Here is a 72,089-nt window from a genome sequence, read left to right on the forward strand (position 1 = left end):
GTTGTCAGCAGATTGATTGTGGAACTCGGAAGGGTCCCACCAGGTAGATGCCGTGTGCGCTGAATATAACTCTAGTCTCATCGCCTACCGAAAGTAAAGACATCCGACCGGGATGATAGAACCCTCTCGCCAACCTATCGAGCGGTAAAGCTGCTCGCCTTTACTAGTTGTTGCCCACGATGTCGTTTAGGTTGGTCGGTTAGATTGGTTGCCCAATCTAACTGCCCAGAGCCTTGTCGACAAGTCTTTTCGCCCAAAAGGTAAAATATAGCGCTTATCGCCTAACTCTTGTCGCCAATTCTGGTTGCCATTGAGTCTCCTCTCCTAAATTTCTTCGACTCTCTTCAAATCTCGCTGCCTCTCGTTGGTCTGGGTCCGTAGTCTCTTCTTTTGTACCAAAATACTCTCATTTCACACTAAATCTTCTCATTCCTTCAAATCCAAGAAAATAACAAAAAATATATAGAAATTAGATAAAATCAGTAGTATTGAAGGAGAACTGACACTTTTCATAAATAAAAGGATAATAAAAATCACATAAAAATGACACTTATTAGTGGTTGTTGTGGCCTTGGGTGTAGGAGTCTGGTGGTTGGCGACGTGAAGGGGAGAGGTGGTGATTGGCATTATTTGTGGCTGAGGAAGGAGATGTTGAGGAGCATGTGCATCTGCTTTCCCATAGTTGTGACACTAGTGGGAGGAGTAGTTGATGGCGGCCTTACCTTCGCTGAGGTTACTGGAAGTTGTACGTCCACGATGCTATAGCCAGGCACGACTAGCTGCTTCCGTTGTGCATACTGCATGGTCTGGAGGTGGAAGCAACCACAGCGTGGAGGCTAGCTGGTTCACGGTGGTTTATGAAAGGGAAGGGCTATTGTGCGTGGGTGAGGTCTGCTCTGGGAGGTTTGCAACAGTGTTGCCATGACAATGAATAAATATTGAGAAAGGAATAGGAAGGTTGTAGTGGCTTTAAGAGGGAAGATATATATATATATATATATATATAGAAATTGGGAGGAGGTGTCCAATGACGTGTTCAACTCGAAGTCGATCACTGACTTAATAGAAATAAACTCGGTGATTGGCTAAGGTTCTAGTAATAAGAAGAGTTCCATATGAAATATGGTAGTATATTTCAAGGGAAACTCAGTTAGTGATCAACGCATAAGAGAGTTTGAAGTTTTTAAAAAATAAGATTGGATTGGGAGTGATTGAGACTGTGTAGGGGATCTCAATCAGTGATGATTACTATGAGAAAATTTCTAACGGTCAATCTTAAATTCTAAAATGAGTCTAACTCGTTCAATATATATATATATATATATATATGGGCTTTTGAAAATATTTCTTGAGCCAATTACCTATTTAATAGGGCTCACTTGGTCCATAAATATTAGTGGGCTTTAAATCCAATTATTGGCCCAATAAAATTCTCCTTAGAATTTTTATTGGACAAGATTGTTACAAATTCTCATTCTTATAAAAATCCCATCACCGGAATTTACTAGACCTCAAAAAACAACCCAATATTCCAAAAATTTCAATCATCCCATAGTTTGGTCTAATGATTCACTAATCCTTTAGGCATACATGTTAGCATGCTACGTGTCAACCACTATACACTCTAAATTCAATTTAGGTTTAAATAAATATCAACCTTAACAATGGGATTGATTTTAAAAGCCTAATAATATATTCACCCAACAATGATCGTAACTCCACATATAATAGTAAGTAATGATCTCCACATAAAAGAATAGCCACAATACTTAGTAATCCAAATCTTATAACTCGTACTTAGCAATAGAATCGCATTACCTATAGAACATAAGATATTTACCACCAATCATCACGAACTACCGTATGCCATATGTAAAATCTATATCATAACTTCAAAACCCACTAAATTCATTCCTAATTTCCTTAGATAAAACTCCACAAAATAGAAGACTATTTTCTCGTGAACAAGATGCACAATCAATCGTAAAAGAAAAGCTTCCTAACCTCGTCTTTAGAAACTTCCATATCTCTTGTGCCAAAGCCCTTTCAGGTAGTAGGTGCATTTTGACATGAATTTATCTAAAATATCCTTAAGATTTCATTAAAACAATAAAATAGTAAAAATTCAAAATCTTTACTACAGAACAGAACATACTTTAGGGAGACTTTTGGCCTAGATTTTCTTTTTCTTCATTTTCTGTTTTTCAACAAAAAGTTTATTTTCTTTGAAAAAGTTTATTTTCTTTGTAAAATGTTTTCCTCTCTTTCATTTTGAAAAATCTACAAAATCTTTGACCTGGTCCCTGATATCAACTGTAACACCCTGCTTCTCAACGGTTAACAAAGACAACATTTCTAGAAAATCTCAGGGAAAGTATGCTACTACTGATCTTGACTTTAAAAATATTTTCTTTTTTTCTAAAGGAAGCTCCAAGTATAAAATTCCATATAATAAATAAAATCCTTCTTTATTAGAAATACTGAAAATATAAAAGGGACTATGCATAAGCATTAATTAAAATTTTTCAAACTTTGTTACTATCAAAATCATAACTTAAAAGCTGTGTGCATGATCTAGGTCTCTATCACGAGTCCCTAGGTCAAATCCCATCATACAACTCCAACTTCATAATTATTTTGACCTGGGGTGGTTTAAAAACATAAAACAAACTAAATTGTGTCAAAGACTCAACAATAAATCTATCATAACATAAACATACTTAACAGAAGGCTTTTCATAAAATATTTCATGTTGAGAATTTAAAATCATAATCATTCATACGTATGCTTATGACATGCATGGTTGTGCCACTTGGTGGTTGCTATGGCCTTGGGTGTAGGTTGTGATCGGTGTTATCTGTGGCTGAGGATGGAGACGTTGAGGAGCATGTGTGGTTACTTTTCCGTGGCTGTGACGCTGGTGGGAGGAAGTGTTGATGGCGACCTTACCATCGTTGAGCTTACTGGAAGCTGTATGTCCAAGGTGCTGCATCTAGGCTTTACTGGCAGCTTCTGTCGTGCATACTACATGGTCTGTAGGTGGAAGCAACCACGGCGTGTTGGTAGGCTGGTTCACAGTGGTTTGTGATAGGGAATGGTTGTTATGCGTGGGTGAAAGCTGCCGTGGGAGGTTTGCAATGGTATTGCCGTAACAATGAATAAATATAGAGAGAGGAATAGGAAGGTTGTAGTGGCTTGAAGATGATATATATATATTTATATATATATATATAAATTGGGAGGAGGTGTCCAACGATGTGTTCAACTCGCAGTCAATCATTGGCTTCATAGAATTAAACTTGGTTAGTGTCTAATTCTAAAGTCTGAAGAGTTCCATATGAAAAATGTTAGTATATTTGAAGGGAAACTTAGTTAGTAATCAACGGATAAGAGAGTTAGAATTTAAACAAAAAAAAGATAGGATTGGGAGTGATTGAGATTATGTAGGGGACCCCAATCAGTGATAATTACAATGACTAAAATTCTAATAGTCGATCTTAAATTCTAAAATAACTTTAACTCATCCAATTAATATCTTTGGGTTTTTAAAAAGATTTATTAGCCCAATTACTAATTTAATAGGGTCCACTTGGTCCATAAATATTAATGAGCTTTAAATCCAATTATTGGCCCAATAAAATTCTCCTTAGAATTATTATTGGACCAGGTCGTTACAACTTTAAACTCTAGATCTTGATAAACTCATGAAATGTCCTTAGCCATATAGATTTACATAATATATGTTATATGCATTGTACTTATAACTTCTAACCGACTCCTTTTCATTGGTTATATAATGAGAAGACAACCTTAACAAAGGGCATGGATGATTATTCATTTATCACTCTAATTTGTATTTTGAAGAAACTATAGGAAATTTGAAATAAAAAGGCTGGTAAGCATGTTTGAGATCGGCATAAATGGGTGGAAGTGGGTGGTGCGATTAGGTGATTATGCTTCAGTTATTGTTAGGGACCTGTCGGCACTGGAAGTAAACCTAATAAGGAAGAAGGTGAAGTTTGAAGTGAAGGGAACTAAGATGAGATCGTGCAAGGAAAGTGAAGAAGGGAAACTAGAAATGACGTCATCTGTCTTTACTAAAGGGTAATGAAAGGTTGAATAAAATGGATCGTTTTGCTGAGGAAGGAGTATGTCTTTTAGTGTAGTGTAGGAACACACCATTTAATCGAGTTTGTAGTTTAGTGAGTTGTAATATGCAACATTGGGATTAAAGACATCAACTTTGCATTTTAGTCTATTGTGATTTCCTTTAGGCAGTTTGTGAGTCAATTGATCATTTCTCAAGAGAGTTTGTTACGAAGAGGAACAACCATAAGGGGAGGGACGTACTAGGAGAGGAATTTATTTGGAAAATTCTGAAAGCTTAGAATTGTATGGAGGTTGAATTTCCCTCGAAGAAATTCCTACTATCAATATATGTGTGGCTCGTTTGAGCCTTCTATCAAACACCTATCAGCCATTTCCATTTCTCAATACAGCAGACTTAGTTACAACCCAACCTTTCCTCATTACATCACAACAATTTTTACACAGGGTTCCTAACAACTGGTATCAGCTTCCACTGATCCTATGGCAGATAACACTAGATCCAAGCATCAACAACAAGAAAACGTCCAACCACAGATTACTGAAGTTCAAGAACAAAATGAAGCCCATCGGCAGTCTATACAAGAAATACAAGCTAATATAGAGACCCTAAATGAAATGACGCGTACATTCTTCATGTCCTAAAATTAGCTACACCATCTACAACAGCAACAACAATAGCACCAACAACAACATCACCAATACCGTGAACCACAATATGATGAACAGGAACTACCAGATTCACAAATGGGCAATTTCAGAGGAGTTAGATTATAATTTCCTCATTTCCATGGAGATAATAACCTAGATGCTTGGGTCTTCAAGGAGAACAAGTATTTTGAATTTCATCAGACTCCTATGCCTCACCGCATGCTCATGGCTTCCAATCACATGGACGGGGAGACTCTTGCGTGGTTCCAAGAGTCTTTGGAGGGGGCCATTTCCGTGATTAGGAGACCTTCACTAGGTCAATGCTTCTTTGTTTTGGTTTGAAGACTTATGAGGACCCCATGGAGGCACTACTCGATTAAAACAAACTAGTTTCATCGCAGCTTACAAGGCACAATTTGATGCACATTCCAATCGATTGAGAGGACTCTCTGAAGTACACAAGCTGAGTTGCTACTTCAGCAGGTTAAAAGATGAAATCCGCCTTCCCATTCAAATGCTCAACCATGTAAATTTGAATGCAACATATGGGTTAGCAAAATACAAGAGAAACACCTCTTAAGTGCAAACAAATCCAGCAAACCGATAGGAGAAAAGTCTAGTGAAGCATCAAGAGTTGTGTCCCTAGGATCTTTCTTAAGAAGTAACAGTAGTAAGTGGCTGAGGCCCATGTGAGCCACTAGACAAGTATCCTCAGCCCAAATGGATGAAAAATGCAAGAAAGAATTGTGCTACAACTGCGATAAGAAGTGGAGCCCAGGCCATAATTGCAAGAATCCAAGGATTTATTTTTTACAAGCTAATGAAGAGGAGTTAGTGGAGGAAGAATGTAGCCAACTAGGTGATTATGTGTAAAAGGGTGAGGAAAACAAGATTGAAGATAACGTGGAGGAACCTGAGATCTCCTTAGCTACAGATTCTGGCGCATCCACAACGAGTACAATGAGACTGGTGGGAAATTTTAAGGGGGAACAACTGATGATTTTGGTGGATTCGGGCAGCTCACATAACTTCATAGATTCAGTTTTGGTTCCAAAACTGAAGCTGCCAGTGGATCATTCGGTTACCTTGAAAGTTAAGGTCGCTAATGGGCAATGTTTGAGGAGTGGTGGAGTGTGCAATGGTGTAAAGTTAAAGGTGCAAGGTACCTTGTTTCAACCCTCTGTTTATTTACTTAATCTAGCTGGTTGTGATGTTGTGCTGGGAGTTCAATAGTTAGAGACATTGGGCCCCATAACTTGAGTTTTTTCTAAGTTTTTGATGAGTCTTATGCATGATGGAAAGTTGATAGAATTACAAGGGTTAGTGGTGGAGGATAGCCACAAGATGTTCAAGGCTACTATGCCTAAGGGGAAGGGAATTTTGTTGTAGATTATGCCTATTGAAGAGGAAGGGCAAGGGTCGAAAATTCCGGACGGTGATGTAACACAATTGCTGGAAAAGTTTCATGGAGTTTTTAATGAGCCACAAGGGTTACCCCCACCTCGTAATCACGACCATAAAATAATCCTTAAGGACGGCACCCAACCCATCACTAATAGACCCTATAGATACCCCTATTACAAAAAAATAGAAATAAAAAAAAATAGTGGCTGAGTTGTTGAAATCAGGAGTGATAAGTTCCAACCCCTTCTTTGATTTTTTTGGTTCCCAAGGCTGATGGAAGTTGAAGGATTTGTGTTGATTACAGGGCATTAAATAAAGAAACTGTGAAGGCAAAATTTCCTATTCCAGTGATCGATGAGCTGCTGGTTGAATTATTTGGCTCGGTGATTTTTCCAAACTTGATTTAAGATCAGGTTATCACCAAGTCAGGGTTGCAGCTGAGGACATACCCAAGACAGCCTTTCGGACTCATAAAGGGCATTATGCATTTTTGATTATGCCTTTTGGTGTAACCAATGCCCAGGCCACCTTCCAAGGGTTGATGAATGACCTTTTTAAACCTTATCTATGGAAGTTTGTACTTGTATTGTTTTATGACATTTTAGTATACAGAAGGTCACGGGATGAGCATGTGGAACACCTTAGGTAGGTTTTATCTATGCTGCAACAACATTGTTTGTATGCTAAGAGTTCCAAATGTCGATTCGCAGTAAGGAAAATTGATTATTTGGGTCACGAAATTAGTGCTAAAGGTGTAAGGGTGGATAACTCTAAAATTGCGACTATGTTGGAATGGCTGGAGCCTAAGAATGTGAAGTTTCTTAGGGGATTCCTAGGGCTCACGGGGTATTATTGGAAGTTCATAAGAAGCTATGGTCGCATTGCTGCCCTTCTCACCTTATTGCTTAGAAAGAATTCTTTTTCATGGAATGTATAGGCCAAGAACGCGTTGGATGATCTAAAAAAGGTGGTATCTCAACCATCGGTGTTAAGGCTACCAGATTTCAGCAAGCCATTCACCATTGAGTGTGATGCCTGTGGTATAGGGCTTGGTGCCGAGTTGATCCAATCTGGACAACCGATTGCATATTTGAGTCGAGCGCTAAAGGGGAAGACCTTGTTGTTATGTACCTACAAAAAAGAGCTACTGACTCTAGTGACGGTTGTGCAAAAGTGGAGACCCTATCTCCTGGGATAGTCTTTCGTAGTTAAAACTAACCAACAAGCTTTGAAATTCTTGCTTGAGTAGCGGGTGGGGACAAAAAATAGCAGAAATGGGTGGCGAGATTAATGGGTTACGATTTCTCTATTGATTATAAAAAGGGGAAGGAAAATAGGGTGGCCGATGCCCTTTCTCGAAGGGAAGAAGAGCTAGAGAAGTCCTCCATTTACGCCGTAATTTCATTTCCCACCCCATTATGAACTGAGGAGTTAAAAAAGAGTTACCAAGAGTCCATTGAATTAACTGAAATCTTGTAGCAACTACAGTCCAACTAGAATGTTCCTAGGGGCTTCTTATTAAAGTAGGGTTTAATTATAAAAAAAGGGGAGAATTGTTATGGCTCCTGACTTGGAGTTTAAAAAGAAGATTTTTCAGTATGGCACCATAATCCCCAACCAGGTCACTCAGTTTATTTGAAGACATATTAGAGGGCTAAACGAGTCTTTTAGTGGAGAGGTATGAAAGGGGATATTAAAAAAGTAGTGAAGGAGTGTGACATTTGTCAATCTATGAAATATGAGACCTTACACCCCGCAGGGCTCCTCCAACCCCTACCCATTCCACAACAACCCTGGTCTGGCATTTCACTAGATTTCATTGAAGGACTGCCTGTGTCAAAAGGGTTAAGTGTTATTTTTGTGGTCGTGGACCTATTCACTAAGTATGCCCACTTCATGGCATTAGCTCACCCCTACACTGCCCAAATGGTGGCTGAGAAGTTTATGGAGCAGGTGTTCAAACTTCATGGATTTCCTAGGTCTATGGTGTCAGATAGGGATCCTATTTTTTTTTTTAGTTCATTTTGGAGGGCCTTATTCCAGTCTCACGGATTCTCATTGGACTACAGTTCATCATACCACCCGCAGAAGGATGGTCAAATAGAGGCTGTGAACAAGTGCATCGAAGCTTACCTAAGGTGTTATGCTGGGGTTAAGCCCAAACTTTGGTCACAGTGGCTAACTATAGCTGAGTGGTGATAGTGTAACCTACCACACATCTACTAAGATGACACCTGTACGAAAGTGCACTCTAAATACCCTATTACTGGACTAAAATGCTAAAATGTTAATAGAAATCATTGGAATTAATATGTATTCTTGAATTGAGTTTCTATTTACTTTGGGATACTCCTAAGCATATTTTTATGTTTAATTTCAGAGTCTATAAAAGAGCAAGTCCAAACCCATTCAAATTCAAAGGACTTTCAAGTAGGCAAGACGTTGAAACAACCTAATAATTTTCAACGAGTGTAGGACTCTTCAAATAAGGATAGAATTGACACACTTTATTATTTTAATCATAAATTTTTGCTCAGATATCGGATTGATGTGATTCTTGATGTGTTAGAAAGATATCTTAAAGGAATACAAAGTTGTCTCTAATAAAGATTTCCAAATTCAAACTCCTGAAGCACGTACGTGGCTGCTAAGTTGAGTCCTAAAATTTAGGCAATTTTGTGTGCGGGAATATGAAGACATTAGGGTTACTTTCCTACCCTATTTAAGCACATCATTAGCATAAAATTGGGAGTGGAGAAGAGGGGAGACGGCTCAGTTTGAAGGAGGAAGATCTAAAATTAATTTCTATGGCCACCGTTTGTTTTATTTTTCTCTTAAGATTTTTGTTGTCCATTATATTTATGGGTAACTAAATACTCAAGTAGGGCTAGGGATGAACTTGCACATTAGAAGGTGTTTTTAATTTATTCTTGGTTTATGCATTTGGTTTTTAATTACTAAAACTCTTTTATTTTATTATTCTCAATTCATCGTTAATGTTTTCTTCTCCAAATAATTATAGAATTTATTTTGTTTATGGATTTAGTCATGCTTTTTCTATTGAATGAATTGACTCTTTGATTATGTTTGGATCAATTATTTTTCTATATTGATTTAATTCATTGCTGCAATATCGCTTTCTGAGTATATTGTCGTCGTTGAATTTTCTCAATAATGATAATAATTTACGTATTTTAAAAGTGGTGAATGATTTTTCAAAGGGTTACATTTGGTTTGATCTTGGTTTATAAATCTATACCTTCCGATTGTGAATATTAGGAATTGAGTTCCCAATTGAGTTATTCAATGAATTAAGAATAATTAAAATACCATATTTGTGCAAGAGATTCCCGACGCTTTACTATTTGTCAAACTTGAGTACTTTTTCCGTTAGTCACTTTGTTTCACTTTAATTTACATTTAAAATTAATCTTTATTTTTCCATTAATAATTTAATCTTTTTCTTTAGTTTCTTTGTTCTTTCTACAATTCTTTTTCTGTGGAATTAATCTTTTTCTGTGGAATTAATCTTTTTCTGTGGAATCGGCACCCCAAAGCTGTGCTACAACTACCGCATTATTCTTTGGGCGTAATCAACACCCTTGAAGCCATTTACGGTTAGCCACCCCCAGCCCTTCTTTCCTACATTCCTGGTACCATCTCTAACGGAGCATTTGACCAACAATTATGCAATAGAGATCAAGTAATCAATCTGTTAAAGAAGAACCTAACAGAAGCCCAACACTATATGAAACATTTTGTAGACAAAAAAAGGACAAAAAGAGAGTTTGATGAGGGAGAATGGGTTTACCTGAAGCTCCAACCTTATCAATAGAAAACCATAGCTTTGAGACATGACATGAAGCTAGCCCCCAGGTACTATAGGCCATTCCAAATTGAAGAGAAGATAGGCTTGCTAGCATATCGCCTAAAGCTGCATGAGTCCTCCTGGATCCATGCGACATTTCACATTTCTTGTCCCAAGCGTAAGTTGGGATTACAGATTCAAGTGTTCCCAACTTCACCTCCCACAAATTAGCAAGCAGAGATACAACCTGAGCCGAAATAGATCCGAGAACACTATATGAAAACACCAGGAGATCATGCCGTCACCGAGGTATTAGTAAAATGGGTTGGGTTACCAGAAGAGGAGAGCAGCTGGGAACTTCTATGGAGGCTTAAGGACCTTTACCCATACCTTGTGAGCAAGGTGCTTTGAAGGGAGGAAAATTGTTAGGAACCTGTCTACGCTTGGAAGTAAACCTATGGAAGAAGATGAAGTTTGAAGTGAAGGGAACTGAGATGAGATCGTGCAAGGTAGGGGTGTAACCGGTCCGGTCCGGTCCGGTTTTGGACAAAATCTAGGACTGAACCGGTATGTACCGGTTTTGTATTTTTCAAAACCGATTACGCACCGGTTACCCTCCTAAACCAATACTTCTGGTTTTACCGGTTTCCGGTCTGATCCGGTCCGGTTTTTCGGTTTTTTTAAAATGTAAGTTTCACAATTTGTCATTATAAATTTGTTTATAAAAAAAATCTAATTTAAAAAATATTGTTTTATACTTTTATTATAAGTTATATATTAGTATTAGTTATAAACTATATATTTAATATTAGTATTAGTTATAAACTTTTAGTGATTTAGTATTAACATTTTATGTAATAATTTATAAATTATAATAAGAAATTATTTCATATATAAATATATATAATTATATATAAAATTTTCACATAAAAAATTATAATTATACATAATATATAAAACTTATATATATTAATATATATAATATTTTGTATAAAACTTATATATACAATAATATAAATATTATTTTTATATTTTTTTTTATCAACCGGTCCGGTCCGGTCCGAAAAATCCTAAAACTGGAACCGGACCGGAACCGGCCGGTTTTGCACATTCTAAGAACCGGTTCCGAACCAGACCGGTTCAAAACCGGTAAAACCTGTCCGGTTCGGACCGGTTTTCCGGTTTCAACTTACACCCCTAGTGCAAGGGAACTAAAGAAGGGAAACTCGAAATGGCGTCATTTTATGTAATAATTTATAAATTATAATAAGAAATTATTTCATATATAAATATATATAATTATATATAAAATTTTCACATAAAAAATTATAATTATACATAATATATAAAACTTATATATATATATTAATATATATAATATTTTGTATAAAACTTATATATACAATAATATAAATTTTATTTTTATATTTTTTTTTATCAACCGGTTTGGTCCGGTCCGATCCGAAAAATCCTAAAACCGGAACCGGCCGGTTTTCACATTCTAAGAACCGGTTCCGGACCGGACCGGTTCAAAACCGGTCCGGTCCAGACCGATTTTCTGGTTTCAACTTACACCCCTAGTGCAAGGGAACTAAAGAAGGGAAACTCGAAATGGTGTCATTTGTCTTTACTAAAGGGTAATGAAAGGTTGAATAAAACAGATCGTTTTGCTGAGGAAGGAGTATGTAGTTTAGTGTAGTGTAGGAACACATTGTTTAATTGAGTCTGTAGTTTAGTGAGTTGTAATGCACATAGTTGGGATTAAAGACATGAACTATGTGTTTTAGTCTACTGTGATTTTCTTTGGCAGTTTGTGAGTCAGTTTATCATTTCTCAAGAGAGTTTGTTATGAAGAGGAACAACCATAAGGGGATGGACGTACTTGGAGAGGAATCTATTTGGAAAATTCTGAAAGCTTAGAATTGTATAGAAGTTAATTTTTCCTCGAAGAAATTCCTACTATCAATATATGTGTGGCTTGTTTGAGCCTTTAATCAAACACCTATTAGCCATTTCCATTTCTCAATACAACAAACTTACGTTACAACCCAACCTTTCCTCATTAAATCACAACAATTTTTGCACAGGGTTCCTAACAGTTATTAGGTGTGAAATTTGGATGATTAATTGGCTAGTTTCAGCAGGTGGTGATTGCATATGTGTGGTGCTTGCCTGCTTGATGGTTTAAATTGACTGGGATGTGTTAGATATTATAGTGTTCAATATTTGAATAGAGTGGGAAGAAAAAGAAGAAAGAAAATGAGGAAAAAAAATAAAGGAAAGAAAAGAATGGAGGAAAATAAATGAGGAGATCAAGACTAGAAGGTGAGATCATGAAAAAGATAAACTGAAAGAAAGGAGCTGAAGCGTCCAGTTGGTCGCTTTAGTACTTGGGTGGGGATTAGTTTCTGAGAGGCATCGGGGAGAGATAGACCACGTAATTTTTTTTTCCTCCCCAGTCCTTTGATTAAATCAGGGTTATAATCTTTTATTTTTCGTAATTTGAGACAATGATCACCTCAAGCTTTGTAGGGTTCAAATCAGCAACCTATAATTTAGTCTCAAGATACGGCAAAAAATCAAGCTAAGAGATAAATCCATGAAGAGATAGGACAAGTTGACTCAGATTCCTAAAAGGAAATACACACAGACTCCTAAAAGGAAAAAGACTTAAGACTTCTAAAAAGAAAATGTTTCACAAAATAAGTTGGACCTCTATATATATGAGGAGATTCCCCACAAATCTGACGAACTCCACAGAAGCTTCATACGCCAAACTCCACCACACATAGTGACTCCAAAGGATCTTACCTAAATTTCTCCATTGTATTGAGCGATATGTGAGCCATGAGAGATTATAAAATTACCCATTATAGTGGATTTCACCCCTAAACAACCCATGGACGTAGACATTATGTTGAACCACGTAAATCCTTGTGTCTATTTTTATTTACTTTTATTTGCTTATTTATTATTTATCATATGGATAAACGTGAAGAACATCGTATTGAAGTCCAATCATCTCATGGGTCGGAGATAATTCTTTCCTCCCTTTAGGTCTATTGTGCAAATTAAGGCACTAACAATTGGCGCCACCTGTAAGATTTGGTTTTTTTTTTGGGTAATGGTAGGAAGATGATTCACCGGCGAGATCTGCTTCAGAAAATACCAGATAAGATCCCCTCAACTTTATTATTTTTCTTGTTTTTTATACTCTAACACTGTAGTGAATATATATATATATATATATATATATGCAAGTGCTGCATGCACTGACTGAGGGCAGCTTGCACTATGCATGTGCCATGCACAACGCACGTAAAGCACCAGAGTTCAGATCTACAGCCGCCGCCCCCATAGCAAGGTAGGATTCGATGGCGGCCACCATGCATGGTAGAGATACTAGGATGGTAGAGCCCCTCACAGGCTGCTCATCTCAACGGTGCACTATGCATGCCTTGCACAAACTGGCAGGAGGCTGGTGGGGTAACCACCACCCACCAACTGCACTGCTAGTGGTTTCTGTTGCTGGTGGGGTGTTTCCTCAACACCGGTACCCAGTTGTGTCCGGCACACGCTGACAGAGGATGCATGCTGCCGAAAGACCGCTAAGGATGGAACGGAGACTTAGAGCGTCGGGACATACAACACAAGGTTACATACCCCCGTTCGTGACAGTTAATATGCAATGCATCCTAGTATGCAATTAGCAGTATGCAATAATCGCAGCGGAAATAAAAGGTTAAGGTGAAAAATATGCCAAAATAACTAAAACATCCCAAATTCATTAGATAATCATCATGTTCGAAATTCTAAAGTAGCATGACTTATATACAAAGTCATATCATTCTCTTAATGCGATCTAAAGCATAAAGGACTTGGGCTGTGAACATCAAAATTAAGTTCAGCTTCCTCTCCAGATCCAACTCCTCCTCAATCTTGCGAATCCAGTGCTCCATCAATCTCGTCTTGGTCGATTCTTGACACAACTTCTATCGTTCCGAGTGGAATGATAGTGGACCCATAAAAGAGTGAGATTAACTCAAAATCTCAGTAAGTTAAATAACTAACTGACACAAAGATAAATCAATCATGAAAAAATGATAGGTATGCAATGCATGAGATGTGGAAAAATCAGTATGCATATCTCCTATCCAGATTCTCAACATCTTTTTTTTTTTTTAAATATGGAGACACGGGTTTTTACTCAATAAGTAATTTCGTCATCATTTTGATAAGACATAACTTTTTCATAAAAATTTCATCATAAACTTTCATCATCATAGACTTACATAATTATCTTAATTAATAACATAATGTGTGGTAATGTTACAGTTTCCCATATGCACTGTGAGTACCTGCCGGTGACCGTAGTATATACGAAACTACGTTGTCTATAGACTCGTTCTCAATGCATTGGTAAATAACATTATAAAAATTATAACATGTACACCCACCAGCGTTAGGTGTCATAACATGTTGACTTCGCTCCGGCGTTCTTTAAAAAGAACCCATTCGAAACCTGTTGACTGTTCTTTGTCAACCTATGGGTTACTTCTACATTATTAAACACTCTAGAGTGGACGGAGGAGTTCCACCAGGATAATTCCCCATCCCGGCCTTTGGGTTCGTGATAAAAATGATTTTCATGCTATGCTTTTAAAAAAAATATTTTTCATGACATGTGCATATGTAGTAAATTTTATGTAAAAATGACATTTATAAATGTAATATGCAAAAATGGTGAAAATGTCATATGCTATGTAAGTATGCACTCAATATTTCATATAACATGATAGTTTATGCTCAAAATGATAATTGAAGAATAAATAAAGCATTTATCAATAATTCATAAGAAATTTATCAAGGTGTAAGTTAGAGGCCAACTTATAAATTTTCAGAGAAATTCGAAATTAGTGTCGTAGCTGCGTAAATTGTGTGTATACTAAGTTAGGATTAATACTCTTATGGATAGGTTCAAAATCAAAGGTTTCAAAAATTAGATATTTACAAAAATACTCCTAGACTTTCAAAAATTGCCATTTAGGCCCTAATTTTTCACTAATTGCAAACGAACTCCAAATTTAATCAAATTTCATGGACTTCATATTTTTGGCATTCTAAAATCATATATGCCCTTAGATTTCTAGGATTCAAAGTGAAACTTTTCCAATTAGTTCCAACCCGTGGCATGCATCCTAGTTGATACCTATGTGTATTTTCAACTATTGATCCCTATGAATGCATGCATGTGAGATTTTCTTTAATCATTAATGATCACTAACATCTTTAGGGACATTATGAAGTCTAATCCTTGAGTAATCAAATTCATCCCAACACTTAGTCAAAGCTAAGAAATCTTTAATCACCAATATGCTTAAAACCGATTCATGCTTGATGATCAAAACAAGATAGATTTAAAACCTATCATGACATGCTTCTAATCACAAATTTAACCTTCCATAATCATGTTAGGATATTGATAGATCATATAAAATCATGCTTAGGACATGCCATAGCTAAACTTCCAATTATTCAAACCTTCCTTTAATTGACCCGGTTTTGCATTAAGCATCATAACCTTCTCAAAACTCAACCAAATTTTGTACCAACACTTGGAAACAAAGCTTGACATGCAAGATAAGATCAAAAGGAAGAAAATTTACAAATTTCGTGGCCTTCCAAGCTCACTAGACTGCCTTACACAAGAACACTAAAGAACTCACCAAAACTCACTTGGTTTGCACTCTTTTGATCTCTAAGAGGGGGAAATGCTCTCAAGGCTCAAGATGATGCTTGGAGCTGTGGTGTGGGTGAAATGAGAAGGGAAGGGAAGTATTTATAGGTGGCCAAGGGGTGAGAGACGTTGGCTTGGGTGCTTGGTGATTGGGTGAAGTGGGAGGTGCTTAAATCTGGAAAATTTCCAGATTTGCTTGCATGAGCTTAGGTCACTTGTGCAGAATGGAATAGTGCCCTAAACTACCATCATTTCCTCACCGCAGTAGCTGCAAGGGTCCTGTAGATGACTCCAGGTCATGGGGCATCATTTGGACGGCAGAAAATCCCTCAAACCACTCTTGAAAACAGGTGGATGAATGTGGTTTTGTGGTGGCAGAAAATCAGTTCGGTTTTGGATCTTTTTGGACAGCAACAATAAGTCAAAATCCTTCATGATGGTCATGGGACTTCTTGGTGATTGGGTGGAGAAGGAAGTGGTGTGGGGTGGTGGTGCAAACCATGGCAGGAGGCTGGTTTAAACTCAATCCAATTGGTTCCTACACAAACTAGACCAAGGTGCACCCAATTTGGTTGATGCAACCAATTTCGTCCAAGGCTCAAACTGAGTTTTGGAGGGTCTCATAAGGTGTTTAAATACCATATTACCCTTGAGGATAAACCACAAAAATGTTGGACCCAAGGGCAAAACAGTCCAAGCATTACAAAGGGCAATACACAAAATCGATTGAAGCATGGTTTGGGCTTGTTATGTCATTTTTTCTTAATGACATGTGGAATGGTTTAGCTAGGGTATTATCATGTTCTAATCATGGTTTAAGGGAGTATTAATTCAAGAAAATTTGAATTAAAAAGTTTAAAAAAAGATTAAGCATGATTAAGCTTCAAAGCATAGCTTAAAGTGCACTAATCTCAAGTATGATGGTTAATGGCCTTAGCAAATTTTCAAAACATAATTTGGGTACTTTGAGTGTGATTTGGGCTTAAGGAAATCAATGGTATGGTGTATTGGGCCTTTGGTCTTTGAATGGTAAAATGAGTCCAAAATGGCTATGGGCCATATGAGCTTGAAAAGGGCCAAGGGTCCAATTTACACCAAAAGCCTTATGCCTTTCTATACTTGGACCAAGACTAGCCTTCATTTCCTAAGGGCTTGGTTCAAGTTTTTTTTTCTTGGGCTAGGCCCATGAATGTACTTGGGTCCTAAAAAGCCTCACCAAAATTACTAATGGGCTTGACTCTCTAATCCTTAGCTCATTAACACTAAGTACCAATATTAATGCTAATTCCACTATCAACCTTAATGAAAGTGATTAAGCCATAATTAAAAGCCTAATCTAGAGTACTTAAGGGTTAATTAAAAGTTAATTAAGCGGGGTGTTACAGCCACCTTCACCAACTCACTAGGGAAGCTACTTGCCACAACAACCAATGCAACTGTAGTGCATCTCGCCACCCCCATGGCAAGCAATACCTCGCCAGATTCACACAAGTGCAGATAATATCTCCCTACTGTTAGCTACATACATGACAAGCGATGCATCTTGGCGGGAAATGAAAGCAGTTTCATTACTACAAAAAATACCCCCAAACTTAAGCTGTGCTAGCCCTCGAGCAAAGAAGAAAGAAAGACAATTAAAACAAGCATTGGTTTGATTCACAGAATTTTATTACCTCTAAGATTGTCTAAAGTCTATAGTTCAAAGGAATCATTCAAGATCAATTAAGTCCAAAAGTTAAATCAAAACTCAATTCCACCTCATTATTCATCCCCACATTCATGCATACCCATCATTATCACTTCATCATTAGCTCCCTAGATAGTTTATGCAAATAAGTAAATCAATAATGGATCTCTAAAAACTCCATAGGCTTGCTTTTCAAATCATTCTCCACTAATGTAGAACAAAGACTATCACCAGGGATCAATAGGTCTTTATTAAGCTTGTAATGTAAGACTAGGGTGAGGGCTACAAAGAAAATGTCGGATTCAAACAAAGCAAGAGAACTTAAGTTTGAACATCAACAAAATAAATAGAGCATTTCACTTCTAATACAAAAATCTCTTCTCAATCATTGTAAATCTCTCAACATACCTCTTTTTACTGTACTTTCAAGTATCTCTCTCTTTTCCACTCTATTTGGCAAGTCAGATTTTTTGTTTTTTTGGAAATATTGCATACCTTTTCGACTGCCTTTGTGGATGACTCTCGTCGTCCTTTTCTTGTTGGCCACATAGTAGACGAGTTGGCTTTTTACACCCCCAAACTTATGATTTTGATAATATTGCTATAATTACTTTACTTGTAGACCTTCTACCTCTCTTGCCTTTCATGCTCTTGTGAGTCTGTGACTTTGTGTAAACTTAGTTCTCTTGAAATGTAAGGATATCAATGTTTAAGCTCAAATAAGGTAGGGAATATGAGGTTTATAAGAAACAAAAATATAAGGCCCAAATATATTTCAATAAAGCTCAAAGGGGCGACTAGAGATAAAGAGAATAAACAGGTAAGCTTGAAAGACTCAATCGGTCCAAAGAATGTCTTAATCATTTCCCCAGTAATATTCTAGAGTAAGTTGAGACCATACAAATTCACAAAATTCACATAAAATTTCTCTAGGTACTCAAAACAATTAATCATCATAAGTGGCATTTATTGAACATAGGAAATATCAAATTAAGTAAGATCAAGTAAAGAATTAACAACTAGACTTAAGCAATGAGAATTTTTCCTAAAATTATAATCAATTTCAATCATATTCTTATCATAGGCTTTTTATTCATCAAGTTTTTATCATCATTATTATTTTTTTATTATTATTTTAAATAAATAATATCATTTCCCTTCAAACTTAAATATTACATTGTCCTCAATGGAAAAAAGGAAGACAAATTAAAGTAAAGATTGAAAGAAGGTCAGAGATGCTCCCCTGATTTTTTTTTTCTTTTTTTGGTTTTCCAATAGAATATTTTCCTTGAAGATGCAGCTGCGTATCCCTTGGAGATCCCCCTAGCCTCTTCATTCCTTAAATTTGATGGAAGCGGGTTGAGTTCAAGTTTGGGTGGTTCCTTATGTGGTAGCTTTGGGAATTCAACTCCATAATTCTCGTCGGCCCTGATCACGTCTCGGTCACTTATTTGGAAACAAGAATATACATCAGAAGGAAATTCCATAGATTTAAATATGTCATAAGTGACCTGCTCCTCACCGACCCTCAAAATGAGTTTCTCTTTCTAGACATCAATTAAAGTTCTCCCTGTCGCAAGGAAAGGTCGGCCCAATATCAAAGGGATCTCCTCGTCCTCCTCCATATTGAGTACAATGAAGTAGGTCGGGAAGATGAACTTATCAACTTTCACCAGTACGTCCTCAATGAGTCCTCTAGAGTATTTAATGGATCTGTCTGCCAGTTGTAGAGAGATGATGGTCAGCTTTGCTTCTCCAAGACCTAGTTCCTTAGGCGGTAGCTTCTTTTGTACAATTGCACTACTCTCCTAGTTCGCCAATTGTAGAGAGATAGTGGTCGGTTTTGCTTCTCTAAGACCTAGTTCCTTAGGTGGTAGCTTCTTTTGTACAATTGCATTGCTCTCCTTGGTCATCCACTGTAGAGAGAATTGATTATCAATCTTATTTATTCTTAATCTCTGCGGAAAAGGAATTGGTGGAACATAAATTGAAGGAGAATAGGTTTTAGAAGTAAACTCCCTGGATTTCTTAGTTTTTGTAGCCCTTTATTCTCTCTAGCCTTCTCAGCTTTCTGGTCAGTCGCCTTGCGATCGGTTTTTTTCACCTCTTCCTCGATTTCCTTCTTCTCAGATTCCACATTTTCAGCAACTTCTTCATCTCTCTCGGTATTTACCGACTGGTCATATGTCCGCCCACTTCTCAATGTTATAACTTTGACATGTTCCTTTGGATTGGTCACGATGTTGCTCAGTAAAGTCCTTGATGTCCTCTCGGTAAGCATGTTTGAGAGCTGACTGATTTGTGCCTTAAGATTGCGGATTGAAGCTGAGTTATTTTGGATCACCATTTCAGCCTTTTGCATTGCCATATCAGTCTTTTACATGTATTGCATAAACATATCCTCAAGTGTCGGCTTCTTCTCTTGTTGTGGAAGTTGTTGAGGTGGTCCAGCCGGCACTTGGTTATTACTCCATGAAAAATTAGGGTGATTTCTCCATCCAGGATTGAACGTGTTTGAATAAGGATTATTTTGACATTGAAAATTAGACATGTAATGAGCTTGTTCATAACTCAGTTGGACAAAAAGATTCCCCACTTGGAAATCTACACTTGAATGATTTCCTGCACAAATGATCACAAATAACATTAGTTTGCATAGCATTAACGTTCATTTTACCTATTTGTTTGGATATATTTGCCAACTAAGCCGCAATTGCGGACATAAAATCAAGTTCAAAAACTCTAGCCACCTTTCTTGGCATTGCTCTCTCCGCAGACCATTGATAATTGTTGGATGCCAATTCTTCCAGAAGTCCATATGCGACTTCATGGGTCTTACTCATTAATGCTCCTCCCGTGGCCGCATCAACCATAGATCGATTTGTGGGTCCCAGACCATTATAAAATGTCTGTACTTGAAGCCAGGCAGGGAGGTCGTGATGTGGACACTTCACAATAAGTCCTTGTATCTCCCCCATGCCTCATATAATGATTCACCCTCAAATTAGGCGATGGTAGTGATATCATTCCTTAATTTTGCTATCTTGGCCGGAGGGAAATATTTTGCTAAAACTTTTTGTGCCAACTCCTCCCAGGTGGTGATGATGTTGGGTGGCAAAGAATTCAACCAAGCTTTTGCTTTTTCCCTGAGTTAAAAAGGAAAAAATCTCAATCAGATCGCATCATCTGTCACTCCGTTGTGTTTAAAAGTATCACAGATTTCTAGGAAATTTGCAATATGGACGTTAGGATCCTCTTGTAACAACCCCCCAAACTAGACTATTTGTTGGATCATTTGAATGATGACCGGCTTGATCTCGAAGTTATTGGCTTGTGTAGCTGGCCGCCTTATACTAGACGTTGCCCCATTGACAGAGGGCATCGCATTGTCTCTTAACGCCTTATGCTCTTGGTCGGCCATATTAACTTCAAATTCTGCGACCTCGAGATTAAAAAGTGAGATCTAATTTAAAAAAATAAAATAAAATCCAAATTAGTAAAAATCTAGCTAGTATCAAAATTAATAACAAATAATTATTCTTTGGCAACGGTGCCAAAAACTTGTTTACATAAAAATATATCTACAAGTGTACATAATTGTAACAAGTTGTAAAGTATTTTAAAGAAAACGGTTATTGAACCCTTAGGGAATAATTATACTATTGAGTATTGAAATTGACTAAATAAATTACTATTTGGAAAACCGAAATTTGAAGAATGGTTTATCTAATTAAACTGAAGAAAAGAACATTAAAAATAAGATTTTAAAAATAATAAGAATAGATCTAGAGCATTTGACTCCACCTAGCAAATCTCACACAATATATTCTTCTTTGGTATAGAATCTCAATTATCCTAAGTTGATAATAAAAATCCCTTACCTATTTAATATTTTATCTCGACCAATATCAGAAATATCTCTATGTGAATTTAACTAATTGGAGACTTATTAAATTCTTTGGATTTTTCTTGAAAATCACACTTGTCGCGGTAAAACATCTCTGCTTTTGCTCAAGTAATGGTGTTTAATCTTAGAACTTTAATCACAAATTACCTCGCGGTCTCATTGCAATCCAAAAGATCGAACAATAGTTAGCTAGAAAATTGTAAGCATTAAGAACAAGGAATAAACACTCAATCATGGAAATATTGAAAATAAAATAACTTGGAATATAATTTGTGTGTTCAAAGCTAGGCTACATCAAAACTCTAGAAAATAGAATTAGTTCATAATGAAATTAAAAAAAAAAAAGAATAAAATTGGTGTTCTTCATTGAAGTCGATTGATGAAGCATGAGGCTCTCACCTCTGCCCTCTAGTTTCGCCTTCTCGAAAGAACACTTAAAGAATAAATTCTGGAACTTTAAACTCAGACTTAGACTCTAAAATATAAAAACTCTCGATGCCGATTCAAAACTCCTATCTATTTATACCACATGTCGAGATTAAATAGATATTGAAATTCAAATCTGGAAACAAGATAATTGCAGCTACAATCTAGCCTAAAGATCTGGAAATTAGTTTCTAAAAATAAATGTTAACACAAAAATAACGGGATTATCTAAAATGGAAGATTTAGTGATATGTTGCTTGAATTGCAGAGTTCGGGAGGATTTGGTCGATAACAGATTCATTGCGAAACTCGGATTTGCTGGTCAGCAACCGATTGATCCCGATTGAGATGAATTATCCTACCGGGTAGATACCGTGTGCGTTGAATATAAGTGGCATGGAGGTCATGAATGAACGGGCTGGAGGTCACAAAGACCACACGACCCTCTCCTCGCCTACCTAGTGGAAAGACTCCAGATCGGGATGAAAGACTTCTCTCGTATTTTCTAGTTGTTGCCCACGATGTCATTTAGGTTGGTCTTTTAAGTTGGTCGTGTAGACTAGTCTCCCAATCTAATGTCGTATAGCTTTGTCACCAAATCTTCGCTCCTTTTAGTCACTCCTTCTGGTCGCGAGTTTTCTCGCCTACTGAGAGGTATGTCTTCTCGCCTTTGGACAAGAAAAATCTCTTTGCTGCCCATGGGACAAGGCTCCCCCACCCAAATCTCATCGGCTCTCTTCAAATCTCGCTGCCTCTCAACAGTCTAGATCCGTAGTCTCTTCTTTTGTACCTAAATGCTCTCATTTTACACTAAATCTGCTAATTCCTTGAAATCCAAGAAAATAAATAAAACTATGTATAAATAAAACAAAATCAATAGTGTTGAAAGGAAAATGACACTTTTCATAAATAAAAGAGTGATAGAAATCAAATAAAAATAACACTTATCAAGGACCAATGCCTCTAGGCGACCAACAAGACCAACGCCCCTCGGTAAGCAAAAATTCAGCAGTCCACCGTGCAAGACCAACTCCTTGGGCGAGCAACCAGACCAATGCCTTGGGCGAGCAACCAGACCTACTCCTCTAGCACCGAACAATCCTAGTCGGGAAAAATGGAAAGAAGCAGCAAAATTACTTTCGAATATACTTTGCTGGAAATCACCTGTGCGGCGCGGAACACCGCTTACAAAGCTCCTCTCGGGCATCTTAATCTGTCTTCATTAGAAATGATAGTTTGGTATTGCGGGCATCACGGGCCTTCATCAATGCCAAAGCATGGCTGCCTGCGGGCTTCACCTATGTGTCACCGGCCTTCACCACACTCTAGCATAATGGCTCAGGTTTACAAATTTCAAACTTGTAATTTGTAACCTATTTGGTTTTAGGTGAAACCTCTTAGGACGGTTGAACTCAGCCTCCCACCACAACAATGCGATTGAGCATCCCCTAAAACACCGAAGTCAAGTCCCTAGACTCGCGGTGAGCAACGGCCCAACCAAAGTTGAGTCTCTAGACTCAAGGTGAACAATGGCCTTTAAACACCAAAGTCGAGTCCCTAGACTCGAGATGAGCAATGGCTCCCCAAATTCGAGTCCCTAGACTCGCAATGAACAATGATCCTAAAAAATAAAAAATCGAGTCCAAAGACTCGTGGTGCAACGAATGGGTGTGGAGGTCAGAAGACCCCACGACCTTTATAGTTAGCCACTAGTGTTGAGTCCAAAGACTCGCGGAGCACTTAATGAGCGTGGAGGTAAGAAGACCCCACGACCTCTACACTTAGCCACCAATGTCGAATCCAAAGATTTGTGGTACACTCAATGGGCATGGAGGTCAGACCATGGCTCCATAGTTAGCCACCAATGGGAAAGATGACCCCACGACCTTTACAGTTCGCCACCAGTGTCGAGTCCAAAGACTCGCGGTGCACTCAATGGGCGTAGAGGTCAGAAGACCCCACGACCTCTACAGTTAGCCACCAGTGTTGAGTCCAAAGACTCACGGTGCAACCAATGGGCGTGGAGGTCAAGAGACCCCACAACCCCTTAGTTAGCCACAAGTGTCGAGTCCAAAGACTCGCGATGCAGCCAATAGGTGGGAAAGGTCAAGGACTACCCGACCTCCAAGGCGTCTAATAGACAGGCGCCTCTCTGGCCTACCCAACCTCTCTTACATGTATAGTAATACAAGCACAACATCTTCTCTAGCAAACGCCAAGTGTTTATACTCGTGCCACAACCTTCACCAGCGGGTTACCTTTAGAAACAAGCCACTAAGCTCTACAACCATCTTGCGCGAGTGTCCTTCAGGAACCAGGCGATGGGCTCAGCAACTACCTAAGATGGATCCAGGGAGTTAACGGGCACCTTGACAACTTAAGCGCAGGTTAGAACAACCAAACAACAAAACAAGAATACCAACAACAATTTACACCAAGGGGGAAGAAAATCCACTATTACCAACCAAAGTAAAAATGCAAAAATACAAAGAAAAACCAATCATGGAAATATGCACTCTTTGCCGACAATAAACAATCTTTCGGGCGAACATTCACACAAATAAATAAACTCAAAATTGAGCTTCGTACTCGCCCCTGATGCGGTAGAGTACATCTTCTGCCAAAGTTGAGCTCTGTGCTCGCACCTAATGCAGTCGAGTACAACTCCCGCCTATCTCCCCAAGTTGAGCTCCTCACAGCTTAGCAAAAAATAAATAGAAAATCAGGAAATGAATAGAAACTCGGGGACCAAATAGGAAATAAGGGACTAATTTTCAAAATTTATTTTGTAGATTATTTACTTGAAGATTCTCAAAGCCTTCTTGTCCAGCAAATCTCCCTTAAGAATCATGGGCAACTGTAGGGGTCAAATCAGCAGCCTATAATTTAGCCTTGAGATAAGGCCGAAAATCAAGCTAGGAGATAAAGCCATAAAGAGATAGACAAGTTGACTTAGATCCATGGAAGGTAGCTTGAAGGCAACACTCCAAGAAAACTCCAAGATTGCCTTCTTGAGTTTCCTCGTTCTCACTGCCTAGGGTTACTACATGGCGGTAGCAGCCGTGCCTCTAGTGTCTTTTCCACCAGAGGGGAATCCTGTTATGTCTTTATCATATGCCCAGGCGGTGTCGAAGACTTCTTTGTCTTCCGCTTACAAACTGCCTTTGCATTTTCCTATGGATGTTGATGGCAAACTGGGCTTTGTTTTCTCAGATGCCGAAATGACGAGGGCAGTGGAGGATTTTAGTTATGCACTGGTTTTGAAATTTCTACGTTCATGTCCTTCCATTGATACCATTCAGCTTGCAGTGCTTAAGACGTGGGACTTGCTGGAGATTCCTATCATCAGCTTCATGGATGCTCACCATGTTTTTGTTCAGTTGAAGTCCGAACGTGATTTTATCCATGCATGGGCAAGGGAAGGGCGAGTTATTGAGGGATTTATCTTTCGGCTGTTACGTTGGATAAAAGAGTTTGAGTTAAGGAGTGAATCCACTACGGCTCCCCAATGGATTTTCTTGCCAGGTTTGCCCTTGCATCTATACAGGATTCCCTATAGTGGTTTCGGAGCACAAGAAAATTTGGCAAGAGGTACGTTATGAGAAGCAGGGGTCGTATTGTAAGCAGTGTTGTCGTCAGAGCCATACAGAGGTAGTATGCCGTGTTGGGGTCAAGAAGCAACAACGGGATGATCGTGCAGCTCCGAAGAAAGTAAAACAAGACACTAAAGAGGAATGGCGAGTGGTACAAGCGGGGCCTAGCTAGGAGGATTAGCAGGTTGAAGTGCTCCTTTGCGTTCCAGAGCAACTGGTCATTGTAGAAAAGCCCCCTGAGGGACCTAGTACAAATCCCGTAGTGCAGGTACGGGAGGAACCTTCGGCTAGTGAACTGGTGGAGTGCACTGGGAGTGTGGAGTTTGTTTTAGAACTCAAAGGAAAGGGGGTTGTTGGTGGTGACTCGGTTCAATGTGATGAGGTGCAATTTGAGGAGGTGCAGTTTGATGAGGTGGGATATGAGGATGGACAGGTCTTCGCACAAGCGGTTTCAAATGATATGCAAAAGGAGGCTCTCAGTGATTATGCATGTGTTGAGTTGTAGATGGTTCTGAGTAAAACTTTAGAGAGGAACTGGGAGGTTGCAGGTGATATCGCCATGCAGGAGGGAGTCTCGTTGGTTCGGCAGTTTGCAGGGGGCCATCAGGATCTGGTTTCTAAAATGTTAGCACTAGAGAATATTGCCACAACGGCTATTGGTAAATGATGCATATAGTTTGGATCAGGAAGAGAGTGAACCTTGTCATAATTTGGCCAAAGAGAACGGTTATGGCTCGGAGTCAAATTTAAATAATCTGGTGTTTGCTTTGAAGAAATAAGTGGGCCTAAAATTGCGTCACTCTCGACAAGTTAGTTCTCAGCTTGCAAAACCGAATGTATGATTGAGAAGATTTTGGTGTGGAATGTGCATGGCTTGCGTACATTCAAGAGAAGATTAAAACGTTTGGTGAAAGATTATAGGCCTCCAATTCTAGCAATTTCGTAGCCATTTGCTAGTGAGGCTTTTATGGAGTTCTGGGCGCGGTTTCTTGATTTTCCATCTTATTGTTCAAATGAAGTGATGGGTGGTAAGATTTGGGTGTTTTGGAATGCTGATTTAATTTTTGAGGTGCAGAGTATGTCGGACCAATTTATCCATTGGTGTTTTATAAGGGAAGCCAAGTGGATCTATATTTCATTTGTGTATGCTAAGTGCTCACAAATGGAACGTAGAGAACTTTGGCAGGATATTGAGGATGCTCAGAAGGATGAGGCTCCCTGGAATGTAGTAGGGGATTTTAATGCCATTTGGGATGACAAAGAGAGGATAGGTGGTAACCCAAGGCCTTTATTGGCTATGACTGAATTTAACTCATGCATTTATAATTCTGGACTCGTGGAGATTGGCCTTAGTGGCTGTAGAATGTCATGGCGCAATGGTCATAGAGGAACTCTAGATGCTGGGCACGCTTGGATCGGGCACTATCGAATACTGCTTTGTTCCAATGGTTCCCAAAAGTTCATCTTGAGATTCTTAATCGTAAGTCATCAAATCATTGCCCTATGTTGATCCGATTTCACAAGGAAATGAATTCTTATGGCCCTTCTCCGTTCTACTTTCAAAGCATGTGGTGTACACATGAAAATTTTAAGACGTGCGTGGAGGATGTTTGGAGGGCAGAGGTAAATGATACGGTCTAATTCGGTTGGCTGCCAAGCTTAAGAGTCTAAAAATGGTTTTGCGTACATGGAACAAGGAGGACTTTGGCCGAGTGGATTACTCCATTAAAGCCTTAGAGGAACACATGGAGTTTCTTGAATTCAAGCTTCAGGATGGTTTCCAGTCAGACATGGAGCATGAATATTTAAGTACCAAGGCTGAATTATAGGTGTGGGAAAATAGAGAGGAACTGAGATTAGCGCAACAGGCAAAAAGGAAATGGCTTGAGGAAGGAGATCGTAATACGAAGTTTTTTCATGCCTTTGTAAATCAACGCAGGAGAGCCTCGGCTATTTCTAAAATGACCCTTCCTAACAGAGTTAGTTTGGATTCACCAAAAGTGGTTCACAATGAGGCGGTTAAATTATTTCAGAATTTCCTTACGGGAGATAGTCCTTCTGTGTGGCCAGATTTAACGGGTCTAGTTTCTTCAGTGGTGAATGATGAGGAGAATATTTCTCTTTATCAAGAATCGACTAAGGAGGAGGTTTGGAGGGCTTTATCTTCTATTCCAAAAACTAGTAGTCCTGGGCCAGACGGCTTCGGCTCAGTTTTCTATTTATAGTGTTGGGATATAGTTAAAAGGGACGTGGTTGAAGCTGCTCGGGATTTCATTTCAGGTACGCCTCTCCCAAGGTTCTATTCGTCATCTTTTATTGTTCTCATTCCTAAAGTGCAATATCCGCGGAGTTTTGATAAGTTCAAGCCTATTAGCCTGTGTAGTGTTACGTATAAATTTTATTCAAAACTCCTTGTGAATCACTTGGCTAGTTTTCTTCCTTGCATGATCTCATGGGAACAAGGTGCATTTGTCCCGAGGCGTAGTATTTTTGAGAATATCACGCTAGCGCAAGAAATGGTTCATTCTCTTCATCGCAAGAGTAATGGAGGTAATTTAATATTGAAGATTGATATGGCAAAGGCATATGACCGAGTTGATTGGTCTTTCCTATGCTTGGTTCTGAAAGGCTTTGGTTTATTTGAAAGGTTTTGTGGGTTGGTGGAGGCTTTTATGAAGACCCCTTGGTTCTCGATCATGATGAATGGAACATACAAAGGTTTTTTCAAACCAACTCGGGGTCTACATCTCACTTTACTTAGGCATGTGTTGTCTTGTATGCTGACACATCTTTTAGCGGTGCTTAATGTGCCTAAGATTCTTCTCACTCGGATAAATTCTATTCTCTCGACTTTCTTCTGGGGTGAGTATAATGGAAAAGCAAAAAAGAAGTGGGTTGCATGGTCAGCTATTTGTAAACCGATTAAGGAAGGAGGCTTAGGAATTCGGGACCTTAATGAAGTTCAGCAAGCCATGCATATGAAATTTGGGTGGTGTCTCCTAACTTTAGACAATCTTTGGACCCGGTTCTCGAGCTAAGTACATGAAGGAAGGAGATCTTCTTTTGGTGGTTTCACGTGTAAATGGTTAACGATTTTGGAAATCTATTATGTAGGTCTTTCCAGATGTTTATGAGCATTCTAGGGTGCGGGTTAAGGAAGGAAGAGTCTCTTTTTGGCATGAACGATGGCTTTCAAGTGGACCTCTAAATGTTGATGCCCAGAATATTACAAATTCTAATCTCCAGATCAAAGACCTCTGGGTTGGTAATGTATGGGATGAATCTGCTCTAGTAAATTTAATTGGAGAGAATAAAGCTCTTGAGGTAATTCGGTTAGTGGTGGCAGGTAAGGAGGGGTCAGACGTTTACATCTGGGAATCGAATCATGGCTGTCTTTTTTCCATGTCTTCCGCCTGGGACATTATACGGGTTTGAAGGGAAACCTGTCCATGGACGGATTGGTTCTGGCATAAACTCCTTCCTAGATGTGTGGCTGTTTGTGTTTGGAAGGCATGGTTCAGCTGCCTCCCAGTGGATACTCGTATTATAACTATGGGTATTAATCTTGCCTCAGGTTGTGATTGTTGTACGAATGGAAGTTCTAAAACTTTGGATCATGTTCTGTGTTCTAGAGATATCGCTACAGTAGTTTGGAGGAAGGCCTCGACGACATTGGATGTTTGGTGCATGAGAGCTTCATCATGGCGTGCACATATTTCCTGTTGGTTCAACTGTGCGAAGCGTGCATCCTAGCATGGTGTACTTGTAGGCTTGCTTCCATGTCTGGTTACTTGGAGACTGTGGGCAAGAAGGTGTAAGGCTAGAATGGAGGCGACTTATGAATTGCAGAGGAAGTATGGCTTGCGTTTAAGTTTTGGCTTAGCCAAATTTCTGAAAACATATCTAAGTGTAGGAGGCTCTCTCTGAGAGATTATGAGATTCTACTCGATATTAATGTGCCTATTAAGCAGGTTCCTGTGAGCCGACCTCGTGCGGTGCTGTGGAGAAAACCAGTAGCAGGGTGGGTGAAGTTGAATGTTGATGGGAGTAGTAGGGGAAGCCCGAGATCTTGTGGAGGGGGGGGAGTGATTAGGGATCATTTGGGGAATGTCAAGGCTACCTTCTCAGAATATCTGGGTATGGGCACTAATAATTCTGCTGAATTAAGGGCCCTACTGAGAGGTATCATGGTTTGCAAAGAGTTTGGCCTAAATCATGTGGAGATAGTGTGATTCTGTGTTAATTGTTCATTGATTGACTTCGGGTGCCTGTAATGTGTGGTACCTCTGGGACTATTGGGAGTTGTTGCTTGAATGTCTGGTAGGCATGGGTTTTTCCATTTCACATATTTTCCGTGAGGGTAACTGTAATACTCCACTCATTCCTTCTTACATACGCTTCTTTCTTTCTGACGTACATTCTTTCTTTCTTACGTAAGACTCATTCTTTATGATGTAAGCAAACTCCAAAGGCAGAAATTATGTGAATTGTCTACCCCTTCTATCTGGCAACTGTGAGCCTTGTCATGCGTGTCGAACCTCGATGACGTGTCTTCAAAGATATCTTGTGACTTCTAGTTCTAGGGCACGCCCAGTGTTTTAAATGTGTTGGAAATATTTATAAGGAGTATTTTCAGTGTTATTGAATTAAGTTTGATTTTAAATACGACAATTATAATATTCTTGAAGAGCTCCAAAAATATTATAATTGTCGGGAATCATTTTAATATCATTAATAAAATGATTTCAACTATTTTAAGATATTATGACATTTAAATTATGTTGAAATTTTTAAGTAATTTAATGGTTTTATTCTTTTAAATATGTTAAGTAAGACTTCATCATTTTATTAATGATAAAAGAATATTATTTTATAAACTAAAGTTAGTTTAAAATAATATTCTACCTTAATTCCTCTAAGTGCTTTTAATTGAGTTAATGTTTACGCATTTTCAAATCAGTGTTTTAATCCCCCATCATTAGATCGTTTTGAGGATCCCCAGATGAAGGGGTTGAGTTAAATACCCAGCCCCTCTTCCTTTTCCCTCACTTTTCCCCAGCTCTCTCTCTCTCTCCTCCCTCTCCCTAGCGTATGTAGTACGCAGCTCCTCTCTCGCCCGACGCTCCATCCCATAGGCCGGCACCACAGTGTGCCGGCAGGCCTCACCGCCACCATCGTCGGCCTCCTCTCACGCCGGCGACCCCTCACCGGCAAAGCTAGCCCCCGTTGCTTGGCCACCTTCTCCACACACGCACCCAGCCTCTCACGCACTGTTTCACCATGCGCAACGCCTAACGCCACCGTCGCAGCCCCGCCGCTGGCCACCGGCGCACCTCCAACCATCACCGGCGACAGCCCCACCGAACCCAACTCCTCACGGCAGCTCTCTCCCTCTTTTCCCAAAATGGGTTTAACACACGGGTTCCTTACCCGTTTACCACTGTGCGCCGCCATACACGGCCACCCATGGTCGCCAAGCACTGCCGCGATCTTCCCCTTCCTCCTCCACGTGACCAGAGGCCCATAGCCTCCCTCCACTGCACTGCTTCCTCCCCCTCACACACACGGGTTTCACACCCACCACCGCCATGCGCTGCCACCTGCGGCGTGTAACAACCATCTTCAGCCTCCTCAGGCCACCACCGAGCCATCCCAACCGCCCATAGCCCCGATCTGCCACCCATGCACGTACACTCTCCCTCACTCTCTCACGGGCTTCTCCCCCTCTCACACGGCCATTTCCCCCTCCACCACCGTGGACCGCTGTGCCACCACCACTGAGCCTCCACGGCTCCACCAGCAGCTTCCCTTAGCCGAACCTTAGGTCCAAACCACTACTTCATGTGGTGGGTAGCCACTGCACGTGGCTGACCGCCATTGTACAAGGCTAGATCCGCCGTATTACTCTCCTTGCCACCATCACATGGCCACCACGAGCCTTCCAAGACCACACTTAGCTATCCAAACGACCAAATAGTCACCGTACATGGGTTAACCACCATGTACGACCCTTCCGACATCATCGGCTGTGACGATCACCGAGCAACGCACGGGTTATCCCTTCGATGGTATAACCCTTTATCCCCTCGTTATTTATGTTAGATGTTGATTAGTTGATTAGGTTGTGAACTGTGCTATTAGTATTGTGTAGTTTGCTGTGTTGGGATGTCACAACCCCATCCCAATTCTAGGACGGGATCGCAACGCGTGACCTGTTCTTTCCTTATTTATAACGCCCCAAACCCGGTTGGCCCAGAGAATTACTACCTGTCACTTAAGAACATGTTTCCCAACACAACTAAAATAAAACTCCAAAACTTTAATAGCAAAACTCAATCTCATGTACTCTAAATAACCACATTGAAAACTCTACAAAGTCATTACTGCAGCAAAATAAACTAAGGAGTCCAAAATCTCCCGGTAGTCATAACAAACCAAACTAATACTTTCATAAGTCTTACTAAAACCCAAGCCCAAGATATAATTAAATCTAAAAGACATTAAAACTAAAGGACATCAGAATTCCTTCTTCTAACATCTTCTCCCAGCTTAATCATTCTCACCAATCTAATCCAGGTCCTCAGTTGGACTCTCCACATCATCTAAAAAATATTATGAAGATAGGGAGTGAGTTATCAACAACTCAGTAAGCAGAGGACATATGCTAGCGTGCAAACATGAGCATTTACAAAGTATAGCATGTAGAACAAAATATTTTCCAAAGGGGAAAGACCACAATAAAACCACTTTGTTTCCAAAGTGGGTGCACTCAGAGATAGAGAAGTTGGTACCAACCCAAACAGAGCAGAGCAGAGCAGAGCAAAGCAGAGACAAAGTCAGATACAAATACAAGTACACCATGCCAAAGGTTTTCAGATGTTATATCAAAATAATACAGAGTACCAAAATAGAATCAGACAGTTTACACACGCTGACAACAAAAGCCAGAACATCTTTCTAAATAAATGCACAATTTTTCATATTCTCAATATCGCTCCCTTTTTCAGATTTCAGAAACCACATGATAGAATTTAGCTCATATCTACACAATGCATGTCAGAACATATTTTTCCTTTTACATACAAATTTCATGAATAATACAGATAAGCGACCGAGGTTGATCTTTGTTTTTACAAGTTCCCATCACATCACAAAATATGCAAGTTTTCATAAAATCAACCTCAGTCTTATTAACTTATATAAAACCTAGCATAGGAACCCCGCTTACCTGAACAACTTAGCTTTTTAGAATTTTTCTCAAAAATGTCGAGTCGAATATAAATCGTCACCTATAAAAAAATAATAACATAATTTCCGTAAGTTTTCAATCAATCACGGATTTCGATATTTAATCCTAAATTTCTAAAATAACCTATTTTAATATCTCAAAACTTAAAACCCTCGTAATCCCAAAATATATCATCACTTCCTAAAAATCACCTATATTCACCATGACCAACGTCAAACTCAAAACACCAATATTTAAACCCGAAACAACCAACAAATTTCATAGCATAAACCAATCTCACACAAACAACTCCATCATCCGATCCAACCAACCCCCCTTACTCCTCGGACTCAGTCCGGCACAACCAACAAATTCACAGTAAATATGAATTAGAGCAGAAATACATTTAAATCTCAAAAGTTCTTTGGAAAAAATACTTACAATGCTATAATATAATTTTTGAAAGATCACGGAGGTGTTAGAAGCGGCAACGCAGTAAGAAAACAGTGCCAAATGCACTGTGGCCGTGGGTCTCAAAAATCCACTTTTGAATGGGTGCAAACGAAGACCCGAGATTGATAGGGTAGAGCTTAGGGATGTCGATGAAGCTAGTGGTGGTAGTGGTTAGCCGTGGGTGGCGGCATAGAGGGTGGTCGAAGGCTAAAATACCCAAAACGAAAATGTTGATGGTGGGGCTTCACCGGTGATAGATCGGAGGTGGGGTTGGGTCCATTGGATTGCTAGGAGGTCGAGGATGATGTGGTGAGAAGATGGTGGCCGGAGGTGGCGCGACGGTAGTGCAGCGGTGCAAGGAGTGCCGCGGCTTGGTGATGCGCGTGGGAGCTAACGGCGGCGCGGTTGGGGCTGAGATTACAGGGGGTGGTCGCCGATGGCTGGGGAGGACGGTGGGGCCGGGTGGTGTCGCGCACGGTGGCGCGAGGGGGCGGGGTTGGGTGGATGAAGGAACAGACGGAGAGAGGGAGGGGGAGAGTCATGAGCGTGAGAAGAGGCCATGGAAGAAAAGAAGAAAGAAAGAAAGGAAAAGAAGAAAAGAAGAAAAAAGAGAAGAGGAAAGAGAAAATGTAGGGAAAGAAATGAGGTCCAATCCTCACATCTTGGGTCACAAAAATGATCCAACAGAAACGATTTTAAAACAACAAGTAAAATAAAATAATTCAAACGTAGTGATTAAAATGAAAATAAATAATTAAACCCAACAATAAGTTAATTAAATATGAAAAAACAATTTAAATGTCTTACAATAATCAATTATAAGAAAGCACTTCAAAATAATTTTCACAAAATTAAAATCATAAAAATAAACCCACTAAAAATCCAACCAATTTTAAAACAAGAGAATAAATTTTTAAATTAATAACAAATAGTTTTTCAATTAAAAATACACTAAAATACGGGGTGTTACATTATTAATATTAGTATGTATTTTTTTTTATACGAGGGTAAAAGGGATAGGCATGAACATGTCATGCATGTACATTGCGTTTCTAGTTTCAAAGTAAGCACCTGATAGACAATCTGTTCAACGTTTTACCCAAATGACTCTCAGAGTCCACCATTCATTCATTTAAAACATCGCTAGTTCCAATAAAAAGGGGACTCCGTCCCTACAACACACCCAAAAGACATTTATCCTTCTTATGTGGGGTTACCATCACCCCACTATAGAAGTTACACTATTACCATCATCCCACCACAATACCTACATCATGCCCAAGGACATATTGTCTTAAAGTCAAACCAACAAAACGTCCCAACATCGGACCAATCATAAAACATAAAACATAACCATTATCATTAAACCGAACCGACAGGGAATTCTAAGCATTAGCCCTTCCCTCCTTAGGAGTGCCTAGCTCCACAGCCTCATCATTTATACTTGGACGTTTAAAACATAAACACAAAGTGAGTCTAATACTCAGTAAGCAGTACACCATACCGTTAACTTATTAATCACATAATATTTTCTTTTGAAAACATGCATACATAAACATTTGCTAATTCTTGACAATGCTTTCATGCGTAACAATTTAAGAATAACTGTATTTTCATGCATAACTGTACTTTTCATGCATAACTTTACTTTCATGCTTAACTGTACTTTTCATGCATAATTGTACTTTCATGCTTAACTGTACTTTTCATGCATAACTGTACTTTCATGCTTAACTGTACTTTCATGCTTAACTATACTATCATGCATAAACATTACTTGCTTTCATGCATAACATTACTTAGAAATGACTTTGCTTTAATTTTCACTTTCTTAGGCCAGTACACACTATTACACCCCGTGTGTTGGGGTTAGCGGTCTTTTGGACCTGGGTTCCACCCGTGGCCGCAGGTTGGGAACTCCTTTCATGGGGAGGTAGCATTGGGTGCACGACCAGTACTACTTACCCGGCATTGCAATCTGCCCATTCCTTTGGTACCATTTTCATACATGTGGCCGTTACATACATTCATACATTCATGCTTTCATTCCTTTTCCTTTCCTGTCTTTAGAAAAATAACGTTTTCATTATCTTCATTTAGTGCCAATGCGTATGCGTTTCTTTGAAAGGAATGTTTCATGTCATGCTACATATAGGTAAGGCATAATTATTTGAGAGAGCATGCATAAAATCTCATGATGCATTACCTTACATACACACAATGATAATTAATAAGGTACTTAATAGGGGTTACCAAGAAAGGCTTATACATATTATACATGCATCTATTCTTTCATAAGAGAAACATTTGGAAGGAGAGAGAGAGACTTTTTCATAAGAGAGTTTTGTGTGTAAGGAGCATGGTCATAGCTACTTACCTCGTGGCTTTACAAGTATGTTCCTTGAATCTTGAAAATAAACTCATATTCAATGAAATGAAATAAATATATTAATATTCATTTCACTTAAGACTTTACTATCCAATACCCATACGTGCTCACTTAAATTCCAAGTGGAATTAAGGCATCTTCCTTGACCTATTTAGCTACATACATGGCACTATGTCAGCTCTTAATATCCTCATTACAATATTTAAGGAATCCATGAAAGTATGAGGCTTGCTCGTTGTCCCTCTTTAAAGACTACTATTTTCTATACAAGGAATAGGTAGGAAATCATTAGTTAAAATGCATAGGATAGTGGGGATTCATTTAAGAAAAGGTAGGGAACAAAGAGGTGCGATAACCTGGAATTTTCATAAAGAATGGCATTTTGACAGTTTTGTATCATCATGTGGAAGGTAATTCCAACAAGAGGCAATGATCATAAGAGGGTTGGTTTTTTGTCACTTATTCATCAATAATTTTTCATACTAAAGTTGATATTTGGTTAAACAAAAGGGTGAAGTTAAGCAATGGTAAAGTGACTGGTTTAGGCTTCCAAAATAGAACCTATTTTCAAGTTTCTGTAATGGACAGCTAGCAATTCTCAATGTTTTCATGGTCTTAAACATCCCTTACTTAATCAAATCTCAACCATCCAATTAACTAGTACAAGAGACGTAGAACTTAGGAAAGCCTCATATATATATATATATATATATATATATATATATTTTGAAGACAATACTAATAAAGACATACAACTCTTGGCAAGTTTAGAACTCCTAAGGTAAGCTTACCAATTTAATTTAAAAGTCTTGGTGGCTTACTTAGGCCATAAATCTTAGGAAAACATGTCTAAACTATAAACTTTAACTCCATAAATTTTAACATATAAAGACATGACTTTAACAAAATTAAAACATGGCTTAAGCTTGATAAAACATAAGGATGGCTACAAATTTTGCTTTGTACAACACACGGGTGGAACATTAAAATAGGGCACATACACACACGGCTGGAACCACAAAATCGAATACACACACACACTAGAGCACCAACACAGAACACGACATATCACACCAACACCTTCCTTCCTCCATTCGGTTAACACCTAACTAGAGTAACCAACAGAGGAAACAAGAGAGAGACAACCCAACATCACTACACAACAATCAGTTCCTACAAAATTTTGAAAACTCCCAATTCAGAGAAATTCTCATGGAAAGCACAATACCTGATTGGGTCCCCCTTGAAGCCATGGAAATGCACAGCCACGAAAAGAGGAAGCAGAAGAGGAATCCAAAGGATTTAGGGCTGGAACAACAGAAAAATTCTTAAAACAAACCCTAGATTAAACCATAGATCTAAGATTTCGAAACCAGAATTTAGAGCCACATAAATGCACTTACACGGTGGATTTTCCTTGAAGGCTTTCAGTGGGAAACTTAGGTGTACGAAATGGGAGAGGTCTGCTTGAAGAAATGAGAGAGATCGCAAGGCTTGGGGGAAACCGAAGGGTTCTTCATGTGAAGGAACGCTTGAGGAGATTTTGGTTGTGTTTGGATGTTGAAGTGAGTTGAGTTGAGATGATAAAATATTGTTAGAATATTATTTTTTAATATTATTATTATTTTAGGATTTGAAAAAGTTGAATTGTTTATTATATTTTGTATTGGGATTTGAAAAAGTTGTAATGATGAGTTGAGATGAGTTTGGTAACCAAACTTTTCTCTCCTTTGGGTGCCTTGAAATCAACGAATGAAGAGAAGTGGGGAAGAAACTTACTGGTTTTTGTCTTGGAGGCCGTCGGTGATGCAATGGAAAATGAGAGGATTGTGTTTCTCTTTTCCTTGGATCCGACATGTAGGGGAAGAGAGAGGAATCCACTTAGCTTCTTGAGGAAGCCGACGGGTGAAGAAAGGGATGAGAAGGTCTAATGGCTTGTTGAGGAAGCCAACGTGTAAGAGAAGGAAATGAATTCACTTGGCTTATGGGGGAAGCTACGGGTAAGGGAGAAGGAAAAGTCAATGAAAATAAATCAAACTTGTCCCATAAGCTAGGGAATGAATGGTGAAGATTAAAAAGAGTTTGGGCCATTTCTTAATTGGATGAAAAGTAGAGGGCTTAAAGAAAATATTATAAGGTCCTAAAAACCACACCCATGAATTATTTAATGACCCATTTAAAAATAAAAGCACACCCATCTTAAAATAATATAATAAATAATAAAAGTCTTTATCTCAAAATATTTAACTTAAAATATTTTAATAGATGACGCAAGACCTACATAGTAAGGTTCAGGTATTACATGGGATGTTCTGTGTAGTGAAGTGTGGAGCGTAGTTGGGAAGTGTGCTGTGAAGTGTGGTGGACTGTGCTGTGTAGTGTGGTTGTGGAGTATGTGTTGTATTGGTGACATGGCATGTGGAATGGGAATAGTACATGCTGAGTGTATCCTATGTGTGGCGTAGTGTGGGATAAGGAGAGTATGTGTAAAATATACCCTCCTGGCGTATTGTGGAATGGGAAGAGTACACGTGGAGTGTATTCCATGTGGTGGAGTGATGTACCATATGGCGGGTATGCCATAATGGTGATATGGCGTAGTGTGTGTGAAGGGAGTACATGCGGAGTGTACTCCATGTGGTGGAGTGATGCACCATATGGCAGGTATGCCATGGTAGTGATGTGGTGTAGGGTGTGTGAGGAGAGTACACGTGGAGTGTACTCTATGTGGTGGAGTAATGCATCATATGGCGGGTATGCCATAATGGTGATGTGGCATAGCTTGTGTTAAGGGAGTACACGTGGAGTGTACTCCGTGTGGTGGAATGATGCACCATATGGCACGTATGCCATAGTAGTGATGTGGCATAGTGTGTGTGAAGGGAGTACACATGGAGTGTACTCTATATGGTGGAGTGATGCACCATGTGGCGGGTATGCTGTAATGGTGATGTGGCGTGGTGTGTATGAGGGGAGTACATGCAGAATGTACTCCGTATGGCAAAGTGATGCACCATATGGAGTGTACACCATAGTGGTGATGTGGCATAACATGTGAGAAGGGAGTATGCATGGAGTGTACTCCATGAGGTGCAGCGATACACCGTGTGGCGTGTGGCAGAGATAAGGATGCTTGAGTAGTGGATGGGCGTAGAATGTGGTGAGTAGTGTCGGGAACTGTGGAATAGTGCCCTGAAGTAATCATGGTGTAGCCTGTAGTCTAAGGTGACAAGTGTCATCGTGTTGGACTTATGGCTGAGAGTATGGGTGAAGTAGCGGAACGAGTGTAAGAGTTCGCAACGGAAGCATGACTGGGCAACGTCACGAAGTGACGTGGTTATCGGCCATCATGCTTATGATGGGTGAAGTGTTAGAGTGTAGGAACGGAGTAACGGGAACGTGACGAGATGCTACGATGTGACGGGAGTACGTGAGGAACCGTACTTGTGATGAATTAGGAGTTGATGTAGCTGAATGTTGGGTAATGCGACAAGGTCACGGTGTAGCTTTGGAGCAATCTCGAGCTATATGACGTGACATAAGGCATAATTGTGAAAAGAGTCTTGTCGCGCTAAATGTTGGGATGAACTGTCAAAAGGGATGGGTAGCATGAAGAGTCATGCTAGCTGGGTTAAAAGAAGGTTCGTATCGGAGTATGGCCCTTGTCCCTACGAGCAGGTGATCAACATGTTATATGTTGGTCTTAGGTGATAAAGGGGGAGGTACATGTGTAATCTGGTTAGACACATGTGTCGGACGAATTCACCATATGTAATGGGTAATCTGTCCTGAGCATAGTTGCAAGGTGCTTAAGCCTCAGAGTTGGCTTAGAATCGTGTGGCTTGTATGTATGGGAATGAGGATTAGTATGGGCTAAGGTGCATGAAGATAGTGATGGGTGTATTGTCTAGGATTGGGATGCGTGACTTAGTCGGTCTGAGTCATGCATCGAGATGAATTCAATAAAGAGAGTTTGACGAAGGTCCTAGTGTCTTAATCCTAAGGTGAATCATGGGTTCGCCTTAGTAAATGAGCACTCGAAGTAGAACGTCGAGTTGGAAGAGGTAGTGACCGTAAGTGGTCCCCGAAGGTCTTAGCACAGTAAAGGGGTAAGTAAGAACATGTGATAGAAGGAGAGTGTTTCAAGTAAGTGTAGCTTATGTCTTCTAAGTTTAAGTTGCTTGTGCAGTAGATAGAGAATGATGCTAAGGTATGTGTATGCATGTAGGTTGCCATTTGACACGCGCATGAATGGACTATATGATATGCAAGTAGCATGGAGTCCAGGTAAGTGTTACGTTCATATCCTTCTAGAATTTTATAAAATAAAAGAAAATGAAAACGTACGCTTTCTCTTTACGATGCCTTAAGAAAAGATGAAATACGCTTTACGAAAGAAAATGCCAAGTGTTCAAAGGTATACGTATGTATGTCTCCTCCTCGGCAGCCCCTGTTTACGCATCCAAAGTATTAATTGTACGCTTGTGAATGGATGACTATACGGTGTAGCTATTGTACGTATTTTCTAAGAAAATCAACGAACTGATATTTTATGATCATGAAACGATGTTTTCTCACGAAAAAGAATGTTTTCACAAAAAGCAAAGAAAGACATAAGAACTGAGGCTTTCATGGATCCTACGAACCGACGCTTTCATGGATGCCACGAGGTGATGCTCGTGGATGCCGTGAAAGACGACGTTCTAGGTGATGCTTATGGATGCCATGAAAGAAGAAGTTTAAGCCCATGTTTTAAGCGATGCTTTCCATGAAAATGAATGTTTTCTCATGAAAGGACATGTTAAATGAAAGATAAGAAAAGAATGGAAGCTCCAGCTCTTTAGAGCTGACATGAATGAAAGAATGAAATGAAAGCACGAAATGTATGAAAATACAACGGCCACATGAATGATGAAAAGGGGTACCCAATGAATGAATGGGCAAATTGCAATGTCGGGTAGTAGTACTGGTAGTGCACCCAGTGCTGCACCCTAACGGAATGGGATTCCAACCCGGGGCCACAGGCGAATCCATTGGCCATAGGGTTGCTAACCCTAACACACGATGCGTAACAGTGTGTACTGGCCTATGAAAGTGATAAGAATGAATGTATGTATGCATGAATGCATGAACACACGAAAGCACGACCTTTTAAGAAATGAAGGCACTAACGAGAGAAACATTTTACGAAAAGAAAGCCTTTTAAAAGCAAAACCCCATCCAATGACGTTTTCAAATGAATGCACGTATGCATGCACGTAATAGTATGTAGGTATGATGAATGCATGAATGAAACCCTATGTTGTTATATTTTAACTTTATGAAGTAATGCTTACGAGTCTTCAACTCATTTTAGCTTTTATGTATGTCCCTCCCCCACAGGAACTGAATGGTCAGGACGGACACGGCCCATGGGGAAGAGCACAGAAGTCTAGGCATGAGTTTTAAATGTATGAGAGACCTTTTTATTGTAAAATTAATGTTTTTCGCTGTAAACCTCTTTTATTGTCAAAGCACATTTTATTTTATAAACGTAGAGTCTTGCACCCTGGGTATGCAAGTAAAAAGTTTTAAATAGAACGATAATTCTCGTCATCCTTTCTAAAATCTTTTATAAAAAGTCCCACCTCAAGGATGGGCGTGACAGTAACCAAGTTGCTGATTTCTTTGCTCGTCAAGGCGAATCGGGGATCTTGAAGACGTATGGATCAGGTTCTGACCTTCTAGCTTGTCCTGTGAGGGGAATGATCTAATTGGATGAGATTGGTTTTTCTTCTATAAGGTAGGAATTTTCTTTGTGTGTGCAGGAAGTTTAGATGGTTTCTTGTTTGGGCTTAATATAGGATGATTTCGTATTTTAATTTGTTTTGAAGCATGGGGTCTTTTTGTAAATCCCAAGTGTTCGTCTGTTACCACGGTATTCCTCCGCTACAAGTGAGGGTTTATTAATAAACTTGGGACGAGGCTGCTATGTGGGTGGTTACCGACTCTTCTTAAAATAAAATAAAAAATAAAAAAAAAGTTGACTCAGACTCCTAAGAGAAAAAACACAGACTCCTAAATGGAAAGAGACTCGAACTTCTAAAAGGAAAATATTTCAAAAGGCAATTTGGACCTCTATATATATGAGGAGATCCCCCACAAAGTTGACGAACTCCACAGAAGCTCCATTACGCTGAATGTTCGATCAGATTATGATACGATCGAGCCATTTATTAGAGGATGACGTTAGAATGTAATTGTCATGTCCGATGTCGTCTATAAGCATTTGAATGCTTATTACGTTCAAATGGTGTCCAATTGAAATCGAATGTTCTATGTAACTGTTCGATTGGCTTGATTGATTATGTTTAAACAGTTTTTGGTCGTTCGAACAATAGGAATCTAATTTTATCCAATAATGAAAAAACCAAATATACATACATAACGTCTTAAAAAATACATTACAATTTGGTCAATAAACATAAAAGTAGTCTCATAAGTGCGAACTAAATAAATAAAATAGTAGTGTTCATCATGCAGAAACAAGTATAAAATGTATATATTTTAGCTTAGTTGCTTGGAAGCCTGAATTGATGCATAACATCTACATTCGGAGTTGCATCTTTCTCTTGAACTCCTCTTGGTCCTGTTCTTGTTGTTTTAATCTCTTCTCCATATCTGCTTGTTGCACTACTTGAGTCTCTAACTCATGTTGCCTTGTCCTCAATTCCCCAATCTCAGATCTCGCTTCCTCTAACGTTTTATAGGTGTTGGAGGCATTGTTGGATGATGAGTAAGAGCTAGAAAGCTTGACACAAAGACCCAAACCTCTCAAATATCCTTAACATAGACCCACAACTTTTGTAAAAATGTCAACATCACTTGTTGAGGAATTTTGATCTGACAAAGATTCAGTACATAAGACAATTAGTTTTTCCTACACATAAGACAAAAAATGAATATTACACCATATTCAAATATGTTTAATTAAAACAAATAATAATACTTACATAATTTTCATGAGTGTTGGGATGAGTCCACTCTCCATTACGATCAGTTTGTGATGCAGCATATAATTTTGTCAAATCATAATTAATATTTGACTCTTAATATAAAAGACAGATATTTTATAGATATAAAGTTATTACAATATGACAAACAATTAAATATATAAAATAGCATTACCAATTTCTTAGAGAGGCGATAGAAAGATCTTAAGCCTGCATGATGATGAATTTTCAAGTTTGATCTATTTGTTTTGTTTATAAAACTTCACTCCTGCATAGAAGTTGTAAATATTAGTAAGAGAAAATTATAAAATATGACACGTAAAACAATTCATTTACCTTATATGCAATATTCTCAAACATGTCACAAAGTTTTTCTCAATTGAAAGGTCTGACATCCTGAAAAGAATGTTGGCAGGCCTCGTCTTTATTATCGAACTTATTATAATGCTCATGATATCAAGCATTATATTTGCGGAATGCATTACACATAAGCTCATCAACAGTTTTACGCTCCTCTCTCTAGCCAAAATTGAGTTTGTAGTCATCATTGAAAAAATATATACACGAACAAATCATTTGAATATTCTATATTTTTCATACATAATAAATAATTTTAGAAATCAATTAAACATTAACAAACAATGCTTCTTGATAAGGTCTTTGACATGTTGTGTGACTTTATGCCATGAACTTGTAGCCAAATGTGCATAACTTCATGTAAGCGCACCCACATGTGATCCAAGCCAAGCTGCTAGTTATCCTTTGCATCTTATATGTTCATCAGGAATGTTAACCATAATCTTACACACTTTACGATATTTTTCCAGTATACTCTAAAGAATATCATATTTGTTGCAAAAACAAAATAAAAGATAGAAAATATTTAATATGTATGATTTGCCTTAATTGAAACAAAATTATTATCAGATTATTACATTTTTCTAGAGAGTCTCTACTAGTGAGTCAGACGGAGAGCTAGGAATGGGTGGAGATGGGATGCAAATTTCATTCCTCTTCGGTGGCATAATTTCAAAGCATTGATACATTCAGCAAAGAAAAGATTTGTCATAAAGTGTCATATGAACACAAAACAAGTCAATCATCTATAACAGTTTCCGTTGACCATTCACTGTGACTCCAACAGATTCTACTTGGGATCGGACAAACTCTGATGCGTCAGAACGTGCAATATAAGGTTACTTGTCCCCGATCATGACATTAAGGATGCAAGGCACCTACCATGCACCTAATAATATGTAATATTCGCAGCGGATAATTTATTTTTCTTTGAGCAATACTATGTACTGGAACTAATGTATCCCAAAAATATAAACATGCTTTATGAAATTCACATGATAACTGGTATCCAAAATGTTATAGCACTTGTCCAACAGGTCCATAACATAAATAGTACTAGAGACTGATCTCCCTAAGTATATGTAAAACTAAGGTAACTACTAGGCTAATCCATTGAGTAGCTTGAGCAACTTGGTCAAGGATGCCATAATAGAATCGATGAAAGGGAACATCGAAGCGATGGGCTCCAAGCCGTGCCGTCACTGCCTAGTTGATTTCCTTCAGTCGATCATCTGCCACATCTCCTGATCCTGACACATGATCTACCATTCTAGGAGGAATGGTAGTTGAGACTACTACAATGAGATTTGATTACAAATCTTAGCACGTTAATAGGAAACTTAACATATAGTGACAATAAAAGCATGAATTTATACATGATAATTATAAATAAGCATGATGTGACTGAACATATAACATGAATGAATTTACATGACTTAAACAGAGCACAGACTAAATTTGAAACTCGACATGACATGAACTGACATGAGAAGAAATGAACTGCCGTGAACTTAAACATGAGATAACCCTAGCACATAGGGTCATAATAAACAGAACAGACTTGACTTGAAAAATACTGGTTTCGAGATACAGAAACTGTACTCGAGACATAACCTGACATGAAATGAAGGGACATATCACTTGATGTAACATAATGTGACATGTACATAAGACAAATGACATGATGTAATATGGAACAAGCAAATATTTCATGATATGACATAACATGTAACAGATAAACGTTTCATGACTTGGCATAAAGTGTAACAAAAAATATTACGTGACATGGTATAATGTGTAACAGATAAAAATTACGTGATAGAATATAATGTGTAACATATAAATATTGTGTGACAGAATATATCGTATGGCAGATAAATATTTCGTGACAAAATATAATATGCGTAACTGTGACGCCCCCAACCTCTGCTTGGGATGGAACGGAGAATTGGAGTGTTGGGACATGCAACACAAGGTTACATACTCCCGTTTATTACAATTAATATACAATGCATCCTATAAATAAAACTAGCATAATGCAATATTCGTAACAAATTAAGGGTGAAAATATAATTTATGCCAGAATAACTAAAAATATCTCAATGCATTAATGACCATCATAGGTTCTAAAGCAAATATTAGCATAAGCTAAACATAAAAGTCTCCAAAGTTAAATCAACCGCTTTATGCGTTCTAGAGCATGAAGGACTAAGACTATAAACATAAGGATAAAGTCCAGTCTCTCCTCGAGGTATGGTTCCTCCTCAATCAGTCGGATCCAGTGCTTCATCGGGATCTTCTTCAAATCCTGACACAACTTGTATCATTCCGAGTGTAATGATAGTGGGTCCACTAGGGGTGAGATTTACTTAAAATCTCAGTAAGTTAAAAAACTAATTTGCACAGAGATAAATTATGCATGAAGAATGATAAATATGAAATACATTATATGCAAAAAAATGTGTCTCCCATCCAGATTCCTTAACATTTTCAAAAAAACGGAGACACATATTTTCGTTTAGAGAACATTTTTACTTCAATCTTTAAAAACATAATTTCATTATAACATTTGATCATTATTTACAATTCATATTTAATCGTAACATCATAATGTATGGTATCGTCACAGTTTTCCATATGCACTGTGAGTACTTGTCGGTGACCGTAGTCAACTCACGTTGAAACTACGTTGTCTATAGACTGGTTCTCAATGCATTGGTAATATAACATAGCATCGTAACATCATAATATATACATCCACTAGCATTAGGTATCATAATATTTGACTTCATTCCAACATTATTTAAAAAGAGCCCATTTGAAGCTCGTTGACTATTCTTCGTCAACCTAGGGGTTACTGTAACACCTCACTCCTTCTTTCTGATGTAAGCAAATTTGACTGCAAGTCTCGTTATGCATGCTGAATCTTGATGGCGTGTTTTAAAGATATTAAGTGATTTCTAAAGTAAACCCAGTGTTTTAAAGCCACGAGTATTTTAAATGGGATGTTCTCAGTGTTATTTGACTAAGCTTATTTTAAGTAAGAAAATTATAATATTTTTGAAGAGCTCCAAAAATATTATAATTGTAGAAAATCATTTTATTAAAATGATTTTAGTTATTTAAAATATTGTGAGATTTAAATTATGTTTAAAACTCTAATTAATTAGATGATTTTATCCTCTTAAAGATACTAAATAAGACTTCATCATTTTATTAATGATGAAGGAATATTATTTGATAAACTAAAGTTTAGTTTAAATAATATTCTATCTTAATTCCTCTAAGTACTTTTAATTAATTTAATGTTTACGCATTTTATATCAGTGTTTTAACTCCCCACCGTTAGATCGTTTTGAAGTTCCCAAGGTAAAGCGTTAGGATTAAAACCCAGGCCCCTCTCTTTTTCTCCCTTACTTTCCCTTTTCCCTCTCTCTCCTCCCTCTCCCTCTCACCTGATTCTCTTCTCTTCCAGCTCGGCGCCGCCATGCGCTGCCTAGCCTCACTGCCACCACCGGTGACTCCCCCTCACGCCGGTGACCAACCTAGCCACCACTGAGCTTCCCCACGCGCAGCTCTCTCTCTCCTCCTGCGATAACCCAACGAAAATGGGTTTCACCCATTTCTCTCCCCCTTGCAACGTTGTACGCGGCCACCCTGGCCACCAAGCACCACCACGAGCATCCCTTGACCTTCCCCTTCCTTCTCCCCTTGACCCGAAGCCTATAGCCCGAGCTTCACCTCCCACGGCCACCGCACCATCACCAAGAGCCTCCTCCCTCACCTGCAACCTCCCCTAGCCATCCCCATGCCCAGCTGAGCCACATAGCTCTCCCATGCTCTTTCACTCTCTCACGAGTGTTCCTCCACCTCAAGACCAGTTCTGCCGCCTCCAGCCACCTTGCCGCCACTCCATTGCCACCATGCCCCTCCACGGCACCTCCTAAGCCCTTCCATGGCCAGCCGTAGTCCCCAGCCGCCCCTAGCTTCACACAAACCCTCACCCTCTCAGGTACACTGTACACGACCAAATCTGCAGTGTTCCGCCCCTCACCACCACCACGAGGCCACCATGAGCCCTTCCAAGACCACACCTAGCTATTCCCACGCCCAAGTAGCCACCACACACAGTGGAGCCACTGTACGTGGCTAACCACCACTGTACACGGCATGCCGCCACCCACGGACTCCCCACCATGTCGGCCACCCTCTCATAGCCCAAACCTACCCACTAGAATCTTAGATCCGGTCCCCGAGATAGTCCCGTTGTAAGGTCACGGTAGTGACTGCTACCGCCCAAGCTAGTGGCTTCCGACGCCACTGGCCATGCTGGATAGCGAGCAACGCACGGGTTAACCCCGACGATGGTATAACCCTTTCTCCCACGTTATTTATATTATATGTTAATTGGTTGGTTAGGTTGTGGACTGTGCTGTTAGTAATAAAAGAGTTCATTGTGAAGTGAAGTGTTGGGCGTATCTGTGTAGTGTGCTATTTGTAATTGTGGAGTTTGTGCTATAGTGGTGATGTAGCGTTGCGTGGATGGGAAGAGTACATGTGGAGTGTACTCTGTGTGGCGTAGCATAATGTGAAGGGAGTACACGTGGAGTGTACTCCACGTGGTGGAGTGATGCACGCTATGGCTTGTATGCCGTAGTGGTGATGTGGCATAGCGTGTGGGAAGGAAGTACACGTGGAGTGTACTCTATGAGGTGAAGTGATACACCGTGTGGCGTGTAGCGAGGATAATGATGGTTGCGTAGTTGATGAGCGTATAACGTGATGAGTAGTGTTGGGAACTGTAGAACAGTGTTCTGAAGTAGCTGTGATGTGACCTGTAGTCTAAGGTGACAAGTGTGACCGTGTAGTTGACTTATGGCTAGGAGCATGTGTGATATGAACCCGTGGGAATGGAATCCCTTGAACCCACAATCAATTTGAAAACTCACCCAAGAAAGTCAAAAATCAAGTCAATAGATGGAGAATCTAAACCCGTTGAGAACTCGTTTCAAGAACCTATATTATATTAAAATCTAGACCCGTTGAATAACCTGTCTCAAGAACCCATATTACAAGGAAGAACGCCATAAAAGTTGTGATTTACATTTGATAAGTTCAAAAGTTCAATCAAGAACAAGAGGAGTAAACTCAACTCACAATAAAAATTCAATATTGTCTAAGGAGCTTGTATTGGACGGCTACAAGGTATTTAAATACCTAAACCCCAATTAACCCTAGGCCAAAACAAGGCCAGGCCCCTTTTACCCAAATGCCCCTGGATGAATAGTGTTGCAACTACAATAACGCAACTACAGTAACTCTTGAAAACCTAGTTCAACAAAATGAAACATATGTGGGCCAAATATCCAAAGCCCGATTATTCTATACTAATTCATAAAACTAACAAAATAAATCCTTTAAATGATTTAAACAAATTGAAAGCTTTCAATAACAATAGGTCTAAACAATAACTCTAAGTCATGTCTTCCACAACTTATATTAAGTGGATCAAAACTGGTTCTCCTTCTTTCAATCCCATCTTGAGTGTTGGGCTCTTTCATCCCAAGTGGATTGCACCAATCCTTACATTGTTTCATTGATCTTCTTGGCTATTGATCTTGTAATTGGCCCATTCGGAACTTGCAAAGGATTCGACCTCAGAAACATTGAAAGTAGCAGAAACATTATACTATCTTGGAAGGTCCACTTTATATGCATTGTCATTAGTTTTCTCAAGAATTTGAAAAGGTCCATCTCCCCGAGGATGCAACTTAGTCCTTCTATGGGCTGAGACTCTTTCTTTGCGCATGTGAACCCAAACCCAATCTCCTAATTCAAAGATGACATGCCTTCACCCTTTATTGGCTTGGGAAGCAATCCTTTCATTGTTTTGGGCAATTTGAAGCCGTACCCTTTCATGAAGTGACTTCACCAGTTCCACCTTCTTTTGTCCATCCAAGCTACTCCTGCCATCAATAGGCAAAGGCATCAAATCTAAAGACGTAAGTTGATTAAAACCATAAACAATTTCAAAAGGTGAAAGTTTAGTAGTACCATTAACACTCCAATTATATGTAAAATCAATGAATGGCAAATAGTACTTCCACAAATGTTCATGAAACAAGTCTAAAGTCTTCCTTACACCAAAATGACCACTCCAATTATATGCAAATTCAATGAAAGACAAATGATACTCCTGCAAACGTTCATGTAACAGGTTAATGAATGACATATGATACTCCCACAAACGTTCATGTAACACGTCTAAAATCTTTTTTACACCAAAATGACCACTACAATTATATGCAAACTCAATGAAAGGCAAATGATACTCCTGCAAACATTCATGCAAGTCAATGAATGGCAAATGATACTCCCAAAAATGTTCATGTAACACGTCTAAAATCTTTTTTACACCAAAGTTACCCAACAAACCACCATGTCTATCACACACAAGCAACTTACGCATAAAACTAGTAGGCACACAGAGTTTATTCTCTCTAAACAAGTACCAATCTAGTTTATATAACTTACCAAACGATGATTTCTCACATGTTTCACAAACACTAGCAAAGTCATCGTCATTAGCATGCAATTTCTTATCATATTCAAATCTCAATAACTTTGCGTTTAAAATAAAGATAAGAGCATACCTTCTTGCTAATGCATTAACCACAAAGTTTTCCTCACCATGTGTGTATTTGATTACATGAGGAAAATGCTCAATACAATCCTCCCACTTAGCATTCATTCTGTCAATAACTCATCTTCTTCAAAGAAAGGTCAGGTAGGGATTGTCGCACCTGGTACAAAATCAATGTAATGCTCTATCTCTCTAATAGGTGGCAATCTACTAAACACACCGCTAGGAATCATGACCTCATATCCCTGCAACAAAGAAACAACAACACTAGACAAAGAGTCATTAAATTCTTTAGTATAAAAGCTTACCTTAGCATAAAAACTCACTTTTGTTTTTCCGTTTCTCTCTGCAATCTCTCTTTCTTTTTTCTCTCGTGGCTCCACTCTTTTTTCTTGACTCTCAATCACCTCTTTATTTTTTTTTCACTCCCTCTTTCTCTTGATGTTTCGGTCTCATTCTCTTTTTTCCTCTCACTCTCTTTTTCCTTTTCACTCACTTTTTTTCTTTCACTCGCCTCTTTTTTTGAACTCTAGGCCTAATAATTGTTTTTCAACTCATTCTCTCTTTTTCTTGAGATTTCCGCCTCACCCTCATCTTTTTTACTCTCTCATTTTTATCTCTCTCCTTTTTGGCCTTACTATTTCTTTTTTTCTCAATCTCACATTCCCTCTTACTTTTTCGCTCAATCTCACTTTCACTCTTGCTTCTTAGCTCAATCTCATTTTCACTTTTTCTATTTTGGTAACTCTCACTTTCACTCTTTCTTTTTTGATCACTCTCATTTTCACTCTTTCTTTTTTTGAGTAACCTCACTTTTCAGTTTCAGTTGGTCCCCATGAACTTGTGTTGGAGTTAAACGAGCAAGTTTGATTGTTTTTCCGTTCTTTTCAAAACTGTACATGTTCCTTAACCCATCATGGATCACCTTCCTATCATACAGCCATGACTTCCACAACAGAATATGGCCTGTAATGCCCCGTTCCCGAAGGTCCGGAGAGTTAACTCTTAATACCTCAAATCAACTTAAATAGTAAAACTATAACATCCGAAAAATCCAATAAAATATTAATCAATTTAATCAATCCAAATATCTAAGTTCCTCTATGGGGACAATAAAGAAAATCTCAATAACATAAATTAAAAACTCTCTAAAACTCGAAATTATCCTTAACTCATCAAATCAAAATATCCGAAACATAAATTCAGTTTACTAACTACGACTCTCAAATAAGCACTTGTACCCTCGGGCACTTATTCCACTCTGATCATCACACCTGCTAAAACTTTCTACTCTTGTTCTCCAGCTGAACCATCAAAAATATCTGAAAAATATATGGAGATAAGGGGTGAGTTATCAACAACTCAGTAAGTAGAGGACATATACTAGTGTGTAAACATGAACATTTACAAAGTTCAGAATGCAGAACAAAAATATTTTCTTTTAGAATGCATAATCAGAATAATGTTTTCAAAATGCAGCGTCAGAACATATTATCAAAAATATCAGAGCGAAAGTTCGAAAACATTCATAATCAAAATCCCTTTGTCATAGCATAAACTGAAACATCACATCTTATCTTATCATATCAGAACAAATACCATGTTTAACCCTTATGGTAGGGTTGTGCAAATCCCGGTAGCTAACCAAGCAGAAACAGAATGTGAATCTTCCCCTTAGTCATTCTCGGAGCCCCGAGTGTGCACATAGGAAAGACCACGCAGAAAACCACTTTGTTTCCAAAGTGGGTGCACCAGAAACAGAAAAGTTGGTACCAACCCGAACAGAAGCCACAGTTTTACACCCGTGGTGAGGTCAGAACGGAACAGAAACAGAAACAGAATGTTATGCCAGAGGTTTTCAGAAATCACATCAAATCATATAAGAGTACAGAAAATCTTCAGAATAGAACAAAATCATTATACAACATAACTTATGCACAAAATTTCATATTCGCTCTCTTTTTCAAAGTTCAAAAACAGAATGTAAAAAATAAGCTCATGTTTACACCAGTCATGACTTAAACAGAATCTCATAAGTAATGCAGAACAAATAACCGAGGTAGTTCAAATTTCTTTTCAAAATCAAATATGTATATTTTCCAAAAATAACCTCAGCACATTTTATTTTAATGCAAAGTCTAGCATAGGAACTCCGCTAACCTGAACTTTTTAGCTTTTTTGGAATTCCTCAAAAACGTCGAACAATAATTAATCGTCACCTATAAAATAATCACGTAATTCTCATAAATTTCCAATCATCCACTTATTTCGATTTTTAATCCTAAACTTCTAAAATAATCTATTTAATTCCTCAAAACCTAAAATTCTCATAATTCCCAAAATGCCCTCATTTTCCAAAAACCATCAATATCCACTTAAACGAATTCGTACCGAATAAGAATTTAATCAAGAAGTATTAAATAAAAATAAAACTCAATAAAAATTAATATTCAAAATATTTAAAATACCAGCAACATTTTATAAATAAAAAAAATACATTGGTTACAAAAATTTCCATAAAATAGGTCATGAAAAACTCTTCTCTTAAAAAAAATGGTTTACTTCCTTTAATTAAAAATATTATTAAAATACAAATATAATATTTATTGAAACTTAAAGCAAAAGCCATTCAAACATAAATCCCAAAAATAAAACTTGTCACCCGAAAATTTTAGGTTAAACCCACCTTCCATATATATATATATATATATATTAGGTCAAAACTAGTAAGTTCCCAACCTAGGTTAAAACTTTCCATATATAAACTATATATAAAGTACGTACAAATAACTTATAAGTAGAAACCAAACAAACAAAACACATGGTATTAACACATGCGGCGCCAGGAAGTTACCCATGGGAAACCGAGGCACGCGTTGAGGGTGAGGTGCGACGGGGTTGGCTGGAGGGACTGCGGTGGCACGGCAGAAGAGCAGGAGCGCGGCGGAGCTTCCGTCGAGCAGCGCTGGGCACGAGACAAAGAGAGGGAGAGGTGAGAGAGAGAGGGCGGAGAGAAAGGAGGGAGTAACCGAGGGAGGTACTCACCGTGAGGGGTGCTACGTCTGGGGTCGCCTGAGGGTGTTCAGTGCCCTTATCAGTGCGGGTGGCGATGGCTTGGAGTGGCTGGAGCGGTGCGGTGCGGTGCGGTGCAGTACAGTGGTCCAGTGGGTGGGCCTCTGTTTCGGGAGGCTAAAAACAAGGGAATAAACGGCTGGGTTCCCGTGACAGGGGTGGGCCGCGGTAGAGCTAACCGTGATGGTTTTCGTGAGGTGGGGACACAACGTGGTGGGGTTCTCAGTGGAGGGAAATTGCAGTGGATTATGGTGGCTGAATGTTGCTCTGTTTTTGGATACAAAAACAGAGGAAACCAAAGCTTGCAGTAGCGGCTACAGGGCGTTGGGCTACAGCTCCGTGTGGTTGGGCACGGTGGTGAGGTGCAGGGACGGCGCTAAGGGGGTCCTAACGTAGAGGCAGCGGTGTGGCTACGTGGGGTTCACAATTTGCCCACGGGTTGGGTGGTGGGGCTATCACACGGTGGTATGCATGGCTGTGTGCGTGAAACAAAGGTTGGGCACGGTAGGGTGGTGAACGTGGGGTTGAGGAGCCTTGGGGAAGATGAAAACAACGGCAAGAGGGGCTGGGCTGGCTTGCGAAGAGGAGGAATTTCTGGGCTACAGATTCGCGTGTGAGGGCAGTGGCAGCTTGGCTTCAACATGCACAAGGGATAAGTGTATCTGTGTGCATATATATATATATATGTGATGAGAAAACCCTAGAGGAGGAGACGTGTGAGCGGATGAAGATGAGTTGTGTGTGAGCATGCACGACGTGAATGAAAAAAAAAATATTTACGGGAAATAAGAGATAAAGACCGAAAGAGAAAAAAAAACAAAAAAATGATACATGATGGAAAAAAATAAATAATTAAATAAACGTTTGCAGAAAATAAAATAAAAAAATCACTACTCAAGTCCGTAATATAAATACTTAAAATATCAAGCTCAAATAAATAAATAAATAAAAATCAAAGTCCAACTATACCAATTTTGGGTCCGGGTGTTACATGGCCAGCATGCATAGGTACTACATCACAAAGTACCACATCTTGGAATTTTTCGATTGAAAAAGAAACTAGCACTTGCTTATTTATCCTAATCTCCCCACAATCACTCAACCACTTCAACTTGTATGGTCTAGGGTGTTTCAAGGTAGGTAAGTTCAATTTGTCAACTAAAGTAGTACTAGCCAAGTTAATACAACTCCTTCCATCAATGATCATACTACATACCTTATTGTTCATGTGGCATCTACTATGAAAAATGTTCTCGCTCTGCTGCTCTATACCATCCATCTTAATTTATATATTGAGAGCACGATTGACAACAAGAGACTCACCATACTTTTCATTCTTACACTTATGTTCAATACTAGGTTAACACCTCTTCCTATCTCTCCCACCTTGCAGTTTTCTACACACTGCATCTTGTTGATCCATCATATCCCTCACTTCCCCCAACACCAAATTCAACCATTCAAATTGTTGCTGCATAACATGCAACAAAAATGAAGAGTTATCTGCTATCCCTTTTGGTGATGAGTCACTCCTATGAGATATCATAATGTGCTGCACAAAAAGAATGTTAGTGAAAAACCTCACACACTCTCTTACGTGTTTACACTCAAATAATGGCACTCCACTCGTGTTTCACTTTTAATTGACTTTTTCCCGATAATAGTCTCACACTCTCTTGCCTTTTTCTTCAATAGTTTTCCCGCTCAAGTTCTTTAAGAACTAGTTGAACTAAATCAAGACAATACAACCTTGTATTATTCCAACCAGCAATAGATTCAAGAAACAATGAAGGAATAAAATGAAACGAGACTCAAGGAATTTATACGAGAGAAAGAGTAAGTATAAAACAAGATACCAACTAGAAAGATATATTTTGCCCCTTTGATAATAAAACTCAATCAACAAATGCATTTCTTTCTCTTTGTTGTAACTATGTAGCAACCTTTGAACTACCTTTTCTTTTCTTCTTTTTTTTTTTCAAATTTTTTTTTCTTTAATTCAATCACAAACAGCTGAATTCAATTGTGATAATCAAGCATTTGAATTCAAACACACATGAATTGACATTGAAGTACAAAAGAATCAATGGAACGGCACTCCAAGCAATTAACAAACTTAGAGATGCAAGAAACCCCAAAATTTTGAAACCCTAGGTGATGCTAGCCAAAAACCCTAAGAATTACGGCAACCTACTGTTTGTTTGTTTGTTTTTTTTTTTGCAACCCTAATGAAAGAACAAGGTAACCCTAATCAAAGAATAAGGAAACCCTAGAAAACAATGAGAAATTCGGTGGCCCTAGGATGAAGGAAACTTCTGCACTTTTTTTTTTTTTTTTTGCAACCGTAGAACAATGAAGCCCTAGACTTAAATTTAAAGATGCAAGAATTAAAAAATAGAATCAGACCTGATTGGAAACTGAGTTCTGAAGACCAAATGATATAAACATATGGAAATGGAATCCCTTGAACCCATAATCAATTTGAAAACTCCCCCAAGGAAGTCAAAAATCAAGTTAATGGATGGAGAATCTAAAACTGTTGAGAACTCATTTCAAGAAGCTATATTATATTAAAATCTAGACCCGTTGAATAACCTGTCTCAAGAACCCAGATTACAAGGAAGAATACCACAAATATTGTAATTTACCTTTGATAAGTTCAAAAGTTCAATAAAAAACAAGAGTAAACTCAACTCACAATAAAAAATCAATATTGCCTACAGAGCTTGTATTGGACGGCTACAATGTATTTAAATACCTAAACCCCAATTAACCCTAGGCTAAAACAAAGCCCCTTTTACCCAACATGCCCCTGGATAAACAGTGTCGTGGCTACAATAATGTTGTTACAATAACTCTTAAAACTCTAGTTCAACAAAATAAAACATATATGGGCCAAGCATCCTCAAGCCCGATTATTCTAGACTAATTCCTATAACTAATAAAATAAATTATTTAAATGATTAAAAAAATTGAAAGCTTTCAAGAACAATAGGCCTAAACAATAACTCTAATTCATGTCTTCCACAGCTTGTATCAAGTGGATCAAAACTGGTTTTGCTTCTTTCAAGCCCATCTTAAGTGTTGGGCTCTTTCATCCCAAGTGGATTGTACCAATCCTTGCATTATTTCCTTGATCTTCTTGGCTCTTGATCTTATAATTGGCCCATCTGAAACTTACAAAAGATCTTTAAGACTAAGCCTACCTTGGTTCCTATCAATGTGTGAAGTGACAGAATAGTGTAAGCGTAGTGCAACGGAAGCATGATGGGGGAATGTCACGAAGTGACATGGTTAAACAAGAAATCGTGCTTGTGATGGGTGAGGAGTTAGTGTAAGAATGGCACAGTGGGAACATGACGAGATGTCACGATGTGACAGGGGTACGTGAGGGACTGTACTCATGATGAGTTAGGAGTTGGCGTAGAAATGACGTAACAAGATGTCAGATGACATGACAAGGTCAGGATGTAGCTTGGGAGTAGTCTCGAGCTATATGACGTGACGTAAAGTGTAGTTATGAATGGAGTCTTGTGACGTAAGTATTGGGATGAACTGCAGGAGGGACGGGTAGCATGAAGAGTCATGCTAGCCAGGTTAAGAGAATGTTGGTATCGGAGTATGGGCTCGTTTACACGAGCAGGTGATCAATGTGTTATATGTTGATCTTAGGTGATAAGGGGGTAGGGTACATGTGCATCTGGTGACACATATGTGCTGGACGGATTTACCATATGGAATGGGTAATCTGTCCTAAGCATGGTTACATGGTGCTTGAACCTCATAGTTGGCTTAAAGTTGTGTGGCATGTATGGATGGGAATGAGGATTTAGTGTGAGCTAAGATGCATGAAGGTAGTGATGGATGTATTGTTTAGGATTGGGATACTTGACTCCGTCGATTAGAATCATGGGTGAATCATGGGTTCAGTCTAGTGGAAAGACACTCGAAGTAGAACGTTGAGTTGGAAGAGGTAGTGACCGTAAGTGGTTCCCGAAAGCTTTAACATAGTAAAGGGACATGTAAGAGCACGAGATAGAAGGAGAGTGTTTCAAGTTAAGTGTAGTTCCATTCTAAGTTTAGTTGCTTATGCTCTAGATAGAGAATAACGCTAAGGTTATGTGTATGCATGTAGGTTGTCATCTGACATGCACATGAATGGACTACATGAAATGAGTATAGCATGGAGTCCAGGTAAGTATTATGTTCATACTCTTCTAGAGTTTTCTAAAAGGTATGAAATGGAAAATGAAATGCTTTCTCTTTATGATGCTTTACGAAACAAAAGGAAACGATGTTTTATGAAAAGCATGCTAAGTGTTCAAAGGTATACATATGTATCGCCCCTTTTTGGTAGCCCCTTTTTATGCAACCAAAGTATTAATTGTATGCATGTGAATGGATGACTATACGCAGTATCTATTGTTTGTATTTTCATGAAAGGAGATGTGAGGTTTATGCCTTGTGCTTTAAGGGATGCTTTAAATGACACAAAGAAAGTGTTTTAAACGTCCCTATGAACCGTTGTTAAAATGTCCCTATGAACTGATGCCTTATGGATACCATGAAAGATGATGTTTAAACTCATCTTTTTAAATGACTTTTTTCCATGAATAAACTATTAAATGGAAAGTACTGAAAAGGAAATGACTGAACTGAAAGAAATGACTAAATGTTTAATATATGAAAACACATAACAGCCATGACTGAATGAATGATGGTACCTAAGGACTGGGCAGATTGCAATGCCAGGTAAGTAGTATTGGTAGTGCACCCTGTGCTGCCCCTGACTTAAAGGGATTCCCAACCCGTGGCCACGGGCGGAATCCAGGTCCAAAGGAAGACCGCTAACCCCAACACATAGGATGTAACAGTGTGTATCGACCAAAGAAAATGATAAGCAAGAATATATGAATGCATCAAACTCTTTGAGAAATGAAGGCACTGATGGGATAAACATTTCATGAAAAGAAAACCCATTTTTAAAGAAAAACCCCGCCTAGTGATGTTTTCAAAATGAATGCATGTCTCATGTACGTATAGTATGTATGGAGTGATGAATGCATGAATGAAAACCTATGTTAGTATATTTTAACTGTATGAAGTCATGCTTACTGAGTCATCGACTCATTTTTTTTATGTTTCCCCAGGAACTAAATGAGCAGTATATTTAGGAGACACGGCCCAAAGGGAAGAGCACGTAAGTCTAGGCATTAGAGTTTTAATTGTATGAGAGGCCTTTTTATTTTAAGATTGATGTTTTCCATTGTAAACCTCTTTTATTCTCAAGGAAAATTTTATTTTATAACATAGAGTCTTGCACCTTGAGTATGGAAGTAAAAAGTTTTAAAACGAACGGTAATTCCCGTCGTCCTTTCTTAAAATCATTTTCTAAATGTCTCATTACAAGGATGGACGTTACAGTTACCGCTCCATTCTTAAACACTCCAGAGTGGACAGAGGAGTTTCACTAGAATAATTCTCAATTCTACCCTTTGGGGTCGTGAAAAAAATTATTTTTCATGCTATGTTGAAAAATGTTTTGCATGATATGTACATATTTAGCAAGCTTTCATGTTAAAATCACATTTATAGATGCAATATGAAAAAGTGGTGAAAATATCACATGTCATGTAAATATGCACTCAATGTATCATATAATATGATATTTTATGCTCAAAATGATCATTGAAACATGAATGTGGCATTTATCAATAAATCATAAATAACTTATCAATATGTAAGTTAGAGGCCAACTTACAAATTTCCTGAGTTTGAAAAGTCGTAGTGTCTGCAATAAAATTCATAATAAGTTGGGATGAATACTACTATGGATGAGGTTCATAAAAAAATGCTTCAAAAATGGGTATTTACAAAATACCCCTAAACTTTCCAAAATTGCCATTAAGGTCCTAAATTTTCACTATTTGCAAACAAATCTCAAATTTAACCAAATTTCATGAACCTCATACTTTTGATATTATAAAGCCATCTATACTCTTAGAATTGTAAAATTCAAAGTGAGACTAGCTCAAACATTCTCAACCTGTGGCATGCACTCAAGTTGATGCCTAAGTGTGATTTCAACTATTGATCCCTATGAATGCATGCATATGCAATCCTCTTTAGTAAAACATAATCACTATAGTCCTTAATGATATGATAAAGGCCAATTCTTTGGTGAGCAAGTTCATCCCAATACTAATCATGGCTAAAAACCTTAATCTTTAATAATACTCCATTAATCAAGTTTGATGCTCTTAGCCTAAATCACCGAGGCATGCTTTCAAAATTCACTCAAAACATGTATTTTCATTCTTATCCCGATTATCAGATTTTCTAAATGCTCATTGATCAAATCGAGATGAAAAAAATCAAAACTTCATAAAATAAGCATGATTTAATCAAAATCGTGCATGCTTGATGATCAACACAAGGTAGAATTAAAACCTATCATGGCATGCTTCTAATCTCAAAATCAAAAATTCAATAATCATTCTAAGACATTAACAGATCATATCAAAATATGCTAAGACATGCCATAGTTAAAATTTTTACTTAAAACAATTTAAACACTTAATCTATCGTTAATGAACCTAGTTTTGAATTAAACATGGTAACCTTATCTAAACTTAACCAAAACTTATTTTAACACTAAAAAACAATACTTGATATGCAAACTAAGATCTAGGGAAAAAAAACTCATAAATTTTGTGGCCCACTCAAGCTTCCAACACAAGAACACCAAGAACTTCAAGAACACTCAAGCTCACACACACTTTTCAGTTTTTCTCAAGAACTAAGGGAGAGATGGCTCTCAAATGCTCAAGAGGAGCTGGAGTTGAGGTGTGGAGGAAATGAGGAGGTTAAGGGTATTTTTATAGGCAGCCAAAGGGGAGGAGACGTTCGCCTAAACCCTTGGGATTGGGTGGTTTGGGTGGTGGTGTAAGGTGTTGAAATTTTAGATTGCCTTCATCAGCTTGTGTCATCTTGTGCAGAGGTAATAGTGGCCTAAAATCACCATGACCTCATCAATTCAGGTGCTACATTGAGCCTAGAGAAGCTGGTCTGATTGTGGTGCAGAAAAAAAAAATCAAACTAACATCATACATGGACAGATGGGTTCAATGGGTGGTTTTCCTTGGGCAGATTTTGGTCTGTGTTTTCTTTAGCTTGGAAAAATGAGTCAATCTCATGATTTTCATGAGGACCTCTTGGGGATTGGGTGGTGATGGAAGTGGTGTGGGGTGGTGGTTCAAAAAGGCACAAAAAGATTAGGCCTAAGGGCAAAACAGTCCATGCACACAAAGGGCACACATGTGTGCCAATTGGTGTAGTTTGGGGTTTGATATGTCATTTCTTCTAATGACACGTGTGGAGGTTTATATAGGGTCTTAATATGATATAAGAATGATGTAATTGAATAATGAAACAATAAAATTTCAGATAAAAAAGGCTAAAAATATTAAGAAATAAAATTAAGCTTTAAAACATGGTTTAAAGATTACTAATCAAGGGTAAGTTAATTAATGGTCTTAACCCAATTTCAAAACTTAATTTGGATACTTAGGGTATGACATGGGCTAGAGGAAACCCATGGTATGGCGTATTGAGCTTTCAAATTGAAGAGTGAAATAGAACCCATGTTTTAAAGGGCCATGAGTGTGGGTCAATGGCCCAAGGGCTTTTGGGTTTGAGTGAATGGGGGCCTTGTTTCCCGATTTTGAAAGATTAAAAGAGACCTCAAGATCCACAAAGATGGGACTTGAAAGGCTCACCTTGACATAGTTGGGCCATAGGTCAAATCTATACCGTACTTGGCCCAAAAGGCCTTATACCTTCCTCATACTTGGGCCAAGGCTATCCTACCAAGTCTTGCACTCCTATGAGGCTTGTTTTAGGGCTTCTAAGGATTGTCCCATAAATTTCCTAAGGTTCTAAAGGCCTTAATAGGATTACTAATGGGTTTGTTTCTCTAATCTTTCATACTTAATAAGTTGGGCCTAATACCTTCATTGTTACTAAGTTAGGCCTAATGGCCTTATGTCCTTTTCATTGGGCCTATTTTCTAGTATCCTCCAAGAAAAGCTTAAAACTTTATATCTCCCAAGTTGGGCCTAAGGCTTTTTAACATCTTAACCTTAGTCCATCACATCCTTAGTGCATTAGAGCCCTAAAGTCTTATATCCATCAAGTGGGGCCTAAAGTCTTATTGTCTCTCCTAAGCCTTTATTCCCCAAAAAACTTGGGCCATTCGTAAACCACTCTTTGGGCCTTCTCCAATTCCATCAAATATTTAACCCAAATTGTTTAGCCCATTAATGTGGCAATCATCCAATATACCATGTGTCATTCCTTTATGGGCTCTTGGTTTCTTATCCTCAAAATTAATAAAGCACTAAAAATTCTCCAAAATAATATTACTAATCAATCAAGCTCCAAAAATTTCTTGTTCCTCAAAATCTATTTTGCACTAGAATCTTCTACTAATTTCTCTAAACCCAAAGTATACGGTCCTCTTGCCAACTCAAATATCCTAAATTGTTCTTATTCTATAATAGCTCAACTCTTAATCAACTAGGATTAAAACTACTAAGGTCAAGGCCTAAGGAGCTTTTAAGACAGGGTATTACAATAACAATCATACATGTAATGACATGGCATAACATGGCATATATGATAAGATAAGTACATAAACAATAGTTCTATTACCCATCATACATACATAGTAAACAGATAGTAAGTTAGAAACTAACTTATAGTGATTATCGTATTTACGGGTAAAAGCACGAAATATGAAAAATTGTAAGTAGGGATTCAAAATGTTAGAAACTTTATTACTAATAACTTAGTAACATGAAAAATGCTAACTTAGAGTAAACTGACCATTTTACCCCTAACTTAAAGGATTTGACATTCTAACTCCAAAAATTACCAAAAGTTACATTACTCATGTAAATTTTGTCCTAAACTCTAATAGCTAATTAGAAAATTTTAAAACAAATCATAACCATGAGAAACATACTATGTCGAAACACCATTAGGCCATTTCACTTTGATTTTTATTAATTTTATCCATTATCAATACTCATACTTAAACCAAAATTTGCAACATAGATCATCACATACTTACTTAGAATTATGCTTAAAACAACCAATAAAAATTGACTTCACATAAACACAACTTTTTAGTAAAAAGAACCAAACTTTTTAACTAAAACACAAACTATTGAATCTCAAGGTTTTGACTCTTTTTAAAACATCTCCACAAACTCCCAAAATTCAAAAATCTCTCCTAACATGTCCATAACACACTCATAAGAACTAACATGCTTTGAATCATTAAGTAGAAATCACCAAAAGTCACAAAAATCCAACTTGAAGCACAAGGCTTCAACACTCCATCAAAACATAATTTTCTCAAGTTTAGTTTCGATCAAACCACTTGATTCGAGACATCAAATGGTTTAAAAATATGTTTTAAAGTAGATCCAAGCATTAAAATTAAAATCATGCTGCCAAAAGTAAACCAAAACGTGGATTTATCCAAAAACCTCACATTTTTTACTAAACTGAGTATCCTCATGCATAAAAGTCATATATTTACAATTCAACACTTAAAATCTTCAAACCAAAATCCTAACATGTAGAGCAAAGGCTTAGGATTATCAAACAAAAATATCAAAGTCATTGGAGTAAGATCAAAACACAAAAGATCCAAGCTTTCATAGAAGATAAACTGTTTTACTTCTTCCAGTTTCTAACTTTCTAGATCTAAGAAGATCTTTCATCAAAAGCTTATAACATGCAACGAATACTTAACAAAAGTTTATATAAACATGTTAACTACACTGCATAAAATTTTCAGACCAAGAGCTGTCTATTAGCTTGGTAAAAAAACTTCAAAATATAACATACTATCCAATTTATCACCCAGAATGACCTTTTCATGGTTAAAACAACTTTTTACCAAACTGATGGCCATGAAATAAAACAAAAAGGTACCCACAAAAACTAGACATAAAGTGGAAAAACTTTTGTGAATGAGTCATTGTGAGAAAATACATACAAGGGTTTAAAAAAGGGTAATAAAAAAAAGGCTCAGAAAATTGCCTATGAGATTTCTAAGTTTCTTTCTAAGAAACATGTGTGGGAAAAGGGATGAAATGAGAGGGGAATGGTCTGCACACCTCTTACACATTCTGAAAGGTCGAGGGAGGGCTTGAGTGACACTTGAGTGATGGTGTGTCAGCCCAAAACAATGGGCAAAAGTAGCCCACGGTATTGCTCCCTAGAGTTGTCGTTTTGGACTTGGTGAGCGAGGTAGCTTTGGCCTTCCAATCAAGTACAACTTGGGCGTATTTTGGGTAGAGTTTGGTCAGCCATAGATGGTGGAAAAAATTCCTCCATAAGCCTTGCAAAGGTGGTCCAACGTCTTGGGCCTTAACCGAATGGGCCTCAATTTAGGGTTTAAAGGGGATTTGGCTAGGGTTTGGTTTGCTATCAAACTCAAATCCAACGTCTAAGGCTTAAAAGGTTGAATAATGATGTCATAACATGAATTTTACTACCTAGTAGCATGTGGAAGTGATTTAATGAAGTGATTAAACACTAAACTAGAAACTGGATCCACTTAGGGTTTGGAAACAAGTTTGAGGTTTGGGGTTGTGACGCCCCGTTCCCAGAGGTCCAGAGAGTTAACTCTTAATACCTAAAATCAACTTAAATAATACAACTATAAAATCCAAAAAATCCCATAAAATATTAATCCATTTAATCAATCCAAATATCTAAGTTCCTCAATGGAGACAATAAAGAAAATCTCAATAACATAAATTAAAAGCTCTCCAAAACTCGAAATTATCCTTAACTCATCAAATCAAAATACCTGAAAAATAAAATCAGTTTACTAACTACGACTCTCAAATAAGCACTTGTACCCTCAAGCACTTATTCCACTTTGATCATCATAACTTGCTAAAACTTCCTACTCCAGCTGAACCATCAAAATTATCTGAAAAATATATGGAGATAAGGGGTGAGTTATCAACAACTCAGTAAACAGAGAACATATACCAGTGTGTAAACATGAGCATTTACAGAAATCAGAATGCAGAACAAAACATTTTCATTTTCAGAGTGCGGAAGCAAAACATGTTATCAAAATATCAGAGTGAAGATTTAGAAATAATTTCATTCAAAAATATTCTTTGGCATAGAATAAATGATGATCATCATCATCAGAACATCGTATCAGAACAAAAGCCATGTATAACCCCGTGGGCCGTATACACTATTATTACCCATGGTTGGGCTGTATCCACTATTATAACCAGTGGCAGAGTCGTAACTGAACAGAGTGGAAACATAATCAAATTCAGAATCAAAGAGTCATGCCAAAGGTTTTCAGAAATTACATCTTATCCAAACAGAGTACTGAACAAAATTATATCATCTTCGCAATCAAAGAAGATCTAAAGCATATTTACATAATTATGCACAAATTTTCATATTCGCTCTTTTTGCATAAATCAGAAATAGAGTGTCAAAAATAAGCTCATGCCTACACCAGTCATGATGGAAAATACTTTCTTCTTAAACAGAATCTCATGAATAATGCAAAACAAATAATTGAGGTAGCTCAAATTTCTTTTCATAACGAAATATGTATATTTTTCAAAAAGTCAACCTCAGCTCATTTTATTTTAATGCAAACTCTAGCATAGGAACCCCACTTACCTGGACTTAGCTTTTTTGAAATTTCCTTCAAAATGTCGAACAATAATTAATCGTCACCTATAAAATAATCACGTAATTCTCATAAATTTCCAATTAATCTCATATTTCGATATTTAATCCTAAGCTTCTAAAATAACCTATTTAATTCCTCAAAACCTAAAATTCTCATAATTTCCAAAATACCCTCATTTTCCCAAAACCATCAATATCCACTTAATCGAATTCGTACCGAATAAGAATTTAATCAAACAAGTATTAAAATAAATATAAAACTCAATAAAAATTAATATTCAAAATATTTAAAATACCAGCAACATTTTATAAATAAAAAAGAATACATTGGTTACTAAAATTTCCATAAAATAAGTCATGAAAAACTCATCTCTTAAAAAAATAGGTTTACTTCCTTTAATTAAAAATATTATTAAAATACAAATATAATATTTATTGAAACTTAAAGCAAAACTCATTTAAACATAAACCCCAAAAAAAATAAAACTTCTCACCCGAAAACATTAGGTTAAACCTACCTTCCATATATATATATATATATATATATATATATATATATATATATATATATATTAGGTCAAAACTAGTAAGTACCCAACCTAGGTTAAAACTTTCCATATATATAATATATATAAAGTACGTATATATAACTTATAAGCATATACCAGACAATTAACACACGGGATTAACACATATGCGATGGCGGGAACTTACCCAAGGGAAACTGAGGCATGCGTCGAGGAGTGAGGTGCAACTAGGCTGGCTGGAGGGACAGTGGTGGCGCGGCTAAGGAGCAGGAGTGCGGCGAAGATGTCGTCGAGTTGGGCTGAGCACTAGAGAAAGAAAGAGAGAGAGCAACCGAGAGGGAGTGAGAGAGTGTTGAGAGAGAATGAGAGAGTGATAAGCAAAAGAGAAAGTGATGGGGGAACAGAGAGAGGGTGATCACGGCATTAGGAAGAAGATAATGCCGAGAAGAAGAGAGGTTGTACAGTGGCGACGCGTGGTGGCTCCGGATGAGAAATAACACTGAGCTGTTGATGCTCTGTTTTCAGGAGCTAAAACAGAGTATGTTGTGTGTTCCTCCTTCAACGGCTGGGCGACGGTGGTTGGCTTTCTGTGGTGGTGAGGACGGCTGGGGGGGTGGTGCGCTGTTGCACAGAGGAGTTGCTGTCTGTGAGATCGTGTGGCAGGGTAGCGGCGTTACGGAGAATCAACCCGTGTTGCGCTACGGGCTTGGCCAGTGATTGGGTGTCGCACGGCTGCGCTGAGGAGAAGGTCTCATAGTGAGGAAAAGAAGTGGCTATGGTGAGGCTTTCGGCCTTGGGTGATGGTCGTTTACGGTGGAAGTGGGTTGTTGTTTGTGTGGGAAGGAGTTGCTAGCGGCGGCAGAGAACGTAACGAAGGCGTTCTCTATGCATGGCTATTGTGTGCGTATAAATATGATGCGAAAAGCCTAGAGATAAGAGAGACGTGTGTGCGGATGAAAGGCTTAGTCATATGTGTGCATGCATGCTGTGGACGAGAGGAAGACCTAGGGGGAAAAAGAAAATAGACGGAAAGAATAAAATGTGTGGAAGTTAACATGTGAAAAATAAAATAAAATAGAATAAACTAAAACAAAATAAAAAAAATTGAGCTTGAATGGGTCTGGGTGTTACAGGGGTAACTGTTTAGGGTTTCATTTTCAACCAAACTTTTGGGATTTCAATTGGATTCCAAGTATTTGGGATTTCACTAGGATTGAAACCCTCTTCGATTTGGCATAATTTGCATAATTTGGGACACCTTGATTTCCTTTACATTTTCATCTCATGGTTCCTCTTGTTTCCAAGTATCCAATACTATTCACCAAATGTGGCTAAGATCTTGTCAAGTGTCCAAATAAAACTTCTCTAATCTAATTTGGACATTCCACACTGTGATTTTGAAAACACTATACTTGGTGCTACTACCGAGGTTATAAAGTCATATAAATATTATCTAAAAGTAAGTTAGAAACCAACTTACAAACTTCTTGAGATATAGAGGTGTGGTGGCTAAAACAAAAGATATATTCAAGGTTAGCACTATGATAGTTACTAAAACTATACACTTCATTGTTTGGCATTGTGACTTTTGCTAAATTTCATCAACTATGCAACTCCATAACTTCAATTTCCTATATAACTCTCACATCTCTTGAATCAAGTGTTTTCCATGAAAGTTCTTACCTAAGCCATGGCATGTGATCATGAAGAAATCAATATCAATTGTTTATGCTATCACTTATAATGCTTCTTATTACACTAATGCTAAATATTTCAACTCAAGTTCTTCATGCAATACTTTAATTTATACCTCAACATGATAAAAACGTGTTCATAAGTGACTTAGCCAAAACATCAATTCTTGAATCACTAGTAGCCCAAAGCATGCTTGATGATCAGCCTAGGATATTAATTCAATTTCTAGCATGGTATGTCATAACCAACATTCATTTTGATGTTTATGACCTCGTATCATGATCAAGGCCTAACCTGAGCATGCATACCCATTATTTTCTGATATAAACCCTCATGGCATCACAAACTCATGCTTAACATGTTCATTCATCACTTCATCAAACATTGAGATAGACTACTTACCACTTTGAGCTTTCCCTCCAAGTTTTGGAACCTCTTCTCTATATCACTCAAATTCTCTTGCCTGTAGTGTGGAGTGAAATAGGGCACGAGGGGTGCTATTTATAGGCTTCATTTAAATAAGGGGATCTTTCAAGAAGCAACACAAACCATACGTTACCCGACAACTTACCCCTAAGCTTACCATGGTGAGTTCGACTAAGGGTTATGATGATCTTCCCTCTTTGTTCTTTTGCGTCAGCTATGGAATCTTATGTCTACCCTTGGGTAAAGTCATTTATGAGTTTGTGGGGCATGGGGTGCAAGAACTTTTGAGTGTTTTAACAAGTTCCCATCAACTTAGTTTGATCTTGATTGGATCCTTTCTCCTCTTCAAAACCATTGCCTAAAACCACTAGTTTCCTTTAGCTAGTTCAGTTCTAAGGCCCTGGTAGGTGTACAAATTCCTTTCTTGTGTAAGGAAGAGACGAGAGAAAGGGACACGTCTCCATGGTGAAAGAGATGAAAGAGAGGTGAGGGTGTTGTTGATAGCCGAGAAGAGCCATTTGGCTTCTTCAAATCGTCATTCAATTTTTTCTTCAATTCTTGGAGTCATTCAAAGGTTTAGGTGTCAAGTGATGGCTGAATGCGATGGTTTCTTCAACCTTGCTTGGGAATCGAGAAGATGGTGTAGGAATAGGAGGTAGTTTGTAAGAATTCTCATCATGGTGCTCAACTAGAAGCTAGGTGCTATTGTTCCCTTTTTATATGTAGCCTAGGTCTTAATGCTAGGTCTGGTTTTTCCTCTTCAATGTCCTCAATTAGAGCTGTTCATTTAAGAAGTTTTCCTTCAAACATTGACTCAAACCGATGGCCTTACTCAATGGATACCCGGTTGCCTTCAATTGATGCTTGGAGTGGGGTGCAAGAGTTTGACATGTTTCTAGGGGTTTTGACATGAGATGGCACTTCTTCCTTGCTTGAGATAACATGCATGGAGTCCAATTTGAGATGGTGGAGCTTTGGTGTCAAGTGGAAGAAAAAAGAATCAAATTTGATGCTAAGTGTATCAAACAGTCGAGATAGGGTCTTTTGGCTTCCTTTGTTCTTTTCTTTCAACTTTTGACCAAAGAAAAACTTTGTGAAGTCAAAGGGAGATCTGATCACTTTGAATCTACTTTTCTTTTTACTTGGAGACAAAGCTAATGGCCTAAAGGGGTGCTGCCTTTGTTTATTTGGAATGTGTAAGAGGTGTTGGTTTCCAGTTTGAACTCTAGTGACTTGTACCTCATGTGAAGGTGTAAGAGTGTGTTGTCCCTTTTCCTTTTTCCGTGATTCAAGTTTTCACATTTATTCTGGTGGTGGGGCTAAGCTTATTGCACAAGATTCTATTCAAGTTAGACAAGGTACTTGGTGGCATTCGTTGGAAGTACTCGATTTGCACTTGTTGTGGAGTGCTCGGTTTAGACATGTCTCTATGGCTATGATATGTATTATTACTTAATCTAAGTTTTTATTCAATTAATGCTTAATCTAATTTCAAGAGATCAAGCCTAAAAATTTCAGAATTTTTTTCCTTAAGGGTCAGTTGAAGTCTAGTGGCCGATTGTTCATCCTATGTGAGTTGACTTGATCTTTGTTTTGGTTTTGTCTTACACTTTCAGAAGTTGTCCCTTTGAATTTCTGAAATTTAGAACTTGGTAGCAAGTATTCCTTTAGGCGCCACTTAGAGGAGTTGTATTGAACAAAGAGTTAAGTTCCTAAGGTAAAGGGTGATAGGCAAGTTTCATAGACTTGGTCTCCAAATTGGGTAAACTTTGGCCTTAAGTTTGATAATTTGGGCTAGACTTTATGCTGGATTTTGGATTTGAGCTTTTTGAATTGTGCCTTGCGCCTAGAGTTGGGCTTCATATTGGGCCTTGGCCCATTCAGATTTGGGCCTAACTATTTGGGCTTTTAGTGGGCCTCGGATTTGGGCCTAAGGTTGTGCTTCCTATTGGGTCGTAGGTCTCTTCAAGTTCAAGCATAATTTTGGGCCTTACTCTTGGGCCCATTCCAAAATCTTTCCTTTGAGAGTTATATCCTTTATCCTTTTATACTTGAGTCCACTTTCTTTCTAATCTAAGATCCTCAAAATGTTATGGCTTTTGTCTTCAAGCCCATCAACTTGGTAGATTTTCTCTTATTACTCCTTATAACTTTCTTTGTCAAAAGAATGCTCTATAGGGGTTCCTGGCGTATGGTTCTAAATGTCTCTTATTCATTACTAAGTTCCCTGAAATTTTATTATCTGTAGAGTCTCTTAATATAGTTTTTTGTGGATGTCTCAATCTTTGACTTATGTACAAAGATTGCTAGCATCTCAGTGACTCAATTTGACGATTAGTACTTGGCTAACATAGCTAGAGGCACGTCTAGCTAGAGTCGAGGAAGTGGTAAAATATTTGACCGAGTAGTAATGTATATCTTTTATTTGCATTTTGTTTTTGTATCGACAATATTTTGTGTTTTGAAAAATTCATTTAATTATGAATCATCTTTTTCTTTTCTAAATTAATTATTGATTTCCATTATATACATTCTTTAACTGCTATTTTTTATATAAATGAAATATTTCTCCATAATTAAGTAAGGTATTGTATTGCCATCAAAAGTTGTAAAAATTCTGGAACCGTTCAAACTTAATGTATAAGCCTCTGAACATATTTTCATTCACGCCAAAGATTTCTACAATTAAGTTCCGTTTGAACTCTTTATTTTGCATTCGAACATCGATTAATACTAACCAAACCATCATTACCCATTTTCGAACAGTAGCTCCTTGAAGTTCAAACAGTTTAATTAGGGGTGTAAACTCAAATCGGAAAACCGGAAAACCGGACCGGACCGGACCGAACCGGACCGGTTTTGAACCGGTCCGGTCCGGAACCAGTTTTTAAAACGTAAAAACCGGCCGGTTCCGGTCCGGTTCCGGTTCCGAAATTTTTTGGACCGGACCGAACCGGACCGGACCGGTTGATTAAAAAAAATAAAAAATAATATTTTTATATATAAGTTTTATACAAAATATTTTTTATATATTAAATATTAATATATATAAGTTTTATATATAATGTATAATTATAAATTTTTATGTGAAATTTTATATATAACATATATATTCATATATGAAATAATTTCTTATTATAATTTATAAATTATTACATAAAATGTTAATACTAAATCACTAAAAGTTTATAACTAATACTAATATATAACTTATAACTATACCAATAGTCTAATATTAATACTATTATATAGTCTAATATATTAATAAAAGTATAAAACAGTTTTTTTTAAATCAATTTTTTTTTTTATAAACAAATTTTTAATGACAAATTGTGAAATTTATATTTTTAAAAAACTGGAAAACCGGACCGGACCGGACCGGAAACTGGTAAAACCGGAAGTACCGGTTTAGGAGGGTAACCGGTGCGTAATCGGTTTTGAAAAATATAAAACCGGTACATACCGGTTCGGTCCTAGATTTTATCCAAAACCGGACCGGACTGGACCGGTTACACCCCTAAGTTTAATAAGTTTTTTGAACGGTAAGCCAATTTTCTACTAAGTTTAGTCACCTAACCCGCCAATTTCTTGTTCGATCTTATATAATATCCGTTTGAAATTTTATTTTATGATGTTCGAACGGTTTAGTAAGAACAAATATTTTATTAGCTAGGGATGAAATTTCTCGTTCCTACATATATCGTTTGAACTAGAAATTGATTGTTCAAACGGTTAACGACTTCCATCAGTATTTAGGGACGAAATTCGAATTTCATCCCTAAAACTCAATTTTTGCTACTATTTTTATTTCGTCTAAAAAAAAGTGTCACAAAATCTATATTTTGTTGTAGTGATATATTACATGTATATGTGTGTGTGTGTGTGTGTGTGTGTGTGTGTGTGTGTGGGTATATATATATATATATATATATATATATATATATATATATATATATCAATAGTGATATTTGTGGATGGTGTTGGTGTAAAAACTTTCAAATAGAATTGTTTTAAGATATTGAAATTGGACTATGTTGCTTCGCGCCTAATTTTATGGAATTATTTAGATTTACTCTTAATTACTGTATTGATGATCTCACGTTGCCTCGAAGGTTAATTAGGATGACTCATCCTTTCAAAAAAAAAAATTAGGATGACTCATGACATATAATATTCCCAAGAAAAAAAATAGTATGTCTTTGTTAAAAAAAAAAAAAATAGTCATGGGCAGATTTTTTGTAATGCCTTGCTCCCCAGGTTTAAGAATAAAATCACTTTTAAAAATTATCGGTGAAGCCAGAATGTTACTATTGAACTTGACTCAAAAATATTTTCTTTTATTCTAAATGAATCGTCATGCACAAAGATTCCTTATAATATAATCATTATTTATTAAAAATACTAAAGTCATAAAAGAGAGTGTGTGTAAGCATTTATTTAAAAATTTTTAAGTTTGTGCTATAAATGTATAACTTAACATCTGTGTAAATGATCTAGGCCACTGCCCCGTCTCCCTGGACTAAGTCTCGTCCTTCAACTCTACTTTCATAAATATTTTGACCTGGGTTGGTTTAAAAACATAAAACAACTAAAATGAGTTGATGACTCAGTAAGAACCCCATCATAACGTAAACATACTTAGCATAAGGTTTTCCATAAAATATTTCATGCTAAGAACTTAAAATCATAATTGTTCATATGTATGTTAAGACATGCATGACTTATCTTAGCTTATATGATTTATCTTATTTATCATATTGACTCACACACTTAACCTTGTGTGCAAGATTGTGCATCGGCCTCACATCTCGTGGTGGCAATAGGAGCTACTAATAGTATTCTAACATACTATGGTGGACCATGTTTATTTCCACCCACAAATCGCATTGGTACTATGCATCTAAATGACCATCTTATAAAATTATTCTTATTTTGCACTTGTTCTTATGAAAGCTTATGTGCCTTATGCAACGTAAGATACATGAAATGCATAATACATATATAATAGCTATAATATACAAAATAAAACATGAGGAAAGATGTGCTTGCAAATATCATGATATGCGTTATACATAAACACTGACTTCCAAAGAACTAGTTTTAATAATAATATATATAACTAGCTAACGTATGTTATCCTAATTTATGATCAAGCTACTTACCTTGTAATACTAATTCAATATTTTTGGGGTGCAACTGATTTCCTTTCATGGGCTTGGCACTGGCTAGAGAGAGA

General features: G+C 37.9%; 1 non-coding gene across 1 annotated transcript; it reads left to right on the forward strand.

Moving 5' to 3' along the window:
- The first annotated feature begins 20,325 nt into the window (after positions 1 to 20,325).
- Positions 20,326 to 20,431, forward strand: LOC118344630. The gene has a single exon (XR_004798410.1). It is a non-coding gene; the product is annotated as a small nucleolar RNA R71 (small nucleolar RNA).
- Positions 20,432 to 72,089: the final 51,658 nt, after the last annotated feature.

Source organism: Juglans regia, chromosome 14 (genome assembly GCF_001411555.2).
Source record: "Juglans regia cultivar Chandler chromosome 14, Walnut 2.0, whole genome shotgun sequence".
Classification (NCBI taxonomy): domain Eukaryota; kingdom Viridiplantae; phylum Streptophyta; class Magnoliopsida; order Fagales; family Juglandaceae; genus Juglans; species Juglans regia.